General features: G+C 46.5%; 1 protein-coding gene across 1 annotated transcript; it reads left to right on the forward strand.

The window, feature by feature from the left end:
* The first annotated feature begins 18,514 nt into the window (after positions 1 to 18,514).
* On the forward strand, positions 18,515 to 55,800 carry LOC128783026 (hsp90 co-chaperone Cdc37-like 1). The gene is given in 7 exon segments (XM_053933601.1): positions 18,515 to 18,655; positions 42,304 to 42,606; positions 43,378 to 43,471; positions 52,048 to 52,163; positions 52,456 to 52,578; positions 54,774 to 54,932; positions 55,702 to 55,800. Coding segments are annotated over 7 exon segments (1,035 nt in total).
* Positions 55,801 to 72,089: the final 16,289 nt, after the last annotated feature.

Consider the following 72,089-nt stretch of genomic DNA (forward strand, 5'->3'; position numbering starts at 1 on the left):
CGCGTTTCTGGGGAACACCTGGAAACTGTTCATAACACTTCCCACAGTCTTTTTATACTCTCTTTCTTCTGTGTCTGCGGTATCTCTGGGTGTACTCTGCGCTTGCACCCTCTGTTGCTAGGGGGTCTTCTTCTACTCTCTGGTGGTCGTTTGAGGAAGGCTCCTCTCTTCTTCCTCGGTGAAAGTCCACTGCCTTGTAATGATCTTTTCCATATAAGGTTATATGTTATATGCGCCTAAGTTCTAGTTACACAACTAGCTTAAGTAATCAACATACTAGCTAGTTTCTGTCTGGCGGTTTTCTGTTATCTACACAAGGCTTCTCCTTTGGTTTTCTGTTATCTACACAAGGCTTCCCCTTTTTGTCTTGATGAACAAAGAGTCTTTTCTAACTTATCACAATCCCCCCCCCCCCCCCGTTTCTTTTTCTTTATTTTGTTCATCAAACCTTTTTAGTTCTTGTAAGCTAAGGGTTAAGGTTTCATTAGTCTCAGGATCCTCCGGTGTGGGTTCATATTTGGCCTTTATCGACATAAGGTGAGTGGCTTCTAATCTCCCCTTTACTATGTTTATAATCTTATTAAAAATACATGGGCTAAAGATTAGTCCCAAAATCAGCAAAATTAGGGGCCTTGCAATTGTGGATAATAGGGTAGTCAGCCATGGGGAACTGCTGAACCAGGTTTCCCTGACTACCCTTGCGTGATCTGCATAGATACAACACTCCTCTCTGAGCGCTGCACATAGCCCTCTTTGCTGTAGGAACAGGAGGTCTAATCTTCTCTTATTTTGCAAAACTACTTCAGATAGGGATTTTACTGATTTCTCTAAGGCTGATATAGATTGCTCTATTCGCTCTAAGTCTTCGTCCACTGCTACTTTTAGAGAGTGAAATTCTTTCGTTTGTTTTACTAAGGAGGCCACTCCTGTGCTTACACCTGCTCCCCCCATGAGCATTCTTGAGGGTGATATATAATTTTTCGGATTATAGCTACTTGTATGCAGTAATTTGAGGTCTCATTGAAAATTTCTAGGGAGATGCAGGGTGTGAGTCCTCTTTTTGCACAGATCCACTTTGTGTTTTTAGCAGGGAGTATCCTCTTGTTCTGCTGTAGTCATTGTTTTGCACAGGAACTCCATGTGCTGGGGCACTTGGCTAATGCATCTCCCCTTCCCTGTTACTGAGGCTAATGTGATTCCTTGCTCTTGTGAATCTTTCTAATTACATGAAGGGGGGTTACTGCCATTTGCACGTCTTGCCTTTTCTGATATTTTAACAGTGTCATAAAATGGGGGTTTAACATCAAAACAAAGCCAACAATGTTCTGTAATCTGGGGGTTAGGTACGCTCCCTCTACTAGCTTCTAAAGGGTGTTAAATCGAGAATCCTCGCTAGTGGGTATTATTGTCTGGTTATTAATAGTTGAATTTTCCATTCCTGAGTTACTTTGATTACTGATTATTTCAACATAACCTGGCTCTCTATCTTTGGCTATTACTGGGTTAGGGCCTACTGGCCGGGTATCTGGTGGGATAGGCTCCTTCTTACTGGGTTCCATGTACTGAAAACCCCATGTTCGTCCTACTGTCCAACTTGGATCTGATGGTTTAGTTACATTCAGATACACAAATTGACAATTCCCCTGATTGACTATGCCGCCCGACCAGTCCTTCTGCGGAGTTTTACAGCGGTGGGGTCCCCAAGAAACAGTATGCCATTGATCTCCTTCTACTGACCAATCTGATGCTATTGTTTCACAGCCCCAATACCCACAGAAGTATTCCCCAGGGTAATTGCAATATCCCTTTCCTGGATTTGATGCTGGACACATCGATGGGGGCCAATGTGCATAATGACGATGTAAAACTAGGAGATCTGGACAATATCTGAGTTGAATTTCCTTCCTATCTACTCGGGTTTATATCTATTTAAAGGGTTGATGTGAAAATTGAGAACATCTTCCTGGTAATAACATAATCAGAATTGCAATAACGATAACTTGCCAAGGTGGATGGAGTCCTGTTTTTGCACTTAACTCATAATTCCCTACCATTCCCCTTTTAGCTTGTTGCCCTTTGTGTCTACCCGGGGTGGTTGAGTCGGTACCTTTGGGGAGATTATCAATACCCAGTCGGTAATATTTGGAGTATCTCTGCATTGTTCCACTTGGGATTGGGAAGAGCCTGGTTCTTTCCCCTCTGCCTCGCCCGCCGACTCAGGTGCTTCAAGCTGCGGGGACTACTATCTTCTTGGCAGCAGTGGTACTCTCCAGCGCATCTATTCCCTTTTCCCCTTCTAGCCTCATACTGCTCCCAGTTCTTATCCTTGACCAGGGATGAGTCACACGGGATTTCTCTCAGCTCTTTCCGACAACACCGGTTTACAATATGGGCAATAAAGGGGGCAGGTTCATTCAGGTGGAAACAAAAATTCTCAGGGTTAACCCCTTTTCTGTAAACCTCTCACCACTCTTCTGATTTGAACCTTACCCACTTATTCTCCAATTCCCCTAACTCTAATATGATTCTTGTTAATCCTCGATCTAGCTTGTAGCAGTTGGAGCAAATCCCAGTAGGTGGCTTTCCTTTGCGGCAATGGACCCACCACCGTTCTTGGCAAGTTTTGCAAACAAAGCACACAAGAGGATAACAATCACAACGTATTTCTTTACACACTACTCCATAATCATCAGCCAAGGGGTAAGTGTATCCTTTCTGTTCCCCTTCTTGGTCTATCTGGATTACCCACACTGAGTCCGTTAGTTTTTCTTCAAGGTGACCTTCAGGTTTCCAGGTTGCCTTGTTACTCTCCAATGGTCAGCTGTAGTCCTTTTGTCTATCGGATCGTAACCTGCGTCTGTGGGTCACACTAGGGAAGCACAGTGAGGCTGCCTAACAGGGCAGGATGCATACACATACTTTTATTTGTCCACATTCACTTAACTTTATTTTTCACTTACTCTCACGCACAACAAAACAATCACAACAACAAGGTACCTTTTATTTTTCAACACACTTATTACACTTCTAGGTTTCCCTGGCCAGTCCCAGTGTTCTTGGATACCCCTCAATCCAGCTGTGTTGTTCCTAACTCCAGATCCTCTCAGATTTATCTTCAAACCGGCAAAATTTTTATTCAATTCTGGGTGCTCTCGAATACTAATATCTCAACCCAGCAAACTTAATTCTGGGTGCTCTCGGAATGTTAATCCCTCAATCCAGCAGGTTTAATCAACCCCTGGATGCTCTTGGAATATTAATCCCTCAATACAGCAGGTTTGAATCAACCCTGGATGCTCTTGGAACATTAATCCCTGAATCCAGCAGGTTTAATCTTGGATGTTCTTGGGCATTCTTATCCTTCAATCCAGCAGAATTTTTAGGGGCCCCTCCTACACATTTTACCTTTTATTTTTACCCAATAGATTATGCCAAGAAAACTCTCTTTTTACCTTTTAATTAATTTTTTTTTTCTAATTAATTACCTTTTATTCTCTCCCCCCCCCCACCAAGGGGTCCCACTCTTTCTCTGAGACCCAGACCCGGGACGGGGGGGGTACTCTCACTCTTTTTATCACTTGCTTCGTCTCTTTACTGGCCGCTTTTCTCGTGAAAAAGACGGAAACGCAGCATGGGAGACTAGTGCTCTCGCTTAGCAGGTCTGGGGTAACCAGCCTGCCTCTCATTCACACACATTCATTCTCCCTTTATTTGCCCCGTCTCACATAAATTTATAAAACCCTAAGGGTTCAATCTAAACTACTGGGGAGGAAAGAAAAGGAGAAAAAAATTGCCTTAGTTCTTCCTTTTAATGCTAAGGCTGTGCCACTCCTTTATCCTTCCTCAATCTTCTTCAAACACGACTCAGGTTTCAGGGACTAGGTGGCTTTTAAATTCACTATTTCACACCTTGCTTGTTCAACCCCTGGGTTATAGTATCTTGGCAATTCAGGGGTACATGCACGACATGTGGATCTCCGTCTATATGAAACACAATACCACTTCCTCTGACACTTCAAGCATCGGAGGAGAACTCAAGCTGTGTGCCAGTCTGGCTTCTAGCAAAAGGTTGTCAATCTACACACGAAGCAGGGGATTACCCCTTCCAGGCCCTACTTCAAGGGTTTCCTAAGCGCCCGTTCAACTGGCGGTTGTTCCCAGTCAAAGGCTAGATAGCAACTTGTTGAACTTTGGTATATCCCAGTTCAGAATATTCTGTCTCTCCCTCCGTCCTCCCGCTCTATGACTACTCAGTCCCCTGATGTATGAAGAGACTGACTTGGTTTAAGCTGAAACCACCTGTGGAGAGCCTGTCTGGGAGGCTGGGCTCCCTCGGCCCGGGCTTAGAGTTCTGCAGCCACTGTGGGCAGATCGCCTCTCGCTTGTAACAAGAACTGAACAGCAAACCCCGTAATGCAAAGGATCTCCCAGTGACAGCTTTTAACACTAAAGGGCAGTGCTGTCGCACAACAAACACTTAACTCTTAGCCCAGCCAGGTTCGCTGGCTACTTTTGCAAGCCCTTTACCAACCAGCGATGCTTTTAAGCGGTGCTTGTAACTCCCAACTTGTACCATGCTCACACTAGCTGCACTATCAGCTAGCGGCGTTCAAAGCAGCTTCTCAAACCGCGGCTTGTGCCCGCGCACCCGCTGCGCTATCAGCTAGGCTACGCTTAAAGCACCTTTGCAAGCCCCGACTTAAGCCCCGTGCCACACATGCGCACCCCGCGCATGCGCTCTTCGGCACCGCCGCGCCGCGTCTCTGTATCTTAGTAACGCCGCATCGCGCTTCACACATACACACACACACACACAAGCACGCACGTCTGGATGTAACAGACACACCACACCGAAACTGGGGCACACCACACCACAATCGAGACACAACACACAACACAATGAAATCGTGATTTCTCCCTCCCCGAGCCGCGCTATCAGCTGGGGAGGTCCTCCTGCCTTTTCCTAGTCTGGCTTCTAGTTACCCGCTGGTTATTCCCCTGGAGCTCAACATTCACCTCATTCTCACCTCATCCCCCTCCGACTCATCTTGTACCGAGTCGTCTTGTACCGGGGCAGAGGGATGTTGTGGTGAATGTGGAGGTAGGGGTGGAGGGGGAGGAGGTATGTAGGGTGGAGGGGTGGAATCAGGTAGGTATGTATCCTCTTTCAATCTTTTCTTCTTCTCCCTAGTACTAAGTGCAAACAACTTAGTGCGAGTTTCCCCCACTATCTAGAGGGAGGCGTACTCGCTTTCCTCTAAGTTCAAGGGCTCTTCAGAATTCACATAAATATTTAAAGCCTGACATATCTAATCCTCAAAAGAGCCAAACACTGGCCAGTACAAATGGTCCCCTCTTATTTGTTTCCCTCCCCAAACCTCTGTGCAGTAGTGCACCATTTTCACCTTGTCCTTTCCTTTCCTGGAGGGGAAGGCATCCCAATTTTTAATCATTAGTCTTTATGGATTATCTGGAGGAATTTGGGGAAGCTTTACAGGGTTTCCCCTACCCATGGGACCAGAGGGCTTGCTTTTCCTCTGTCCCATCTTCCGGAGTGCCTTCTTACACACACCTCCATGCTTCCCTCAATTCGTGGCCCAGTCCATCGCCGGGTGTGGGAAACGCACTACTATGAGGTCCAAACTCACGTCGTCTCACAGAGACGTCTCACTCATCACACTCCAGGATCCCAACCCCGACCGAGCGGGCCCCGTTCCCTCTGAACGGAGCAACCTCAGTAGCCCCGAAGGACCACTGAAAGGTACTTACACAGTCCTGTGTCTTCGCCCAGGGCTTCGTGCACAAAGATTAAGGGGTTGCCGGCTATTCTTTGCTTGCCACCGAATTTGGGTTCGTCGGTAAGGGTCCCAGAAGGGAGACTCCTGAGCGGGGCTCGCTGCCAAAGAAGCGAGGGGGCCTCCCCGTGAGGAGTTTCCAACGGATAGCCCTTATCCGAGTCACGGCACCAGATTGTTATAAATTGAGGCGAATAATTTGTTCAGCCTTTCAAGAGTCAATCAGAAATTTATTGATTACAGCAAGCGATGGCAAGCAAACAGCGCTGGGTGCAGCCGGGGAGTTACCGCTCTGCAAACGGCTCACACCATTTCCCCCTTCCCACAGTCTTTTTATACTCTCTTTCTTCTGTGTCTGCGGTATCTCTGGGTGTACTCTGCGCTTGCGCCCTCTGTTGCTAGGGGGTCTTCTTCTACTCTCTGGTGGTCGTTTGAGGAAGGCTCCTCTCTTCTTCCTCGGTGAAAGTCCACTGCCTTGTAACGATCTTTTCCATGTAAGGTTATATGTTATATGCGCCTAAGTTCTAGTTACACAATCAGCTTAAGTAATCAACATACTAGCTAGTTTCTGTCTGGTGGTTTTCTGTTATCTACACAAGGCTTCTCCTTTGGTTTTCTGTTATCTACACAAGGCTTCTCGTTTCTGTCTTGATGAACAAAGAGTCTTTTCTAACTTATCACAATCCGGACTATATTCTTGAGACGAAACAGGTGTAATTAGGGGATAGAGGGTGGGTAAAGTGCTGTCAGAGCTAGAGTATCGGGGGGGTGCTTCGGGATGGGAAAAAGGGTTAATCGGACTGTTAGTCTGTGTCTGTATGCTTTTTTCTGCTTCTAAAATCTGTTTTCGAGCTTGTAAAAATATTGGAATAAATAGAGAAACTTTATGTTCCCCATTTTCCACTTTTAAAGTTAATATCTGTCCAATTTGGTCCCAAAATGAGAGTGAATTCATTTCTTGCACAGTAAAATTTGGTATTTCCTTTGTTAGCCAGCATACAAAACGCAGTAGAAGTTTATTTGGGAATGTAACATTGGTTAAAATATTGTTAAAGTGTTTTAGTATGCTCTTTTGGTCCACCGATAATTCTGCACCCATTTTTTTTCCTATCAGTGTACTTATCCACCACCAGAGACTTAGCACAGCACGAAATTTGAATTCTCTGCTCGTAAAGCACGGGAAATGGTGGGGGGCGGGGGGGCGCCGCGCCCCCAGGGCGGCTCCTGCTCTTTTTCTCGGCTCCCCTGGGGCACGGGGGTTTCCCCGCCGCCCTCCCAGGGTTAGATACCCCTCCCGTGGCTTCCCCACCCCGGGAACGCGGGCTTTTTATACAATCCCGCCCATTCCAAGCTGCTTGCGCTGGGTCCTAGCGTACCCGTGCTCGCAGCGTCCTACGGTCACTATGGTAACCCTCTCCCAGCTAGGCGCATACCCGGGAAACGCGAATCGAAGGGGTTCTTACCAATCCTGTGGAACCGTGGGGTCGTGCATGGAAGGGTCTGCGGTCCCAGCTCCAGCCGGCTCGCCTGGGGCGCTCAGGCGAGGTCCCGACCTATCCCTGTCACTCAAAGCCACTCAAAAGCAGCTGATTATGAACAGGGTAGTTGACTTTCCCAAAGAGCTTTTGAGACCCCTAAAATAAGGGCTCCAGCTCCTGCGTGGGCTTTTAGCAAACCCACGTTGGGGGGCAACTGACGAGCCTACCCTCTCAGCCCCCCGAATCACCAGGCCAGCCCAGATATACGGGGCCTTGAGGGAAGGCACGTCAGGAGATGGGCACAGGTACAAAAGAGGCTCCAATTCCCGATGTGGTTCTCCAAGCTTGTTTAATCCATGAGATGGAGGGGAAAAGAGAGACCAAACAGGAAGGGTCATGGCCTTATCTAGGCTCTGGACAGGGAGGGCTTTCTGGCTCTCCGCCAACCCCAGGGGAGCAGGAAGGAAGGGACCCTGTTTATCTGATTCCAGTCACAGGGGTCCCTGAAAGGGAGGAAAGTATAGCCCGAGTGCACTGTAACACCCCAGGCAGCAAATGCATCCCCACCCCCAGAGATTGATCGGAGCTGGAGTGACATAGGGCCGAACTGCAGCTGTCTGCCCATCCATGTTTCTGATCAGCACAGACCATTGGCTTACAAAGGTCTGTGCTACACCCCCCAACCCTTGGAAGGCCGACTCTATGGAAGCCAAAGGCCATGTAGGAGGCCACGCAGAGAGGGAGATGACTGTCACATCCGCCTCTGTGTCGATCAAACCTCAAAGCCAGGTCTTCGGAGGGCAGGCACTCTGTAGGGTCAGGGTGCACATCATCTGGGGTTGCTGAGCAGAAATATCTGCAGACCACAAGATTTGTGAAAGTCCCATGGATCCGAAACCACCACTCCCACGAGTCTGCTGACCAGTCCTGGGGACACATGACTGAAAAGGCACAAGTTGAGCAATCCGAGTCCCTGCTGGAATAGTGACGGGGGGGATGGGCGTGGAAACCGTAGCACAAATTTGACCCGAAAAGCCAGAGTCAATAACATCTGGATGAACAAAGATTCCTTGGTGGGTGACACTAGATCTTCCCACAAGCCGTGCGCTCAGTCCTTGTCCCAAAGGTCTGAATACATCCAAAGGAACCATATGTTCATGACAGGATTCTAAGATGACTGTGGTTGTGGTATGTACATCCACCCCGGCGGAGCTGTGGGTGCTGCCCCTGAACTGTCTGAGCAGGCCTGTGCCGATGCCATGCCCTGAGGAATCACTTGTGTCAGGGCGCAGTTCCCCTGTACGCTCATCCTCCCGTTTCCCGGGCCTGCCAAAGGCGGGCCATTGGCAGGATATTTAGACTTACATTGGTTTGCATAGTGACCTGCTCTTAGGCACTTAGAGCAGAAGAAATTGGTATTTGGTCCTGTTTGCTTGTGTGTTCCCTGCTTTTTCTTGCCCTTATTTCTGTCTTTTTTCTGTTGTCCACCCCCTGTGGATTTCTGGCCTGGATGCAAAGCAATTGTCAGAGCAGACACTTTGTGGTCTACAGCACCTAGTTTGGCACATGCGCAGACCATGTCTGTTAGCGTCGGGTTGCCTGGAAGAGCATCTATGATCTTCTGGCAATCGCTGTTTGCATTGTCCCTCATGACCTGCTTGCATAAAACCTGCCTCAAGATATCATCCTCAACATTTTTCTCCAGGACTGCTGGAAGTTTCTCAACAAATGGCAGAAAGGGTTCATCTGCTCCTTGAGTTATTGTCGCATATCATGGCTTGGGAGAGGCCATTTCTATAGTTCTTAGCAATGCATTAAATCCTACCCTTTTACTCTGCTCAAGAACAGCAGGGTCCCAGGTAGCCTGAAGATCAGGATTGGAAAAGGCCTGTTCTCCAAGAAGAACAGGGCCTTCCCACCCTTTCTAACAGGTTCCAATCCCCAGTCTCTAAAGCTCACATCTTAACTGCTTCCCAAAAGTGGCAAGGGTTCTTGGTGTGCATGATCACCCTACAGGGGGGCAAAGCCCAGAGATTACTCAGGGACAATGATGCCGCCTGTCGGTGCTGACATTCTGCCCCCACTGAGGGGCTGGCCACTGGCATTCATCGCTGTCGCTGTCCCCATCCAAGAATGGAGAGTGAAACGCGGATGAAAAATCAAAACTCTATAATTCTAATAAAGATTTGTAGGGACAGTATGTTTATTACAGCGCTGGGCGCATGTGGGAATTGTTTCTCTTCAAAGGACATGCACGCCCCTGAGAACTCCTGATCCTTTTTATTACTCTTACTAATTTACATATGTATAGAATTTCACAATAGGTTCATGCATATTCATTCTGCTGATTTCGCATTACACTTACAGCTAGTTCCACTTGTGTCGCCTTCTGATGAGAAGGCGGGCGACCTGGTTTCAAGACACAGCACGGCAACCCGGCCTCGCCCGGGTCACTCCGGCCACAGACATGCACAGACACCAATGTGGTGGATGGTCAACTGGCGTTTATTATCTCATCTCGTGGGGTTAAATAGTCAAGGGGGCTTCACTACGTCAAAAGGGGATGGTGGGTCTGGCTAGGGTTAGTAAGGAGTGGAAAACTACAGAGTTAGGAGGGGCTGCATGCTTTAGGGGTGATTGATTACCTATAGCAGGAAGAAGGGGGGAAGGGTCTAGCTTTCCGTCACATCCCGAGATTTTCCGTTCGCCTGTCCCTATCTACCACATATCCCCCCCACCTTTTTTACTAATGAATGAGGTAGTTATAAACATAGGCACTAAGGTGAGGTACAAAGTTATAATATGATAAGGGAAAAGGGGTTTTTGGTAAACCTAAGTAATCTTCGCAAGGGAAGTTTAGAGAACCTCTGCGACTGGCAGTGTCCTCGGTTTTTGGTTCACAGCATTTGTTGCCGGCCTATGAACAGGATGTTGGCCCGTTCTAGGCGAGCTTGAACAAATGAGACCAGCCTGTTTAGCAGGCAAGGTCTGAATGTGAAGGTTAAAAGCAGTATCGCTAGCGGACCTACTAGGGTGGAAATTAGAGTGGTGAGCCATGGCGATTGATTGAACCAGGACTCGAACCAGCTCTGTTGGGTTTCCCTGTCTTTCTTTCTTTGAGCCAGTCTGTCTCGGAGTTCTGCCATGGAGTCTTTAACGACTCCTGTGTGGTCCGCATAGAAGCAGCATTCCTCCTTCAAGGCGGCACACAGGCCTCCTTGCTGCATGAACAAGAGGTCCAGTCCTCGCCTGTTTTGTAAGACCACTTCCGAAAGCGAGGAAACTGATTTCTCCAGAAAGGAGATGGATTTCTCGATCCTCTGCAGGTCCTCATCGATGGTCATTTGCAGCTGAGCAAGCCCTTGGTGTCGGGTCGCGAGGGCCGAGACACCTGTGGCTGTGCCAGCTGCTCCCAGGCCGAGCAGCATTGCGATAGTCACTCCTGTTATTATTTCTCTTTTGTGAAGTCGGCCGGGCTCCTCAAAGATGTGGTATACCTCCTCGTCTGAGTGGTACAGGACCCTAGGAACAATCAGAACTTGGACACAGAAATCGGTAGCGTCATTGAACATGGCAAGGAACACGCAAGGACTCACCCCAGATCTCTGACAAACCCACATCCCAGATGCGGATGGGACCGCCCACTTGTTGATCTTTCTGTTGGGCTTGACGACTCCGGTGCAGAAGTTGCCTTTCTGCTTCGCCAAGGCTGCATTGCCAAAGCATTTGCCCCGGCCTGTGACTTGACTCAGGGTGATTCCCCTACGGGGGGTGTCCCATCTGCACTGGTGAGGAGCTTCAGCTGTGGAGTAACTGAAGGGGGTGTCTAGAGCGACTCCTTCGTAGAAAGGAGGTTTAACATCGTAGCAAAGCCAGCAAGAATTGGTTAGGTTTGGGTTGGATTCGTTCAAGGATAGAAAGGTAGCCTCTAGCATGCGGAAGATTGGGTCTGAGTCCGACTCGGCTAAGCGGCCTATTTGGAAGGCATCTGCATGGCCGGTCGGGATATCAGTGGCCTTTGTGGGTAATGGTTTGAGATGGGTAACGTTTCCCCCTTTCAGCACGTCCTTAATTACCTTATTGGGTCCTACCGGTCAGGGTGCCGGTGGTTGGAGCCTGATAATTCGCACGTTCACCCACTCTTTTGGCCCCTTGAGGACTACCGTCCACGTTCTGCCTGTGGCCCAACTAGGGTGTTCTGGCTGCAGAACCGTCATGTTATAGTCTGTGCACTTCCGATATTTGGGTTGTGTATGATAGTTGCTATAGACCCCTCCCTTGAAGGCGGGCTTTTTACAGACGGTAGGTGCCCAGGTGAACTGCAAGAATCTATCGGGCTCTTGCGGTTCCCACCCTTCCCCCGATGGTCTGGCATCTGTGACAATGGTTTCACAGCCCCAGTGTCCGCAATATCCCCACCCCGGGTAGTTACAGTACTTCTTCCCAGGGTTGGAGGCGGGACATCAGTAGGACAGGTACATGTGCATGATGTGTGGGTGCTGGGGTCGTAGTTTTGGTTGTCCTGGAAACAGGTCGGCGACATGGAACATGAAGGATGGGGTGCCTGCCGTGGTGGTTTCTTTGAACACCTTGTCACTTGAAAGATGCTGCATGACCCACCTGAATGGCTGATGGGGTGATAGTCTGGGTTGGCTCGCCCCTCGGCGATGAGCCCTAATAACAAGATCACACAATGCCACCGTTGCTGTCTGGGTCTCACCAGTGTAGGATTCTTGGGTGCTGTCTGGCGTTTTGGTGGTTCGTCGCTATCCTCCAGAACCGGGATGTATGCGTTACGGGGACGACCCACGAGCATGTCCTGTAAACAGAAACTCGCAATTCTCGTTAGTCTCATTCTGAAGATCTGGCTTGACTGACTTAAGTGGGCACCACTTGATCTTGCCCTCTTTTTTAACCACCGCATACCCCCGTCCCGTGAGCACCAGTCTCCAGCCCCGTTCCCATTCGCCCAGCTCGTTTTTGATTACGACCTGTGGGCCCTCCTCTAGGGCTCGAGTGGCCCAGTGCTTTCGAACAGGACTGTCTGCCTCATCTCCTCTAGGGAACTGATTCAGTGCTAGCAAAGCTGTTGCCAGTATACGCGTTTGGTCCCCTGGGGGAACGGAATTGGTAAAGCCCTCTGCCTTTGCTAATACTTCTAGCTTAGCTTTCAGGGTCTGGTTTGCTCGCTCAACTATGGCCTGCCCGGTGCTGTTATACGGGATACCTTGTACTAAGGTGATGCCCCATTTCGAGGCGAATTCTTGCACTGGTTTGGAAATGAAATTGAAACCGTTGTCAGTTTTGATTTGCTTGGGGATACCAAGCCATGCCATAGCTGTCAGCCAGTGCTGCATCGTGGCCTTAGAGTTAGCTTTGGGGTGCTGTGTGGCTACGATTGCTCCACTGTAAGTGTCCACTGTCACTGCAAGCCATGCTCGGGGCTTTAGCAGTTGACATAGGGTGAAGTCCGACTGCCAGATTTCTGAGGCCTTGAGACCTCTTGGGTTGACCCCACTGGTCCACAGGGGCGACTTCTGGCAGTGAGGGCACGTGGCCACTACATGTTTTGCGTCCACGGTCGAGATCCCGCATCTCTTCGCCAGTGCTTTGGCTCCGATGTGGAGCGACTCGTGCAGCTGCCGAGCTTCCTGCAGTGTCCACACTCCCTTTGCTGCGGCGTCCGCCTTGTCATTGCCGGTCTGGAAGAAGCCCTTGACTGGGTTGTGGCTGTTGACATGAATGACAGACACGGTGCCCCGTTGCGAGGAGAGTGCCTCCTCCAGCATTGAGGCCGCTGCTGACGTTGACACGCCTGGTCCTGACATGGCCAGGCAAAGCCTTGCCACAAATGTAGAGTCCGTTACGATGTTGAGGTGTTCGTCTTGGAAGAGTCCGCACGCCAAGACCACTGCTGCTGCTTCCAGTTGTTGCACTGACAGTGTGGGATCACTTGTTTTGACGCAATGCCATTGCTCTCCTTCCTGCCACACTGCCGCTGCAGTAGAAGTCGTGGAGGAAGCGTCTGTGAAGACCGTCGGTCCCGGCTGCGGTCGGTCCATGACCTTTGGCGGCATGTCTATATCGACAATGGTCAGCAGCTGAGTCCAAGGTGGCCTGGTGGCGTAGGAGATTTCTCCTCCGAAGCCGGTGAGAGCAAGGGCTAGGTGCTCCGATATCGCGGTCGACTCCGTGGTTGGCCGCTTGCGAAAGGGGAGGTGGATTCTTGTCGGCTCGGTTCCCAGGTGTCTCAGGGCGAGTCTCCTGCCTTTCATGATGAGGTTGGCGACGCATTCAACTCCCGGGGAAAACGCTCGAGTTGGTCTTCCGAGGACCACCCATTGGATCGGCCGGGACTTTTCGGAAGGTCCTTGGGCCAGCGCCCCCACTCCTCCCTTCTGTGTGAAGTGGACGTATAGATCGAGTGGCGCATCTGGGTCCCACCTGGCAAGCGCGCCAGTAGACATCTGGTGCTCGATGAAGTCGAGGGAGCTCGCTGCTTGCGGCGTCAGCTCCTTGGGGTCCCAGGGGTGCTTTCCTTTCAAGAGGTCATATAGGGGTTCCATGACCTCGGGTGGAACCAGGATGATGTTGCGGAGCCACTGCAGAGATCCCACAAGGCGCTGCATGTCATGGAGCGTATTGATGTCTCGGCGGACCTTTACCTTGGGAGGTGTCACGTAGGAGTCCGTGATCCCCACTCCCAGGAAGGTCACGCAGGGTCCTCTCTTGATCTTCGTGTTCGTGATCTCAAAGCCATTGGCCTGGAGAGTTTCCGTGATCGCGGTCACCAGGTGATCCACCTGGCTCGTCGATGGTGCAGCGACGAGGATGTCGTCCATGTATTGAATAATGGTCGCAGCGGGGTAGGACTGTCGGACTGGCACCAGTGCTCTGTCCACGGTGATCTGGCATATGGTCGGGCTGTCCACGAGACCTTGCGGCAGCACCTTCCATTGGAAGCGGAGGTTAGGTCGCTCGCTGTTTGGGAACACGATGGAAAAGGCGAACTGTTCCTTGTCCTCAGCATGCAGGGGTATTGAAAAGAAGCAGTCCTTGATGTCCAGCACTGCGCATGGCTGCCCTTTGGGGATGGCTGAGTTCGTGGGCAGCAGTGTCTGAACTGGACCCATGGGTTGGATTGCCCTGTTCACCTCCCTCAGGTCGTGGATGAGGCGATGACCCTCTCCAGACCTCTTGGGGATTACAAATACAGGGGTTTTCCACGGGCTGGTGGAGGGTTCTATGTGACCCTTCTGCAGCTCGCAGCTGACCAGCTCCAGCAAGGCTGCCATTCGAGGCTTTGACAGGGGCCACTGCTCGACCCATATGGGGTCTGACGATTTCCAGGTCAGTCTGATTGGCAGCGGTGGGTGTACGGCAGTGGCCCTCAGGATAAATTTGTAATTCTGGCTCCTAACATAGTGAGGACATCCCTTCCTATCAAGGGTGGAGAGCTTTGTAGAATGTAAGGGTAGATTGCCACTGTCCGTTCCGGTCCCTTTTTCGTGTGGAGTGTTATGGCCACCAGCTGGGTGCTTTTCCACGCCCGGGATGGCCCTCCCACTCCGTTCACTGGGGGGACCTCTTTGCATTGCCAATGCTGAGGCCAAAGCGCTTGGGGAAAAACTGAGCAGTCTGATCCCGTGTCCGCCCAGAACTGAAGCCCTATGACGTGGGGATCCTGACTGCCATAAAGGCGGCATGTCCCCCACATCTTCAGGGGTTCCTTCCCTATTTTCATGGCCAAGGCCACCCAGGGGTCCCGCTCTGGGGCGCCCCCTGCTGGCCCTGTGGCACAGGCGGCGGCTTGTGGCGGTGGTGGACACGACGGTGCCACTGGCGGCGCTGCAAAGCTCTGCGATTGTGTCGCTGGTGGGGGTGCGAAGCTGGCCGCCTCCTGTGGGGGCATGGGGTATGAGGGCCCCCTCCCCACTGGGGGTTGACACAAATGAGCCGCTTCGCATTCGCAGCGGGAGGAGGCTGAGTGCGGCCAGTGCGCCCCCTCCCTTTCCCGTTTCCCTGAGGCCGGGACCTGCAGTCCTTAGCGAAATGCTCCTTCTTCCCACAGCTCCAGCAGGGCCCTCTCGGGCGTGCTTGAGATGGGGGCACCGCCGCGGACTGCTGTGCCGGCTGGGGACAGCTCACTGCAATGTGGCCTGCCTGACCGCACTTAAAGCAAGCCATGGCGCTGGTTAGGGTGCGAACGGCTGCCTGGACGGGCGTTAGGTGTTCTTCCCTTACGACGTGCCTGATCATTTCGGCTAGGCTGGCTCCGGTTGGCAGGGAGCGCAGGATGTCCTTGGTGATGGAGTTACATTGCTGGCACAAGCAGTCTGCCACCATGGGACCCTTTGCCTCTGCAGGCAGGGTAGAAGAGTCTACTGCTGCCTGCAGGCGGTCTACGAACTGCGTGAAGCTTTCGCTCTCTGCCTGTCTTATAGTGGACCACGGTGACGGCTTGGCCACGACCAGAGAGGCAGCCCGAATAGCCTCCCTAGCAGCTCGAGTGGTGGCCCTGACTTCCTCAGCCCGCATCAGTGCAGCTTGCTGCTGAGGTGTAACCATCTCGTCATGTTTCCCCAGCAGCCTGGATAGGCTCGAACCATGCAGTGGCTGTCCCGCCCCGGAAGCCTGGGTTAGAGCCCTTGTACAATTGTCTTCCCATTCCTGCTTAAACACGATCATTCCCGCACCACCGAGTATCATGCGGCTTATTTGTTTGATATCAAAGGGGAGCAAGTCGTCATTGCCAAAGAGGCCGTCCACGAGGGTGGAGACCATAGCCGAGTTGATCCCTTTCTCTGAGATCGCTTTGACAACTGCCTGTACGTCTTTGGGGTTTACCGGATTATATATCCGTTGTTGGTTCCCCTCTGGTCCGGTGATCCTCACCGGGAAAGCTTTGACTGCCCCTGAAGGAGCCCACTCTGCACAAGCTATCTTTATTCTAGCCCAGTCGGTAAACTGGGCTGGTTCGCATTGTGATTGCCTTTCGATGTGGCTTAAGGCTTTATTCGTTTTTGTTTCAAACCGCGTCAGCTCTGCTTTTTCCGTTTCTGAGTCCCCATCAGCATCCGTCAGCTCTCCCGAGATGGCGGAGCTGGTGGAGCTGGACTCAGAGCCGGAAGTCGAGTGCCAGCGCATTTCCGGGCTGCGGTGCCTTTTCGTGCAGCTCCGGCCCCGTCCCTCCCCCTCCCTTCGGGGGTGGTGCCGTTCCCGCCCCCTGGGCTTGCCCTGTCGCCCGCAGGGGGAGGTCTCTCCCTTAAATGGTAGCAGCGCTGAGCATGGCTCCCGATTGGGCATGCGCTCTCCGCCGCCCCCCTCCTCCTCCGTTCCTTGCGGATGCGCACTAGCAAGAATCCGGGTCTTTGGGCTCTGCCCGCCGGGAGCCTGCGCGCCCCGCCCATCCTCTCGGTCGTCAGCGCCATGTTCAGCTGGGTATGGCGGCGGCGCTGCCCGTCCCTCCACGTCTCTGGCTTCCCTAGCCAGTTCCTCCCAAATGGACTGCGCGCGCTGCCGCGCCCCCGGCGCCGAGTCGCCGATACGCGGTGAAGGGACGGACGGGGGATTCACGAGTTTTTCGGGAGGTCCTGTGGGTCTTTCGGGAAGTCCCGCGGTGGGGGTTGGGCTCGGGCTCGGGGAGGGGGGTAACGCGCCCGATCCCTCCGGGTCCCCGCTCCTGGGTACCTCGCTATCGGGGGCGGTTTGCGTTGCCGCTCCTACCTCCAGTTTGGGTGTTGCTAATAAACATGCGCTCGCTGCGCTCCATGTTTCTTGCTCCTCTAGCGCCTCGCGCAGGGCCCGCTCGACCTTACCCCAAGCCTTAAGGCTTTTCCCGCTGCCTGAGGTCTTTGTTTCCTCGGCTAATGCGGCTGTACATCTCCCCCACAACACCGGGTGTAATATTTCCACGGGACGTTCAATCGTCCCGAGCTCTAGGAGTCTCGCAATAGCGAGGTAAAAATCCTTGAGCTTACATTTAATTCCCCACTGCTTATAAATTGAACTCACGACCTTCGCGATGGCCTCCATTTCCGTCGCTGGTCCGGGGACGTCTCCCCCGCCTAGAATCGGCTCAGCCATTCAGGCCGCTGTCTCTCGTCCAGGAGATTCCTGCTACCTCAGGGTTTCGGCACCATATGTCACCTTCTGATGAGAAGGCGGGCGACCTGGTTTCAAGACACAGCACAGCAACCCGGCCTCGCCCGGGTCACTCGGGCCACAGACATGCACAGACACCAATGTGGTGGATGGTCAAATGGCGTTTATTATCTCAACTTGTGGGGTTAAATAGTCAAGGGGCCTTCACTACGTCAAAAGGGGATGGTGGGTCTGGCTAGGGTTAGTAAGGAGTGGAAAACTACAGAGTTAGGAGGGGCTGCATGCTTTAGGGGTGATTGATCACTTATAGCAGGAAGAAGGGGGGAAGGGTCTAGCTTTCCGTCACATCCCGAGATTTTCCGTTCGCCTGTCCCTATCTACCACACACTTGTACTCTGTTTTTGTCAGAAAGTACAGAAAGAACTCCTGGGTCACTCTGCGCTGTCTGTTTCAAGGTCCAAGGAATTTTTCTTATCTCTTTAGCTTGGAAATTTGCATTCTTTCTCCTCAGCTGGGGCAGTTTTGCTAGTGCTGCAGAGTTACTAGACTAAACAGCATATTTTACTTATGTTAGCAAGCTTAAAGCAGCACATTTCACCTAAATCTAAATGGATTTCTACCATGTTAAATTTTCACTCTGTCTCAAGAGGACAGCCTGCGGGCAGCAGGGGGTGGTGGGTTGGCCGGAGGTTCCTAAGTTGTGGGACTGACTGTGGACTGCGAAGCCGAGGGGCTGGTTACAAGCCTTACTGTGGCGGTGCCATGACCAGGGGCCCAGCTGCGGATGGCACAGCTGGAGGTGTAGCCGTGGGCGGCAGCGCTTCTGCCACTGCCGTGGGGGTTGCAGGCGTGGCTGCCACCAGCACGGGCTGCAATGGCAAAGCTGCAAAAGATATTAAGTCAGTCGAGTAAGCTGCCATGCAGGGAGTAGGAGGAGCCAGTTTTTCCACAACTAAAGGTGAGGGGGCGAAAGGAAACACAGCTCCTGTTGTGAGGTAGTCACTGTCGCTGTCGTCTTTGCAAGTGCCATGGAAAAGGGGGGGGGGGAAGCCAGCCAGGGGGTGTGACGTTGGCTGGAACAAATGCTCGCCGGCAGGAGCTGACGATGGGTGCGGCCAGTACATCTGTGCAGACTCCATGGCTGACAACAAGGGAGCTGACGAAGTGACCAGTCTGGCTGTGGCGACCACCGACAATGGAGGTGTTTCTGCTCTCACCCACGATGCGGGGGGGTGGTGGAATCTGAGTCGGGAGCAGCAGCTCCTGCTGGCCGTGAAAGTCAGTCCCTTGCTTGCGGGGGCGGGGGGAAGGCAGGGCTGGAGGCGGGGCCAAGCGGCTTGTGGGGCAGCGCAAGGCCGTCCTGCTGGGTGGGGCGAGGCTGGCCTAAACACAGACATGATCCCTGCCTTCTGGGGAGCGGAGGCGGGCTCCGCAGGTAGCTGGAGCGGGGCCAGCTGTCACAGGGGCTCACCAGCCGCTCTTTGTGGGGCAGGGGAAAGCCGATCCACTGGGCGCTGCCAGCGGCAGAGGAGGGGCCAAAAGTGGCATAAACGGGGAGGGGCTGTCCCCGGGCACGGCCAAGACATGGCTATCGCACTCGACGGTGCCAGTTTTGCAGGAGGAGGATATGTTGGTCTCACAGAATCATAAGGATGAGGATATTTCAGTGGTACATAATCTCTAGGCGAGAGATAGGTTCTGCAGGGGGTCCCCACATCCCCCGCCGGTCCGTGCGGAGCTGGAGAAAAGCTGGCATTCACCCGGCTGGCCGATCCTCCCCCCAGGGTGTCAGCACCCCCGGAGGCAACATTGTCGCCCTCTGAGGCCCCCATTTCCGATTTGCTTTCCCTCTGGGTGTGCCCTCGGAAGACATGGGACAGGAGTCCCCATACAGGTATGAGTCGAGGCACAATGGAATCCCCATTAGTAACTTCTTTCAAGAGCTGGTAGCCCAATGCCTCCCACAACTGCGGACTAAAAGCGGTCTCTATATCTACTGGAAAGTCATGAGATTTGGCCCAGACAAGTAGAGTGCAGAGCAAATCAGTTGACACAGAGACTCCAATAAAGGAAATAATGACTTTCCACACAGAAATTATTGTGAGTTCTTCCCTAGAGAGGTGACTCCCCATCGTGAAAACACCGATCCCCAACCTCCAGCAAGAGGTACTGACTGTCCACTTTGCTGGGGAATTCATTCCCGCCTGAGCTTTTAAGCTATCAGGGCAAAACTGCGATCCTAGTCCTTTCCAGGAGGATGCGGGGAAAGGTTGTTGCCTCTCTGGGGGAACAGAGGGTGTCCAGACATGGATGGGCTGCCCAGGCACTGCAGGGTCCGGGCGGAGTTCCAGCGGGGGTCCGAGGCATCCCTTCGTCCGTCCCGCCATCCACAAAGGGCTGACCGATGCAACACATGGCATGGTCACCAGATGTCGCTATTGAGTAAGAAATGACACAGACTCCTCAGAAGGCTGATTGGCATAACGCGCGCCGTATATTTGGAACTGCTCTTTTTTATAAGTTGTTCCGATCCAGGTAGATTTGATTGGTCATTCAGTTAATACATTTCACCTGATTGGCTAATTAACAAGATGTCCTTCTTATAAACAATAATTGAGAAAAACAAGAAAACAGAGTAGGAAAACAAAACCTGCAGGTTGTTTATAATAATAAGCTATCATTGTTTATCTTCAACTCCCTAAAGTCTCTCAGGCCAATTCTGGGAAAACTTATCTAGTTTTCTCACTCTCTGACAAGGCTGTCACATCCACATGGGGGGACTTCGCCTGACAGCCAATCAGGGGTGAGAAAACTTCCACCACTGGGCTGCAAGTGCCTCCCCCTGCAGGTGGGGAAACCCCTGCTGCCCGGGAAAAATTTCCCTGACTAGCCAATGGTCATCTGCAAAGGATTGGATTATGGGAGGGGGCCATAGCACATCAAAGCTGTTAACTGCACCATAACCGGACCCCACTGTCTCGGTTTCTTAGAGGGGGGTTTGTCTGGAGGTTCAGCTCGTTTGGCCCCCTGCTTGCTTTCTCCCTGTGGTCCTGCTTCTTCCCTGCCTGTCTCCCCTGTCCGCACCTGTTCTGTCTACCCTGCTTTGCTGCTTCCCCGCAACAGCTACCTGTTGCCACCTGCAGCAGACTCCCACTGCTTCCCTGCAACTGCCTGTTCGCTGCGATCTCACCATGATCCCACCGCAATGCTGTTCATGGTTCTGATTGCCGCTGCAATCCTGTAACTTGTCCTGCCCTCTGCTCCGCCTGAGTGCTGACTCAGCGGGCATCCCGCCGCCCATCAACGCAGGAGACACACTGTCTGCCGACCATCAAAGCCACGCTCTGGCGAGAGCTGTACAGTCTCCTCCACCAGGGAGCGCACACATGCTACCTGCCCATCGGATGCTGATGGTGCATCCTGGGGTTCTGATGGTAACATTCTGTCCCTGTCTTTCTGTTTCTCTTCCCGTCTCTCTTTTCCCCTCTCTGTTTAATTTTCTGTGTCTCTGCAGTCAGGACCATACCCTTACTTATCAAGAAATGGTTCTCAGATGTAATTTGCCTTGTTTGTGCTTGATTTCATCCAAGAAATCTGTTAAAAAGAATCCCCTACGATTCCCTTATAGTAGAACATGACAGGGATCAGTAGAGAATGCTGTAGTTGGTTCTGTCCTGTGCAAACCACACTTCTTCCTCTTCAAATTAGACAAAGCTTTCCTGTCCCATCTGTCCATCTGCAGTGGTTTAGAAAGTCAGTTCTGAGGATGACAGGGGCAGTAGGGCCAGTGGCAGTAGTAGAGGGTACCAATCCTGTATATTTAAAAACTGAGGCTCCCTTCCAGTAGAACTAGGCATGTCTCTCCTCTAGCTTTTCCATGGATGACTACACTTCATAGCTGCTACACAATCTAGGGTATCTGAGGTGGTTTGACCCTGGCTGGATGCCAGGTGCCCACCAAAGCCACTTTATCACTCCCTTCCTCAAGTGGACAGGGGAGAGAAAATATGACAAAAGGCTCATGAGTTGAGATAAGGACAGGGAGAGGTCACTCACCAATTACCATAATGGGCAAAACAGACTCAACCTGGGGAAATTAATTGAATTTATTACCAACCAATATAAGAGCAGGGTAATGAGAAGTAAAAGAAATCTTAAAAACACCTTCTCCCTACCTCTCCTTCCTTCATGGGCTTAACTTTATTCCTGATTCTATAACTCCTTCCTCCCAGCAGTGCAGGGAGATGGGGACTGGAGGTTACGGTCAGTTCAACATGTTGTTTCTGACACTTACTTCCTCTTCAGGAAGAGGAGTCCTTCCTCTGCTTCCCTGTGGGGTCCCTCCCCCAGGAGACAGTCCTCCGTGAACTTCTCCAACGTGAGTCCTTCCCACAGGTCATAGTTCTTCCCACAAATTGCTCCAATGTGGGTCCCTTTTCATGGGGTACAGTCCTCCAAGAACAGCCTGCTCTGGCCTGGGACCCCCACGGAGTCAAAAGTCCTATCAGGAAACCTGCTCCTACCAGGATGCCTGGAGCACCTCTTGCCCCTTCCTTCTGCACTGACCTTGATGTCTGCAGAGTTGTTCCTCTCACATATTCTTACTTCTCTTTCCTCTGGCTGCAATTACTGCTGTGCAGTCACTTTTTTTTTTCCTTAAATATGTTATCACAGTCTCATTACTATAATTTCTGATTGCCTTGGCCAGTGGCAAGTCTTTCTTGGAGCCAGCTGGCTTTGGCTCTATTGGGCATGGGGGAAGCTACTGGCAGCTTCTCACAGAAGCCACTCTTGTAGTGATGCCTTAAAGAACCTGGAAATAAAACAACACACTTTTGAGATAATATTAGTATAGGAGGTAATATAAAGGCTGGTCTTTATTGGAGGCCTCCAGGGGCAGTTAGGGAAAATGTCCACAAAATGTCCACCCCCCCCCCCCGGGTGAATACAGTTTTATAAGTTTAGCAAATTAGCATAACTGACAAAAATCACCAAATAGAGACATAAGTGGTGAGACAATTTCCCCCAGTTCAAGCCCCCTCTGAATCCTGCCCCCTCATTAGATAGGGACTAAACTGTGTTGATGAAAATGTGTCTTGAAGAGTTGGTTTTGACCTTGGTTCCCAGGGAGAACCAAGATAGGATAGGGGCCTTGTACCTCCAGCTTGGAGCTCTGGACTGTGTTTTGTCTTTCTGCCTAGGGAAAAGGCAAGGAAAAGTACTGGGAAAACTAGCTACAAATACAATAATAGGCTACAGAGCTACAAATATATGTGTAAAGAATACAGACAATATAAAAGAAAAAAGGCAAAAAATTAATTCTGGCAACAGTAGCTCCCCTGCTACCAAAACCTTGCCACACAAGCCCAATACAGTATGATACTGATGAGGCAAAGGAGTGCTTGGCCACCCTACTGAGATAGTCCAATAATTTCAGTTATCTCCATCCCCTGCTAAGCCAGTGCCACACACACCCCCACACATCCCAGTGCAGTAAATTCAAATCTGTTTTCAGAACAGTACATGGTTCAGAGATGGAGATAGGGGAAGACAATGGTTTAACTGAACTCTGACCTCTCCCCTCTTCTTGCAATTCCTTCTCACAGTGCTAGATCTCTAAGGGGCCTTCCATCCTGCTGTCATATGTTCTTCCTTTTCTTTCAAAAACATCCAGAAGTCTCATCATGTAGGAAGGGAGTATGCAGAATTCCTATTCTTTCCTGAAGTTTTTCCTGAATTTAACCATACTACCAGATCTTCAGTATTATCCTTGGCCATGCTGCTAATCTGGCACTGTTCTTCTGGCATGCTCCTGACAGTATGGTACATATAAGTCACTCCTTGATCAACAGGGCATCCCACCAGATTATCAGGTGATATCAGAGGGGTGTTAGTAACTGTGTCTAGCCATCAGAGCTTTTGGGCCATGGTGTCCATGCTGACCACCTTTTCAGGGTACCTCCCTTCTTGGTTGTAAATACACTCCAGCAGCCCAAGCAACTGTAATTGATTGCTTCCTTCTTCCCAGGCTTTCCATGAGGTTATTTCATTTGCAGGATCAGGCCACTGTTCAGCATATCTCTCCATCAACCAACCTTAAAGGCTACTCCTTTGCATAGGGCTGTGTTTGCAAGTGGCGTAGGCCTCAAATTCCTCAGAGCTCTGCTCACTTGAGCTATTGGCTGTATCCCAGCAGCTCTGGTTTCCCAGCACCATCATAGCAACTTCAGGGGCATCTCCATGGGGTGGCAGCTGTAGGTGTCCTGAATTTCTATAATTTCATAAAATCATTCAGGTTGGAAAAGACCTCTAAGATCATCAAGTCCAACCATTAACCTAACACTGCCAGGTCCACCACTAAACCATGTCCCTAATTTCACTCTGAACAAAGGAGTGCCTAGTACCCATGTTCCGGAGACCAATGCTCCCATTTCCATAGGTCTGCTGAAAAATTGTAACTTTCAAAGTCACTCCGATTATTCAAATCCCAGGCTGTGACAGGTCTGAGTGTTGCCTGTATTCTCCACCATTACTTTCATAGGCAAAACAATCTCGACTCAGGGGATTTTGCTTCATATAATTTATTGCCAGTGGACACAAACTTAATTACTGATTCAGTATTGAAGGAAGAAAACATAAACCACTCAACACTTAGGGAAACACTTTTCCTCTCCCTTCCTCAGACTCAGCTTCAGTCAAGTAACTCTCTTTCCTTCTTCCAAGTGTCAACTTGGTTTTGTCAGGTAACCGTCAGTTCCTGTCTCAGTTTTGAGACAATTTTAGGAGGAAAACGCTCTGGAATGAACGTCTCCTCTAAAGAAGGCAGGTTTTGGCACTCCCTCCACCACCAGCATTCCCTCCCCCACTGATACGAAAGGAATTTCTTGGAGGAAAGTGAAAAAACTTATTTATTTAACAAACAGAGTGCCTATGGGGCACAGGAAAAAAATGAATAATGTTAGATATTAAACCTCCTCGCTGTGGAGAAAGCTGGTGGATTCAGAGTTCTTTCATTAGCTGACTTTCCCTGAGGTCCAGAGCTGGGATGTAGTGTCCCACGACACCCTGCCAGTCCACAGCATCCGGCTCTCGGCGATGGTCTGGTGTTCGAACCAGAGCAAAGCTGAACAGTTCCAGAAGAAGCCACAGAAGTCACCGGAGAAATGCTATTGCAGTCCCAGAAAAACTTCTTGCCTCATCTAACAAAAAGAAGCTAGCTAAAAGCAAAGAATGTAACTCCTTCTCCAATTTGAAGCCGAGCAACATGGGGGAGGATGAGAGCTTGAACACAAACCATGCTGAAGAATTCCCCCGGCTCTCCCCCTTCCCCCTGGTCCCAGCTTAAAGCTACAGGACTCATTTCTGGGCATAAAGCAGACGATAGAGGAATACAGTATTATCATAAAATCACCCCAAGACAGTTCCTAACAATTCCTTTGATGCAGTGACAGAAGCTTAGGGTGGTTGCGTAATAATTTCTTTCTACTGTTCCTTGCTTTGTACTCTGGGTTCTTCCACAGGCTGCAGTCCCTTTGGGGATGTGACTGCTCTGACATGGGGCACCTCCTTTTAAGGGTGCATCTCCAGCCTTCTCTGACTGGCTGAAGTTTTGGCATGCAATGGGTTGTTTACATCAGTTTCAGAGTTGTCTGGAACTGGCTAACTGTCACAAGGCAGTTCATGGCTTCCTCCCATATAGATCACTCCTGCAACCCACTGCTACTGAAATCCTGAAATTTATACGTAATATACCCACAGTAAAAAATGAGCATTTTACAAGAGCTGGAGTGGAGGAGTATTGTAAATGCAGGTGAACCCAGTGGGAAGAAATTATGATGTCTGACTCCAGTTCAGAAGGCTGAATGATTTCTTTATTATAACTATACTATAATACATTAATATACTAGTTAAAGGAGATACTAAAACTACATACATACTTGTTCTAACTACCATATATAACTCACAACTTGTGACCCTCTTGCGAGAGTCCAGACACAGATGGATTTGATTTGCCATCAGGCTCAAACAATCCTCACCAGAATCCAATCAAGCAATCACCCCAGGTAAACAATTCTCCAAACACATTCCACATGGGAAAAACAAGGAGTAGAAATAGAAATTGTTTTCTCTTTCTTCTCTCTGTGCTCCTCTATGAAAAAATCCTGAGATAAAGAACAGTGTGCCTGCCACAGAGGAGTTAAACATTCTTATGATTAAAAAATAAACACTGATACAGTGCATTTCTCCATAGGTGAGAAATCTTCTCTAAATAACTAAATTATAGTCATAGAACAAACTAGGTTGGAAGGGATGTTGGGAGGTATTAAGTCCAATCCCCTGCTCAAAGCAGGTTGCTTGAGGCCTTGTTCATTTGAGTTCTGAATATCTCCACAAATAGTTTTCACAACTTCTTTGGGCCCTTGTCCCAGGGTTTGACAACCTTATTGGAAAAGAACTAAGTGGAATTGCCCTTGTTGCAGGTTGTGTCCACTGCTTCTCATCCTGTCCCTGTGCACCTCCTAGAAGGGTCTGACTCTATCTTCTCTACATTCTCCTATTAAGCCATTGTTGACAACAACAGGATTCCTTTTGGGTCTTTTGTGAAGGCTGAAGAAACCCAGCTCTATCATCATTTCCTCATATGTTACATAGAATAGAAGCATAGAATCACTAAAGTTGGAAAAGATCTCTAAGATCATTGAGTCCAAGCATTAACCAAGCACCACTGTTGTTGCGGCCGGAATTGCTGCTAAGTAAAGCCCATGGTAAAGAAGCAAAAAGGGCCTTTGCATGGTATCCACAGATGTTTAATTCAGCCGTGCGGTGAGATGTTCAGAGACCCCAGGTGCACACATGTGGAGGGTCCAGCTTTTTCTCCTTCCCGAGGGGCCGGGGGTGACCCTAGTCTCGGGGCAGTACAAAGATAAGGGCCAATCAGGGAATAGGGAGGGAGTGGCTCAGGGACATAGGAACAAGGGAAGGAGCCAATGGGGTCTTAACAGCTTTTTGAGGGAAGCTTCTTATGTCTCCCTAAACCAGGGAATGCTCCCCAGGGTCTCCACACACTGTGTTCACCACTAAACCATGTCCCCAAGTGCCACATCCACACATTTTCTGAATACTTCCAGAAGTTCCACCCAATTTTGTGTCATCTGCAAACTTACTGAAGGTGCACTCGATCCCCTCATCCAGATTGTTGATAAAGATATTAAACAGGACTGGTCCCAAGGCTGAGCCCTGGGGGACACCACTAGTGAGCAGTTGCCAACTTGTATTTAACTCCATTTGCTACCACTCTTTGGACCCAGCCATCCAACCACTTTTTTCCCTAGCAAAGAATATACCCATCAACACCATAGGAGACCAGTTTTTCCAGGATAATGCTGTGGGAAACAGTGTTAAAAGTTTTACTAAATTTGAGGTAAACATCCACAGCCTTTCCCTCATCCACTAGGCAGGTCACTTGGTCATAAAAGGAGATCAGGTTGGTCATGCCTGCCTTTCCTAAACCCATGCTGGCTGGGTCTGATCCCCTGGTTGTCCTGTACTGATTGCATGATGGCACTCAAGATGATCTCCATGACCTTGTCCAGCTCTGAGGTCAGGCTGACAGGCCTGTAGTTCCCTGGATCCTCCTTCCAACCCTTCTTGTACATGTGTGTCACACTGGCCAACTTCCTCTTGCCTGGGATCTCCCCAGTTAGCCAGGACTGCTGATAAATGGAGAGCAATATGATGGAGAGTGGCTTGGCAAGCTCTTCTGCCAGTTCCCTCAGTACCCTCAAGTGGATCCCATCCAGCCTCATAGACTTGTGAGTATCTTGGTCGCACAGGTCAGTAACTACCTCCTCCTGAATTATGAAGGGTTTATTCTGCTCCCTGTCCCCATCTAGCCAGCATATTGGGCCATCTGTTCCCCTCAGAAGGGAGTCACCTACAACAATTACCCTTCTTTCTTTCTTCACTGAGGGAGTTGTAATGCATGAGATTGACTGACTTGCCCTAGACAACCCCCTGGATGGACCTTTGCATCATCATTTGCCTGGCCCTCAAGTTCCAGAACCTCAAACCTAGTGTGTAAGGGCACCTGGGAAGGCAAGGGAAGCCAAGAGGGGATTCGCCTGCTGCCCAAGCAGAAATCTGTTTCCATTCTTTCTTGTCTCTTAGGTCCCCTCCTTCTGCCTTATGGTGAGAGGGTAGGGGATCCTCAGCTTATTGTGGTGTGTCCATCTGTCTCAGGGATGGTAGACTAGCTCCATCAGTCTATCTCCTCCTCACACTCCCTGATACTTCTTAACTTTTCTACTTCTTTCAGCTCTGCCACCAGGCTGAGCAGATCATCCACCTGGTTGCCCCTCACACAGGTGTTAACTCTGCTGCCCTCTGATACCAGTGACAGGATGTGGCACTGCCTGCAGCCCGAGTCCTGGATAGCTGCATGTTTGCACAGGAGCTCCATCTGGGTCACTACATGCCTTTTGGCAAGGGCTTTCTGGCAAGTAGAAAACGTAGCTAGGTTTCATCTGGGAAGGTTATGACCACTATTTGGCCTCGCCTCTTGAGTCAGTAGGGGGACTGTGTGTTCCCTGCATGCCCTTCTTGTGCAAACTTCTGTGCAAACTGCCTCATCCACCCTGGCTAACATGGTATGTGTTGTTTGCCCGCTCTGTTTGCCTCTCTCCTGGTCATTCATGCTCCCTGGGGGTGGCTTTTGTACAGGTGGGGTTTGGCTGTCTTCACTCCTGGCCTCCCCCACTCTCTCTCTCTCTCTCTCTCTGCTCTAGCTTTGCAGTTTTGCCAGTTTTCAAGAAGCTCCCCACAGTCTCCCAGTGTGATCCATCACTCAGAGTATGTCTACTGGAGCAGTTCACCATGGAAACTCAGAAGTTTGTTCCTTCTCACCTCTTACTAGGGTACTGTATGTATTCTGTGGGCAGAGAGACTTTCTCACATTGCCAGAAGTCGGAAACTTCCTTTTTTCCCAATCTTCGGAGTATCCATCCAGCACTCATTTGAACATTGCCTATAGATGTCCTTCTTTCTATATAGCTATAAATAGCATAGGTAGGTCATTATTAAAAATACTGCATTATTTATGATGCTGCCTTAAAGAACCTGGAAATAAATATTATCTTTTAAGATAATATTAGTGTAGGAGGTAATATAAAGGCTGGTCTTTATTGGAGGCCTCCAGGGGCAGTTATGGAAAATGTCCACAAAATGCCCACCCCCACATGAGGTGAATACAGTTTTATAAGTTTAGGAAATTAGCATAATTGACAAAAATCACCAATTAGATTCATAAAAGGTGAGGTAATTCCTCCCCCAGTTCAACCGTCTCTGAATCCTGCCACGTCCTTAGATGAGACTCAACTTTGTTTATAAAAATGTGTCTCAAAGAGCTGGTTTTGGCCTTGGTTCCCAGGAAGAACCAAGATAGGATAGGGGCCTTGTACCCCCCAGGGCTTGGGGATCTGGAATGTGTTTTGTCTTTCTGCCTAGGGAAAAGGTAAGGAAAAGTACTGGGAAAACTGGCTACAAATACAATAATAGGCTGCAGAGCTACAAATATATGTGTAAGGAATACAGAGGATATATAAAAGAAAAAAGCAAAAATCAATTTGGCATCAATAAGAAGTTGTATTTTTTTTCCACATTGCAAGTAGTCAATTGTTCTTTAAAAAGAGATTTGCTGTGATTCTGAAACAAAGTTTGCATGAGCACTCTGATTAATCTGCACTGAAGTTTCCTCCAGATAAACAGTCACAAATTGCAGTGTCCTTCCTATCCCTCTGCCAAAGATGGTCCCTGTCACTAACTTCAGAATATTGCACTGGAAAGCTGAAAAGCTAATATACACATTTTATTTCTCACTTCTGGTGGGAAGACATAACAGATCATAGAATTATAGAACAGCCCAGGTTGGAAGAGACCTTAAAAGATTATGTGGCCCAACCTATAATGGGAAAGGGAGCCTAGATGAGATTATTTAGCACTCTGTCCAGTAACATCTTGAAAACCCCCAGTGATGGGGACTCTACTGCATCACTGGGGAGGTTGTACCAGTGATTGATTTCTCTCACTGTAAAAAATTTCTCAATTGCTGGTCTTCTAGTGTACGTTTGTAGGCAATATAAGTACTGAGGTTTAAGAAATCACTTGTATCTCCTAGCCCTCTCAATATATTTGGTATAAGGAAAAGGATGCTTATGTTGTGCCTTTAATGCATAGATTAAATTCCGCTTTCACTGACAGTCCAGGCTAAGCTGCTAGGACATGCATTGTGTTAACTGTATTGTGTTTACGTGGCAACATTTGGGTAGTGGAGAGGCTGTAAGAGTGCCCTCTGTGAGAAGACACCAGGGGCTGCCCTCATGTTCCATTCAGGTCCAAAATGGACCCACTGCAGGCTAAAGCTGAGCCAGTCAGTGAAGCTGGTGGCACCTCTGTAAAAACATTTAAGAAAAGGAAAAAAAAAATACTGTGTAGCAATTGTGAGAGAAAGGAGTGAGGAAAAAATGTGAGAGAAACAACCCTGAAGACATCAAGGTCAGAGAAAAAAGAGAAAAAGGAGGTGCTCCAGGCACAGAAGCAGAGGTTCCCCTGCAGCCCATGGAGAACACCACAGTGAAGCAGATTGTCCCCCAGCAACTCAAGGACAGGACCACATGCAGAGCGGGTATTCTCTACAGCTCATGGAGAGGACCATGCTAGAGCAGATATCCACGCTGCAGCCTCTGGAAGACATTGCAGTGGAGCACGTGGATGTGCCATGAAGGAAGTTGCAGCCAGTGGAGAGCCCATGCTAGAGCAGGGTCCTGACAGAAGCTGCAGTTCATGGGGGATGCACATTTGAGGAGTATTTTCCTGAAGGACTGTACTTCATGGAATGGAATCATACTGGAGCAGTTCTTGAAGAAATGCAGCATGTGGGAAGAAATCCATGCTGGAGCTGGGGAAAAATGTGAGGAGAAAGGAATGTCAGAGAGGCAAACTGACCACAGAACCCATTCCCCATCCCTCCAGTGGTGCTCAGGACAGGCAGGATGTCTTGGGACAAGGGGAAGCTTCAGACAAGCCCTGACTTAGCCTCAGATTTTGGCAACAGTTTAAATGTAAGGAATCAGTCTGGTCTGCAAGTTCCAATGGTGGCAAATCAGGTCTATTTATAAAAATGAATTATTTATTAAATAGACAAGCGATAACAGACAAAAGATCTTAATCAGAGTTACTTACAACACAGTATAAAACTAAAGAACTACTATTACTAGTAGATTACAGCATAAAATAAAACAATGCACTATATCAAGTTACCTATATTAAAGCTAGCAAAAGAAATAATATTGATTAGGAGTCAAATGTAACTTATCACCAAAATGATGATAATGTACACAGATTCCTTCACTTAATGCCGCGTCCTGTCCCAACTTCGCAAGAGTAGATCCCTTGCTAGCCCCGGCTAGCTTTTTTCGGGGCGAGAAGGGCAGCGAGAGGCACTCCCTGCTGAACCCATCTGGGCTTTAGAGAGTGCCTTCGTGGGTCCGAGGACACTGCTGATCCCACCAGCAAGGAAGGAGGCGACACTCTTCTGGGGTAGGTCCAAGATTTATTGTGACTCTGAGGAGAGCCCCAGAGCCCAACAGCACTTGAAGAGGTCCCAGAAGAGAGTGAGCTCTGGGCCTTGAGCAGGCCCTGATATAGGGTGGGCGGGGAAACCCGATCAGCCAATGGGAGAAGACATGGGAGTGGCCCTCTGAGGGAAGGATAGCCGAGGTATCCACTTAGCAGGGAGGAGGGGAGGGACCCCAGGCCATTGTCCAGTCACCCAGCGACCCCGGCAGAAGCTTCCAGACAGAGGGGAAGGATGGACAAGTCACCTGGGTGGGGTCAGGGGCCTGAGTCATGGTTTTTGGGATTGATGGACACACAGGTGCTGATGGGAAAACCCAGGATGAACCAAAAAGGCACAAGGGGGGTACAGAGGGATAAACCATCTTGAACATACATACAGTGGAACCTAAAAACACAACTCCACAACTTAACCCCTGGGGAGTAACTGAGAAGCAGGAGTCCCTGCTCAGGAAAGAAATTCCACACATTTCCAGGAAAATGTATAGAAGATTTTGATTTTGTGAAAGTTTGGTGTGGCTTCTATAGTTTGTAAAGTAAGGTGTCTGACAGTCAAAAATCCAGTTTATCATGCCAGATCTCACTTAAACAGTAAGATGTGTATTGTCAGCTGGGAGATACCAGACCAGTGTTATCCCCATGGCACCAAAATAACTCACTACAAGAGGGCTTGTCCTGTTTGAGTTATCTGACTGGCTAACAAACAACAGATTATCTCTTGTTGGAGGGGTGAGATGCCCTGCTACAGAGGAGGAGACAGAAGAGTCAGGAACAATGGAGTGAAGTTGAGCTTGGGAAGGGCGAGGGGAAAGTCCTTTCCATTTTGCCTTTTTTTTCACCATCCTACTCTATTTTTAATTGGCAATGAATTATATTAATCTTCTCTGAGTTGAGTCTGTTTTGCCCATGGCATTAATTGGTAAGTGGTCTTTGTGTTTTTGTCTTGACCCATGAGCTTTTTCTTATCCTATTTCATTCCCCTGTCCTGCTGAGGAGGGGTAGTGATAGAGGTAACTTAGTGGACACCTGACAGCCAGCCAAGGTTAATCCACCATGTAATATGAATCCATGCTGGAAGTCAGGTAGTAATAGTTACTCTAATGTTACAATTTGACATCATAAAGTGTTATGAATAGATGTGGGCATTTAGATAAGTCCCTGCCTTTTGCCCAGGCCTCTGGCGTCAAGCAGTAGCTTTATTGAGGCAGCCAGCACCCCAAAACCCACTCTCATTTGCAAATTCTTTAATAATGGCTGATTCAGTCTATTATAGAATGAATTATTTATTTAATAGACACAAAACTAACAAACATAAGACTTAAAACAAACTAATACTACACAGGAATGAGGACAAAAAGGGAGACTAATAGTAGGTATATACAGCGCAGGGCTAAAGGTACCTATTAATTTTACAGCTAGCGAAGAAATAATATAACTTAGGATTCAATGTATCTTACCATCCAGTTGTTGGTGGGGCACACATCGAGATCCTTTCCCTCAATTTCCAGGAAAGTAACCACAGAATCTGCATCCAAACTCTGGGGAGAAGTCTCAAACACTTTCAGGGTGTGTGTATAGAAGGCTTCTGCCTCTGTGATAACTCATGTGTCTTTTACAGTTTGTAAAACAGTGTCTCTCAGTCAGTGTCACTATTGTATTAGGGACGGCTGAATAAAGTGACACAGACGCCAAGGTCTTCTCAGAAGGCAATAGCGAAGTTTATTAGACATCACATTCTTTTATAAACTGTTCTGAGAAAGCTGGACCTGATTGGTCCTCAATCAACACCCCTCACATCATTGGCTAATTAGGAACAACACCCTTCTTGTAAACATCCTAGAAGTAAACAACAGGTTCAAAACACCATCTGCAAAGATTAAAGATTATTTTAATTCTTTCTCTGAGCTTTCTCAAAGCTCCCCCAGAGCAATGCCTGGGAAGGTTTATCTGACTTTCTCTCAGACCAGACTGTCAGCATCCACAAGTCAGAAATATTTATTTTCTTCCCACATCTGCTCTCCAGACTAAGGTGTTGATTCTTAACTTGGGGCTTGAGCCATTTTGATGCGAGACAGAGGTGACCACTTGCTGGGCTTTTCACCCAGGTTATCTCTTCCATATCTGCACCAACTATCTGTGGTAGAGAGGGGGAGGACACTTCCTATCACATAAAGCAAATGCTTTTTTCTCGGAAGTATGTCTTGCATTGTGCTATTTTGACTATTGTTAATTTTGCAGAGTAAGGATAACCAGAGGGGAGTGAGGAAAATCCTTTCATCTACAAAAGAATTTTATGATATGCATCTAGAGATTGTATTACTGGTAACAATACTTGATACATGATTATATAAATATCTTTTGAATAGGGTTAGAAAGCTTGAAGTAGAAGTTTCTTTTAAAAATCCTCTAGTTACACAGTATTATTGTATTGGTGTTACCAATATCGAGAATGCGACATGCCTAGGCTTGTCTGGCCCCTGCTGCTGAACCAAATAGCGGCCACTGTGGTGTTTCACCCCAGGGACACTTTTGGCTAGCTGGATGTTGCAGCTGGGCATGTGGAGACAAGTCCAGACATGCTGGAGCTCCAGTGGCAGCAAGATGGAGCTTCCTCTCATAGATGGTCCGCTTCCTCAGGATTTCCTCTGCCGGAGAAGCCCTTAAGGCTATGGTGAAGGAAAGGAGTCAGTTCTGATGGAGGGTTTTAACACAGAGCTTTTATTCTGGTCCGCAGGCCTCTGAATGTAGCAACAGCTCCAAGCAGAACTCTCTGGATAGTGTGGTTGTCCCTCTTTTACCTGGGGCAGGGGAGGGGGGAAGGGATAGGGAGCCCACCAACCAGGTACGGGAGAGGAGGTCTCAGGGGACAAAGGACACCTGGATGGCCCAATGCCTCCCGGGGGTGGAAGGCATCTTTTGAATCTGCCCAATCACTCGATGCACTTCTGGAATGCCAGGAGTGACAGACAGTGCTGGCAGGGGTCAGGGTGGGGAAAGGAGGAGTGATTGACACAGCTGGGAGGACATCTTCAGGGGAGGAACCGGGGTTCAGGGCTAAACCATGAAATCTCACTGCAACGTTATTGTGACAGCGATTGATGAAAGAGAAGTGGACTCCATGGTTTGCACACATGAAGCCATTTATTGATTTGCAAAGCTGAGCTTATATACCTTTTCAGCAGTTACTAAAAATAGCACAACTATAACATTTATGTAACTAGGTAACATTGCTTAATTCAAAGCCTTGTACTTACTAGCGCAGGTATGCATTATCTCATATGAGTTCTGCTTACCAAGCACATTGTACCAAGCACACTGCTAACTTCTGCATTCCTTCTTCAAGGTTCTGCTTTCTGTTGTCAAGGCTTGTGGCCTACTAATGCTAACATATCCACTTCTGTAATGAGCTGGAAAGTGCTCCCAGCTCAGCTTTCTAGTTGTATTCCTACATCTCCCCTTTCTTTTCCACCATTAAAATTTTCTTTGTGGAGTTATCAGTCTCTGAACACATTGCAGTACTCATGGCAAGCAGATCATCATAAGCAATATTATGGCTGAAATATAAAATCCTGTTTTAGCTAAATGTTTAAGCCAGCCAGTAAGTCCCCAACCCCCAAGTATATGTCCAAGCAGTCACTATCATCTACTACTCTTAATTTGGTTACGTTCTCTTGAAGGGCCTGTATGTTAGCATGAATAGATAGAGAATTGTCAGAAAGGTTCATGCAGCATAAATCTTCAAAATCCTCCCAACCATGTCCACGTGCCAAAAGCAAAAAGTCTATTGCAGCTCTATTCTGCAGCGTAGCATGCCTCACGTTATCAACGTCTGTTAATAGGCCTGTTAAAGCAGAGCTAGTAGCATTCGTTTGTTTTGCAAGCCAACAGCCAAGGTTATTTAAAGTTTTTAATGCATGTGCCATGTCTATAGATGGAATAATTGAGGCAAACACTCAGGGTCCATGTTTCCAGGATTCAACATTATCATCTCAATCTGGTCTATACATGTGCGTGCCACGCTTTGCTCACACCAACCTGTGTAAAGATGGTAAGTCTTCCCGGAAAGTGTGAAACATAGTTAGTCACCCAAAAGTGCAAGGGCCTCCTGCAGCCCTTCCTGGTGTTCCTTTCCAGGCTCTATTTCCACATATGAAGAATATATTGTCTATTAACCCAATAGAAGCCACTCCAGGTAAAACTGGCTGAGGCAAGATATGATTACACCAGGCAGAAGCATTGGCACAAATTCCTGTGCCTGAAACATCAAGGCCAAATCTTTTATCAGTAAAGGGTCCGATAGTATGATTTAGAAAGAAACATGCAAAAGACTGCATGGATCCAAAAATGTCCAATTCTTTAGGCAGTAGGGAAAGAGAAAAAAAGTCAGAAACTTTATTTACCCCTAATACTCTGTCATTAGCAAAAGACCACGCAGCTGGTCTACCAGCCTTTTTGCTATACTTATCATTGCACCACCACATCAGCTCAATTCGACCTGGGGCGGCACAATCCCTGTGCATTGTCTTGTTGTATAAGGCATCCCATTCACCTTTTCCTAAAGGCATGGCTATTAGGCAAGTCTGCAAAGGATCACCTGGGGAAGTCATAGAAAGGCACAGCGTAGATTCATTCAAAGCTTGAGCTAGCATAAGCCTCACATTACATTCTGGAAGGGGTGGCATTGTGACCACTTCTCCTTCATCGAGAAGGAGTCCTACCAGAAGGACCAGCACGAGAAAGCAGATCCGGCTCCCAAAAATACTGATGTGGAAACCAGCCATGCTCCTTCCCTCAAACCAAGTTTAAAATGACACAATCACCAAAAGAATAGGGCAAAGTATCACACTGTAGGCAATCCCGATGCTGGTATTCTGATTCACAATACCACTTCTTCTGGCACTTATGACACAAACACAAAGTCCACGCTTGGTGGGAATAGTCTCTGCAAATAAAACAAGGAATAGGGTTATTTTCATATGTAAGTCCAAGTCTCCTTTGACTCCGTCTCTGCCGTTTTTCCCGGAGGGAGACTTGTTCTTCAATTAGATCTTCTACTATCCCTGGAACGAGTTGACCATGCAGCTCGCAAAGTGGTGAGAGGTCGATGAGTCCCCTCGAGTCAGGTAGAAGTTGGTTCAGGTGGTTGCAAGCTCTCGGTGGATACAGACTCGGTGATCTGAGAAGGCGAAGACAGGGGGGAAGTGCCAGGGTGATCAGGATCCTCAGGAGAGGTATGCAGGGATTCTCTGAAGGGTCTCATGTTCTTGACTGGTATCCACCTAGGGCTGTTTTCTGTAGAAATACAAGCAAAACCTCTTCCCCATGTGACAAGGGGATAAGGTCCCATGATTTTACCTGTTTCTGGGTCCTTAACAAGGACTGTGGCTTTCTGTTTGACTTCTAACTAAGAGTTATTGCCAAAATGTCTTACAATTGGAGGGTTAGGGTCCATGAGGGAACAATTTAAAAAGTTAAAAACATACAATGATTTCTGTAATCACTCTGCTGGGGTGGCATTCCCCATTCCCCCTTTCTGTTGTAACAAAAGTCACTTAAGTGAAGCATGGGCCCTTTCAATTATGGCTTGGACTGTTGAGGAATGAGGAATCCCCGTTTTGTGTGTTACCCCCCAGAAGGCAAAGAAGTTTGCCACCCTCTGGGAAATATACGCTGGGCCATTATCAGTTTTGATTTGTGAGGGGATTCCCAGGACTGCAAAGGCACTTGTAAAGTGACGGCAAACGTCTTTTGCTGATTCTCCTGTATGACAGGATGCAAACAAAGCACTTGAGAAGGTGTCAATAGAAGAATGAATGTACTTAAGTCTACCAAATTCGGGAAAATTAGTAACATCTGTTTGCCAAATTTGAAGGCTTTCAAGTCCTCTAGAGTTAACACCTCCTGCAACGGAGGGGAAGGAATGTCTTTGGCAGTCTGGGCACACAGCCACGATACTAGCAGCTTGGTGTGTGGTCAAGTCAAATGCAGCAGCATTCTGGTGAAAAAATGAGTGACTGAGTTTTGCCTGGGAAAAGCGGTGCGGCAGCTGAACAGGTAAGGCAAGTAAATCTTGCTGGTTCCCTTCTGCAATGAAACCGGGTAAAAGTTGTGTGAGACTTGACATGCATAACAAAGTAGGGGTGCTGTCTGATATCTAAAAGGAAAATAAGTTGTTGTAACCACTGAAACAATTCCTTGTTGGGCACATCCTTTAGTACAGCAGCTTTGGCTCTTTCCATAAGTCCTGCAACATAAGCAGAATCTGTTATTAAGTTAAAAGGAGTGACAAATCGCTGAAAGGCTTGGACAACAGCTGCCAATTCAGCAATCTGGACGGAACCTGAAACAGTAGTGACATCCGAATCCCATCAGCTGAGATCAGTGTTCCACCAAAGCAGTATTGACTTGTGGGTGCGGCCAGATCCATCTGTAAAGACAGTCAAAGCTTGTAATGGGACCTCGCTTCTCTTGGGTTGCGTTAGGAGATTAAAACTGGTTGCGACAAGCTTGTGCTTTGGGGGATGTGTAGAAAGCTGTCCAGAAAAGTCAGTGAGGGCCATTTGAAAAACTTCAGATTGCTGCAACAGCCACTGTAAATAGACAGTAGTGACAGGCAAACAGATCAAGCAAAAATCCACACCTGCAAGTGTGGTAAGTCTCTGTCTAGCTTTTACAATGAGCAAAGCAAACATCTCATGTTGTGTGGTGACAGTTTTTGACATTTGGTGTGGTAAAAAAATCCACTCTATGATCAGCAGGGGGTCAGGTGCTTTAAGATCCCACTGAAATATCAAAGCATGCGGTTGCCTAACTGGATTCAGAATAATTAAGGAAAAGGGCAACTCAGGGGCCCATCGGGCCGCTTGCCAATTTAAAATAGCATCAGCTACCAATTGCAGTGCCTGGCAGGCTTCTGGTGTGAGCTGCTGAGGCGACAGGAGATCTGGTTCCCCTTTTAGCAGATCAAACAAAGGGTTCAGGTCAGCATTTGATATTCCTAACAAGGAGCAAACCCAATTAATTGAACCCAAAAGCTTTTGATCATCATGCCAGGTATGAATGTTTGTTTGAATCTGTAAAAGCTGAGGAGAAATACTCTTGGTCCTAATGCGCCAGCCAAGGTATTTCCAAGGGGATTGACTCTGGATTGTTTCAGAAGAAACACAAAGCCATGCTTGGGTTACAGCAGCAATGACAAGGGCTAAGGCCTCCTCCATGACTTCCTGTTTTTCTGCTGCAATAAGAATGTCATCCATGTAATGATATAATAAGGCAGCAGGCATTTTTAGACGAATGGGGCTGAGGACCCTCGCAGTAAACCACTGGCAAATAATGGGACTGCATTTCATTCCTTGAGGAAGGACAACCTAGTGATATCTTTGCAAAGGTGCTTGCATGCTAATGCTTGGAACAGAAAAGGCAAATTTAGGACCAACATCAGGATGCAGAGGAATATCAAAAAAGCAGTCTTTTAAGTCAATGACTGTTAGGTGCTAATCTCGAAGGATCATGGTAGGGGATGGGAGACTAGGCTGTAGGGCTCCCATGTCCTCCATGGCATCATTAATTTTTTGGAGGTCTTGGAGCAAGTACCACTTGCCAGTTTGTTTTTTAACTACAAACACAGGCGAATTCCAGGGACTGGTAGAGGGGACTATATGTTCCCTTTGAAGTTGTTCATGAACAAGATCGGTGAGTGCATGTAATTTAGGTAGCGGGAGGGGGCATTTATCCACCCAGAGAAGTGTTTCATTTTTCCAGGTTAATTTCAGGGTGTCACATGCCACAATGGCCCCTATTAAAAATCAGTCTGAATTTTGAGCCCCCATTGAGAAAGTACATCTCATCCCCATAATACCATGGGCACAGGCAGAAGGAACGGCTTCACAGAGGCTATGTGACCTTCAGGCCCCATCACCTGAATTAGATGGTGACTTTGGTAACTGCGACTGCTTCCCCCAGTCCCAGTGAGAGCTTGGGGTACCTCTGTGAGAGGCCAAGTGGGGGGACACTTAGCTTGAGAGATAACAGTGACATCTGCTCTGGTATCTAAAATACCAGTGAGTATTATCTGTTCCCCCTGTGATGACAAGGTACATTTGCAAGTGGGACGTTCATCAGAAATTGTCTGTGCCCATAATATTTGTGGGGTTCCCGTAGAGCCAAATCCTCCCACCCTAGTATTGCATTCTGTTAAAGGGGATGACAAACTGTGTGAAAAAGGAATCAATTGTGTGATACGTGTACCTTGAGGGACAGTACAGGGTGGAAAGGGAGTCCAAGCCATGACTGTAAATTTCCCCAACAGAGTCTGAGTCTATAACTCCTGGGAGGACAAAAAGACCTAAAAGGGTAGCTGAAGACCTCCCCACCAGCAAAGCATTTTTCTGGGGTCCTGGTGGGCCAAAAATTCCTGTAGGGAGTAAATGAACAGAAGAGTCAAGCAATGTTACTGTGATTGAGGTTGCCAGGTCCAATCCAGCACTGCCTGCAGTTGCTGGGCGAAGACTTGAGGCGATCCTCCATTGCGTATTCTTGGTGGCTGCACTTGCAGAGTTGGCATCTGTGGTGGCAGCTGAGGCATTTGTGTCAGAGCACGGTGCCAGCCAGCACTGCAGTTCCAGTTTCCCTGGATCAGGCAACCTTCAGAATCATACTTACAGCGACATCAGTTAGCAAAATGACAACCTTTATGACACCATGGACATACATCAGTGGTTTTTTGCTTAGCTCCTTTCTGAGCAAAGCAGTCTTTCTTAAGGTGGTCAGGCTTGCCATAGCTGTAACAAACTGCTGAAGTTCCAAATGCACCTTTGATGCCTGCAAAATCTGTGGCCATAGCTTTATATTGATGGTCTATTTTCCCAATGTGGTTGGTTCTTGGTTAGGCAGGGACTTAAGGAGTTTTTTGCAGTCTATTGTTTGCATTTTCAACAGCAAGCTTTAAAAGCAACATTTCACAAGTGTCTGTATTATCTATTTGACGTTCGAGTGTTTGCTTAAGGCAGTCAATAAACTCCATGTAGGGCTCCCGAGGCCCCTGGACAATGGTTGTGAATGCTTTCTAAGGTGTTTTTGAATCGGGGACCTTAAGAAAGGCTTGGCGATCTGCATCCCGGGCTCCATCAAGGGCTTCCCTTGGGCAGTCTCGCGCCTGGGCAGCAGGATCAGTATACGGTCCTGTTCCCATAAGCTGACTGATTGTGAGGGCTGCCAGGGTCTGAACAGCGTGACCCACAGAAGTTATAAGAAGTCTTTGCAGACCCTTCTCTGACTCCTTCTCCCATAAGTCGTATTGAATGGGAGATAGCAGCAACCGAGCAAGAGTTTTTAAATTGTGTGGGGTCATTGTGTGAGCAGCAAACACAGAATCTAGTAGGTTTGTAAAATACGGTGAACCGATACCATGCTCTGTGGCTGCCTGCCAGAGCTCTTTAATTTCTGGGAAAGACAGCTGCTCCCAATGACCAGTTCGCTTTCGAGTGCCCAAATATATTAACGGTGCCACAATTCTTTCAGCAATGTCAAACTCTCCCTCCCTTAATGCTTGTTGTTTTAAGCGTACCCAGTTGTCATGAGGGTTGGGAGGATATAAATCAGGTTCTTTGTCAGGATCGATGTACCCAGGGTCAAAGGGATCCTCCTAGGGGCCCTCCTGTTCACTTTCCTCACTGTTTTCTGTAACGTAGCCAGCAGCGAAAGCCCCTACAGAACGCGAAGGGACCCCCCTCCTTCCCCTTGTAAGAGATGGTATGGAGGCTGAGGGTCGTGTTCACCATGGTGTGGGAGACAGAGATGCAGTCTCTTCATAATGTATGGAATTTTGAGACTCTGCCATAAAGGGGGAGTGAACAACTTTAGCAGCAGTCTCTTCAGATTTTAAAGAGCATTGACCTTCTGTCGTAGAGGGAGAGCAGGCATTCCCTTCAGCCTGGGAGTTTTCTTGAGCCTTTAAGGTCTCAAAAATCACTCGCCAGGAAGGCATCATTTCTACAGCCACTTTACTTCACTTGGTAACAGAATCCCATAGCTTAATTCCAACTTTGTCCCACAGATCTGTTGTAAAGACCATGGACTCAGTGATTCCTGGGATCTCAGCAGCTGCCCATCGTAATAGGAGTTTTAAGTCATGTGAGGGTACAGTTTTGCCATGCTGTTGCAACAGCTTAGACATAAGTTCAAAAACGTCTCTTTCCTGGGCAGATATTCTCTGACGCATTTTCCCCTGCAGTGGCTAGCCTCCTATATCCCGGAGGGGTATCTCGCCTCCTTTATTCTGAAGGGGTTCGTCGTCAGCCCACTCTCCTGCTTCCTCTCAGCAGCACTTAGTTCTGCAGGGCTCGTGGTCAGTCGTACAGCTAGGCGATCTCCGCTTCCTCACAACGAGGGCACCATTTGACGGCGATTGATGAAAGAGAAGTGGACTCCATGGTTTGCACACATGAAGCCATTTATTGATTTGCAAAGCTAAGCTTATATACCTTTTCAGCAGTTACTAAAAATAGCACAACTATAACATTTATGTAACTAGGTAACATTGCTTAATTCAAAGCCTTGTACTTACTAGCGCAGGTATGCATTATCTCATATGAGTTCTGCTTACCAAGCACATTGTACCAAGCACACTGCTAACTTCTGCATTCCTTCTTCAAGGTTCTGCTTTCTGTTGTCAAGGCTTGTGGCCTACTAATGCTAACATATCCACTTCTGTAATGAGCTGGAAAGTGCTCCCAGCTCAGCTTTCTAGCTGTATTCCTACATTATTGTAACCAAAAATTCGGTAAAATAAAAAAACTCCTTAACACCAATGTAACATTAAGAAGCAGGCATTCTTTATTTGGCCAGATGCATGTGGGGATAGCTCCTCCCAAAGCCATGCATGCTGAGTACAGGGAAGTTTCTGTTTATATACTGTGTTTTACATACACATTCATTGATTGTCCCAGACTAAACATACATAGGATAATCATTTCCCCGAAATCATTAGCATATTTTCCTTCCCCTTTACACATGCATTCTGTTGACCTGGCTGAGTTGGCAGGGCACTGGGGCTGGTGAACTTTCAGTTCTCCTTACACAATGGACATTGTGCAGTTCCATAGGCCAGTGGTTGTGGTAGAATAAGCATTGTGTTAGCTCATCAGGTGTAGACAATTTATCACCTGGTAACATGTTTAGTCAGTTGTGAATATAATATTGCTTTTAAGATGCCTTCCATCTCAGTGTTCTATTTGGGAGTCAAAGCCTTCTGTTTCTATATGCTTCATAAATTCTATCAGTTTTCCTTCCTCAAACAGCGTGTTTTGGTTTCTACACAGAACTATGATCAAAGGATTGAATTAATCTGTCAAAAGCAAGAAGAGTTTGTGAAGAGTTCCATAGAATCCAAATGGAATCTAGCAGAAGCCCAGCAGAAACTTGGTAGTTTAGCACTGCATAATTCGGAATCCATGGATCAGGAATATTCCAAAGCACAGACTGAAGCTTTAGAACTGAGACAAAGAGAAGAAGAATGGAAGAGAAAAGAACCAGCCCTAATAGAGAGGGAAAGACAGAATCTATGGAATACAGATTCTTTTAGTAAGGAGGTATTTAATAAGGTATGTCATATAAATTTGTATGAACACAATTATAAGCCTTTTATATTTCATTTATTTCTCATCTTGAGTGTTTTCTATATCTAGTGCAGTGTTTACTGTAATGTCTTGAATGTTTTTTTTTCTTTTTTTTGCCCTTTTAAAGGGGACATGTTGCACTGATATCACAAATATGTGTGACACTTCTTTAATTGGGAATCAGAAATTTTATTTGTCCCTTCTAGCAGCTGCTGCCAAAACCAAGGATGAGCAATTGTTCTTCACATGAAATTTCCTTCTTTGTTATGCCAAATTCTCACATTTGAAACATGCACAATTGACCTAGAAGAACATGAATTTCTTAATAAAGATTATTTGAGCACAAACTGCCTTCATAGTAAATTCCAGTTTTGTTTTCAGCACTTAATTTTAATATGAATCATTAATGCATTGTTTTTCATAATTCCACTGAGCTTCATTGGGACTGGACTGTATAGATGTTTCTCATAATGTATAGATCAGTAAGTTCCTACTAGTGTGTAGAACTTTGAGATAGATTATTGCTTAGAAGAAGAGTATGATAAGTAGTTTTTCACCCTATTATTACTTAGACAAGCTATGTTTTGGTAAATAACCTTCATAGGTACATTAAGTGTTGGCTACATATGTGTTTGCTGGGCTATGCTTAAAACTAGAGCATTGCACTTAGTAATGAATTAGTAATGAATTAAAATAATCCTATAGTTCAAAAAGGTAAATGTGGAGATTCTATGATAGTTTTCTTCTCATCTTTAGAGCTTTATTAGTAAATATAAAAGAAAAGAAGATGAAGATGAAGATATATCTAAATCATTTATACAGAAGCATGAACAAAAGATTAGATACTTTGGTAAGTATGTTCCTTCCAACATTTTGCAGTTTAACCTCCTGTAGAATTTGTTGAGGTCTATTTATTTTTTATTATTATTATTCAATACAGGTATTAACAAATGAAACATCTGTCAAGTAGAGTATCTAGACGCTTGTTTCTCAGGACAGGAGATGTAGCATTATAACAAATAAACATTTCAACGTAAAGGAAGCTAAATCACAAAATACTTTCAGTTCTTATGATCAATGAAAATTTCTTGCACCAATATAGAACTGAAAAAATTTTTAAAGTCATGAAAATTAAATTCTAGCATCTTCTTCTGCTGTTCCATGGGAAATGATAAGGGCATTAGTGGAGATGCAATTCCTGCATGTAAAAGTACCTGGGATTGTCTGTACCTGCCTCCTATAAGTAGGTGGAGTTTTACTGTGTCATAATCCATGAGGGGGATGAATGATAAAAGGCAAATATCTGCAAAACTGCTGTTAAGACTATGTAGAGATGCAACCACTTTTAATTTTAAAGATATATTTATATGAGTGATAGAAGGGTAAAACTTTGTATCTAGTATTGGCAAGCAGTGAAATATCACTAATATATATTTTAGGGCAATCAACGCATGTGAAGGACAATAGAGGGGGGAAAAGGTGATCTTACTGCTTAAAGTTTGAATTCTGGCTTTCAACCTGCAGCTCTTTCCATCAAGGAAGTTTCATGCTACTTACTACAATTCAGCCTTCCAGTTAACTTTCAACCACTGAGTTCAGTCTCTTGTTTTGACCTTAATGCTAGAATTTGGTTATAAAAATAACTTTGTATTTCCTAAAACCTAGCAAAGCATGTCAGAAGCATATTAGTTTTAGATTATGATTATGTTTTCATTTCTTACTTGCAAGAACTTTAAGAACATTTCTGTCAAATCACTGAGTGTACATCCATCAACTTAGGCATGCTATCAAATTCTTAACAAATATGGATAGTGTCCTGGTTTAGGGCAAATTAGGGGAAAACACCTCCAAAGGAGCCCCTTATAGGAAACCAAACCCTCCGCAACCTCCCCCCCACCACCGGGTTCGGGAGGAACTCCTTCAGAGGGGAAGTGGAAAAAACTTGTTTATTAAGGCACAACAAAAAAAAACACTCCCCAGCACAAGAGAAATAGCCCAAGATGACCACAGATGTTTTCACCAGTCCAAGGGGGTTGAGCTGTATCTCTCTTCGCCGCAGAGGGTACGGAGCTTCTTTTGCAGACCCCGGGGGAGCTCCTGCCCGGAGTAGGTCCGATGTCTTCGGGGGGGGGGGGGGGGGGGGGGAAGGGAACAACGGAAACCGGGAAAAAGGAAAAAAAAATGGCAAAAAAGCAAGCCAGCGAAAAGCAGAGAAAAAAGAGAGGAAAGCAGAGCCAGCAAAGCATGCAGCCAGCAGCAAGCAAAAGCAGCAAGCAAGCTAAGCAGCAAGCCAGCAGCCAGCCGGGGGGGGGGGAAGGAAGACAAAACAAACTGAGGACAGGGAACAGAAACCACGATTGGGATAATGAGCATGAAAATGTCCTGTCCCCACGACATTCCACCCCTTATCCCATATCGTGAACATGTTACTGAACTTACTTCCCACCTACTCAAACCTTCCACACTTACACATTCCCTTCCATTCTCACTTGCTCTGACTTTCGACATTTACACATTTCCTTCTGTCCCATGTCTGTGTGGTTTAATGTACAAACAATGGCAGTAACATCCAGCAAATTGAGATGTTTGCATATGAGTCTCACCCCACAATCAGGTCTCCCTGAGGTACACATCGTGTTCTTCCATCTTTCTGCATTATCCACCATGTACAACCTGGTCCCTGAGCAAAGACAATCCCACGAATGGGTTTGTCTGTACTCGAGGCAGAATTGATCCACACTGTCCTCCCTAACAAACCTCTGATATGTGCCACTGGGACTTTATCTCCGTCTACTATATTCAGGGACTCAGACTGGGCAGGACCTGCTCGATTGGTGGAACCTCGGGTGTTAACTAACCAGGTGGCCTGTGCCAAATGCTGCTCCCAATTTTTGAAAGATCCCCCACCCAATGCTTTCAAGGTGGTTTTTAACAGTCCATTGTACCTCTCTACCTTGCCTGCAGCCGGTGCATGGTAGGGGATATGGTACACCCACTCAATGCCATGTTCCCTAGCCCAGGAGTTGATAAGGCTGTTCTTAAAATGAGTCCCATTGTCTGACTCAATCCTCTCAGGGGTACCATGCCTCCAGAGGACCTGCTTTTCAAGGCCCAAGATGGTGTTACGGGCAGTAGCATGAGACACAGGGTAGGTTTCCAACCATCCTGTGGTGGCTTCCACCATTGTGAGCACGTAGCGCTTGCCTTGGCGCGTTTGAGGCAGTGTGATGTAGTCAATCTGCCAGGCCTCCCCATACTTGTACTTGGACCACCGTCCCCCATACCATAGGGGCTTCACCCGCTTGGCCTGTTTGATGGCAGCACACATCTCACAGTCATGGATAACCTGAGAAATACTGTCCATGGTTAAATCCACCCCTCGGTCTCGTGCCCACTTATAGGTGGCATCTCTACCCTGATGGCCTGAGGCATCATGGGCCCATCGCGCTAGGAACAACTCCCCCTTGTGTTGCCAATCTAAATCAATCTTTGACACCCCTATCTTCGCAGCCTGATCTACATGCTGATTGTTTTGCTGTTCTTCATTAGCTCTACTCTTGGGGACATGAGCATCTACATGGCGAACCTTCACAGGCAGTTTCTCTACCCGGGTAGCAATGTCTTTTCATTCTTCAGCAGCCCAAATTGGTTTTCCTCGACGCTGCCAGTTAGCCCCTTTCCATCTCTCCAGCCATCCCCACAGAGCATTGGCTACCATCCATGAATCAGTGTAGAGGTAGAGCTTTGGCCACTTCTCCCTTTCTGCAATGTCTAGGGCCAGTTGAACGGCTTTGAGTTCAGCAAGTTGACTTGATCCACCTTCTCCTTCAGTGGCCTCTGCGACCTGTCGTGTGGGGCTCCATACAGCTGCTTTCCACTTCCGCTTCATTCCTACGACACGACAGGAACCGTCAGTGAAAAGAGCATAGCGTGTTTCCTCTGCTGGCAATTGGTTGTAGGGTGGAGCCTCTTCAGCCCGTGTCACTGGTTCTTGTTCTTCATCTGTGACACCAAAGTTTTCACCTTCAGGCCAATTTGTAATCACTTCCAAAATCCCAGGGCGATTCAGTTTACCAATACGGGCGCGCTGCGTGATGAGAGCAATCCACTTGCTCCATGTAGCACTGGTGGCATGGTGGGTAGTAGGAACCTTTCCTCTGAACATCCACCCCAGCACCGGTAGTCGGGGTGCCAGGAGGAGTTGCGCTTCTGTACCAATCACCTCTGAGGCAGCTTGAACTCCTTCGTAGGCAGCCAAAATTTCCTTCTCTGTTGGGGTGTAGTTGGCTTCAGACCCTCTGTAGCTCCGACTCCAAAATCCTAGCGGTCGGCCTCGAGTCTCATCAGGCACTTTCTGCCAAAGGCTCCAGGACAGACCATGGTTCCCGGCTGCAGAGTAGAGCACATTCTTGACCTCTGGTCCCGTCCTGACTGGGCCAAGGGCTACTGCATGAGCAATTTCCTGCTTAATCTGGGCAAAAGCTTGTTTCTGCTCAGGGCCCCAATGGAAATTGTTCTTCTTGCGGGTGACCAGGTAAAGAGGGCTCACGATCTGACTGTACTCAGGAATGTGCATTCTCCAAAAACCTATGGCGCCTAAGGAAGCTTGCGTCTCCTTCTTGTTGGTTGGTGGGGACATAGCTGTGATCTTGTTGATGACATCCGTAGGAATCTGACGCCGTCCATCTTGCCACTTCACTCCCAGGAACTGGATCTCTCGAGCAGGTCCCTTGACTTTGCTCCTCTTGATGGCAAAACCGGCTTTCAGGAGAATCTGGATTATTTTCTCTCCTTTCTCAAACACTTCTGCTGCCGTTTTCCCCCACACAATAATATCATCGATATACTGTAAATGTTCTGGAGCCTCACCCTTTTCTAGTACAACCTGGATCAGTCCATGGCAGATGGTAGGACTGTGCTTCCACCCCTGGGGCAGTCGATTCCAGGTGTATTGCACTCCCTTCCACGTAAAGGCAAACTGAGGCCTGCATTCTGCTGCCAGAGGAATGGAGAAAAACGCATGAGCAATGTCAATAGTGGCATACCACTGTGCTGCCTTGGACTCCAGCTCATACTGGAGTTCCAGCATGTCCGGCACAGCAGCGCTCAGTGGTGGAGTCACTTCATTCAATGCTCGGTAGTCCACAGTCAATCTCCATTCTCCTTCAGATTTACGCACAGGCCAGATGGGGCTGTTGAAGGGTGAGTGGGTTTTGCTAACCACCCCTTGGCTCTCCAGCTCACGAATCAGTTTGTGGATGGGGATCACGGCATCTCGATTCGTTCTATACTGCCGGCGATGCACTGTCGAGGTTGCAATTGGCACTCGTTGCTCTTCCACTCTTAGAAGCCCTACTGCAGATGGGTTTTCTGTCAGTCCAGGCAAGGTGTTTAATTGCTTAATGCTCTCTGCTTCTACAGCGGCAATTCCAAAGGCCCACCTGAGTCCCTTCGGGTCTTTGTAATAGCCGCTCTGGAGGAAGTCTATGCCCAGCATACATGGAGCCCCTGGGCCGGTCACAATGGGATGTTTCTTCCATTCCTTCCCAGTCAGGCTCACCTCAGCTTCCACCAGGGTCAGTTGTTATGATCCCCCTGTCACACCGGCAATGAAAACAGGCGCTGCCCCCACATATTCGGATGGTATTAGCGTACACTGTGCACCAGTATCCACTAAAGCGTCATATTCTTGTGGCTCTGATGCGCCAGGCCATCGGATCCACACTGTCCAGAAAACCCGGTTTTCCCATGCCTCTACCTGGCTAGAGGCAGGGCCCCTCTATGCCTGGTTATCCTTCTTTCCTTGGGCATATGTCTTGGAGGTTCCCTCAAGGGGATCAGACATGTCATCATCATACCTGGCTGTTCGGCTACGGGCAACTGGGGCTGCTTTCCTTTTCTTACCTTCCTTCAATTCACGCACCCGTTGTGCCAGAACAGCAGTAGGCTTCCTATCCCATTTCCTCATGTTTTCTCCAGACTCACGCAAGCAGAACCACAACTCAGCTCGTGGGGTGTACCTTCTCTCCCCAACAAAGGAACGTCTGCGTTGGGTGCCAGGGCCTCTAATTTGCACAGCTGAGATTTGGAGGAGGTCCTCCTTAATCTCTTCCCTGAGTTTCTTGCGGCTTTCCTCTATTTTTCCTTCTAAATCCTGCAGTCGTGTCTCCACAGCTGCAATTCTGGCATGGGTCGGGCCATGTACAGCATCCGCATATGCCCGAAGCTTCTTTGCCATATCAAGCACAGTCTCATATACCTCCTCCCGCTTCATTATTGCTAGAGCAGAAGCGTATTCAGGTGGCCCAAGTCGCACCAGTTTTCTCCACATTACAGGTGTGCATGGTACAAGGTCCGGATTCCTAATTGTTACGTCTTCTGAAAAAATGATCTCCACCACTGCCATCTCCCTCAGGCGTTGGATCCCCTGTTCTATGGTCTTCCATCGTGTCTGCTGGACATAGAGGTCATCGGCACACAGATACCTTTGTGCTACGCTGTCCAGGACCCGTTCCCAGAGGTTGTGAGGGCTAGCCCCCCTCATCATGCCTTGGTCGATGACAGGATCCTGTGACAGGGACCCCAAATGCCTTGCTTCAGTGCCATCCAGAATGGTAGCCTCCCCTGCCGCATCCCAAAGGCGGACCAGCCAACTAATTATAGATTCGTCGGGCTGTCGCCGATAATCCTTCCTTAGGCCTCGGAGGTCCTTCAGGGAGAAGGAATCAATATTAGCCTCTGATCTTGTGCCACTTGCTTTGACTCTGATTTTATGTCAGGAGGTGTTGAGGGTCCTTCTCCTGCATCGTACTCATCATTGTCATCCACTGGTCGATCAGTCTTCTCTGTGCACTTTCCACTTCGTGTGCTAGTAGCCACGGCCATTGGTTGAGGCTTACAGTCTGGTTTAACTACTGGGTTCGAACCTGGGCTGTTGGCTGCAGCCTGAGTGACTGGGATTGCTGCTGGTTTATCTCCCTGCCCCCCTTCCTCTGTCTGCTGCCCTACAGTATCGAGCAGAGTACGATAAGCATATGCCAGGGCCCAGCTCACTGCAATGATCTTTTTCTCCTTAGGGTTATCCTGGCATTTCCCTTTCAGATACTTTGCCACCTCAGCTGGGTTCTGGATGTGTTCGGATGGAAAGTCCCAAACTACAGGATCAGAAAACTCCTTTAAAATTTTGCCCATATCCTCCCATTTCCCACACCACTCAGGATTTTTCACCCTTGGTTGTACTCCTAAATCAGAGGTCTCACCAGCCCCTCTAGAAATCTCAGCCTTCATCTTATATAAACTGCGGACAGTATAGAGAAAGGTTATTAAATTAAATAACAGAAAGATGGTATCCTTGGCAGTCAGGGAGGACAGGACATTTCCTAATAGAGATGTAAACAATTCGGAGGAGGAAAAGGAAAGCAAAGGCTGAAAAACCTCCTCCCCCATAACAAATTTAGTACACAGCCACAACCACGAGTTATACATTCCTGGAGCCGATAACAACATTTTTATAAGCCCCTTGCAAAGTATTACAGCCAAGCCCAGCCCGATAAATATTCTCGTTAGTGCCCCTCTGCTACAAAAGCTACGTATTAGGGACAATACCGGAGCTACTTCTGGATAAGAAAATAACTCCAGGGACCATAAAGCGATCAAAACTTCAAAGAACCCTAATGACCACAAATAGAGGCAGGCTTTCACTCCAAATGACATCATAACTTTAAAAAGAGACATACCAATATTCCCGCAGAACGGTTAAAGCCAAAAATATTATTAGAATAAAGTTTTTTCCACTTTGTCTGGGCCTCCCCGTACGGGCCACCAAATTATTTGTCCTGGTTTAGGGCAAATTAGGGGAAAACACCTCCAAAGGAGCCCCTTATAGGAAACCAAACCCTCCACAACCTCCCCCCCACCACCGGGTTCGGGAGGAACTCCTTCAGAGGGGAAGTGGAAAAAACTTGTTTATTAAGGCACAACAAAAAAAACACTCCCCAGCACAAGAGAAATAGCCCAAGATGACCACAGATGTTTTCACCAGTCCAAGGGGGTTGAGCTGTATCTCTCTTCGCCGCAGAGGGTACGGAGCTTCTTTTGCAGACCCCGGGGGAGCTCCTGCCCGGAGTAGGTCCGATGTCTTCGGGGGGGGGGGGGGGGGGGGGGGGGGGGAACAACGGAAACCGGGAAAAAGGAAAAAAAATGGCAAAAAAGCAAGCCAGCGAAAAGCAGAGAAAAAAGAGAGGAAAGCAGAGCCAGCAAAGCATGCAGCCAGCAGCAAGCAAAAGCAGCAAGCAAGCTAAGCAGCAAGCCAGCAGCCAGCCGGGGGGGGGGGAAGGAAAACAAAACAAACTGAAGACAGGGAACAGAAACCACGATTGGGATAATGAGCATGAAAATGTCCTGTCCCCACGACAGATAGATACTACTTTGTTACTGTCCTGGTTTAGGGAAAATTTGGGAGAAAACCTCCAAAAGGGGCCCCCCCAGAAAGCCAACCCACACGGCCCCTCCTCCCAACTGGTTCAGGAAAAATTTCCTCAGAGGGAAGTGGAAAAAAACCTGTTTATTTAAACAGGCAAAGAACTCCCCAGCACAAAAAAATGAACAATACCAGATGACAAAACTCATTTGCCACTTTGAAGAGATGACAAATTCAGAAAATCTCTCCAGTGGGTGGTCACTCTGTTATCAGTCCCTCCAGCGCTGGGAAAGGCTGCTGCCCAGAGTAGGCCCTGGTAGGCCACAAAGTGCGAGCTCTTGGTGTTTCCCCAGGTCCCAGTCCAGAGCAGGTTCAAACAGTTCCAAGAAAAGGGAAAGAAAACCAGTCCAGGGAAAACTTGGACTGCCTCAGCTAGCTAAAATAACTAAAAAGCAAAGGAGTGTGGTGTCCTGCCTCATCTATGCCCAGACAACACAGTGGAGTTCTGTGTTCCAGCAGACTGTGGAGGAGTGAGTGCAGGCTGATAACAAAACTCTGTGCTTCTTCTTCTCCCTGCCTTCGCTCTCAGAACCAGTCTTGAAGGCCCAGAATATAATATCCAGCATAAACAGAACACACGATTGGGGATACAAGCATCATAACATCACCCTAGGACAGTTACAGTGTGTGAAAACCATTTACAATTAACTTATTTTTAACGCTACCAGAGATAGTAAAATATACTTAGCGGCTACTGTTTAGGTCTTATTCTTATTGTATCTTTACACTTTGTGCATACCTGATTGGCATTGGTCTTTCAGCATTGTGTGGTGTTTTAAAAACAACAAAAAATTTGAGTTCAGTTTGATTAGTATGCAGTTCTTCTGAGGTATCAATAAAGCATGAAGGAGATTGTAGTAGTATGTAAATTTTAATAATGTCCTCACTGCATTAAATCATTGAAATATTGAATATATTAATTCATGTTGTTGTGTTTTTTTAATTAGGCATGCTGGGCAGATGGGATGACAGTCAAAGATTTTTGTCTGATCACCCATATCTTGTATGTGAAGAAACAGCTAAATATCTCATCTTGTGGTGTTTTCATCTAGAAGCTGAACAGGTACTAGGAAGAACTTTAAACTGCTTAAAAGTATGCAGTTTCCCATTTACACTACAGAAAAGCTGTCCAGATTGATGAGCTAATTTAATTATTCTTCTCCATGTCTTTCCATAATGAAGGAAGCCTCAAAAACACATTACTACATTAGATCTAATCATAGCTAATTAAGTCTCTTTGCTTCTCTCAGCATCCATTCTTTTCTCTTTAGGAATTGAATGCGAAGATTATGTTGAATTTTAGATAGAGTTATACTTTTAAAGATATTTTATGTAATTATGTACTTTCTCTTCAGAAAAGAGCTCTGATGGAGCAAATAGCACACCAAGCACTTGTGATGCAGTTTATTATAGAAATGGCCAGAAGTTGTAATGTGGATCCAAGAGGCTGTTTTCGTCTATTCTTCCAATAAGCCAAAGTAAGTCAGAATTTCTATATCACTGAGAAAAACTCTTATAGCCTTACAAGGGATCGGTGTTCTGAAGGAGGCTGGAGGTTAAGTATGTTACTGACTGAATCAAGCTTATAGGGAAGTGTTGTTTTGTTGGCAGTTCATTCTAGGATGAATGTTTTGTGTAATTCTGGCCTTGAGAATGGAAGTTCCATGGATTCTTGTTAGGCCAGAGGGAAAGCAGAACATAGCATGGGAACTACAGGAGTGTGGAATAATGAAGCACCACCTAAATTACATTGGTAAATGTAAATGTGTGAGGGTCATGTTACTTTTCTGTATCATGAATGTGTCTAAGGACTGAGTATCCTATTTTGCTTGTCATCATGCCTCTCTATGTAGTTCATGGCAGGGCCTAATTTGGAGTCTGTTTCTCTTCAGTCAGTGATAGTTAGCTCTGAAATGCTGAGAGAGGGAGAGATATGTGAAGACTGGAGCTGTGGTTTGATTCATGTTCTATATTAAGTTACACAAGACTGAAGAATCAAGTCAGGCTGATCTTAAAGCTGCCCTAAGGACTTAAGCTGACACCCACTTTGATTCATGCTTTGCTTTTGAAGAGTGCTGCCATGAGTACCTTTTCTCTTAAGGGTATTGGCTTCTGAGGTAGAATAAAGAAAGGGTTAAAATTATGTTTGTTTTGTTCTTGCATGTTCTCAGATGAGTGAATATCTCTGTTCCTATAATTATCAAAGTCTGTCTCTAAAACAAAGCAAACAAACAAAAACCATCATACCTGAATTTTCAAGCTTTTCTTGGGTCTGGGGTCTTCAAAGAGGCAGGAGCAGTTGGTTGCTATAAAGTTGTTTATTGCATGAATACATCAGTCTCAAAGGCAAAGAGTGTGGAAAATTCAAGAGTCCTGGACAACGAACCAATATGATTAAGCAGAAGCCGTTTATTGTTTATATTATGCACTTATTTATGCATTCTAACTCTCTGCACACACTAGTCACGCATTTCTTATTGGTGCCTTTGTCTTGTCCACGCGTTCTGCGTGCACCTCTCAGAATATGTGATTGGTTACAGTCCAGGTGCTTTGCCGCTCCCCATTATTGGGTTCTTGTGGTCTTGGAATTTCGTTTCTCAGCTTCATCTTTCTTATTTTAGTACAGTTTATGTATTAGTAACCTTGATGAATTCCAAAGGGCCCTGAGAAAATTCTGATAAGAACGGTTACAAGTGGGATGGCTGGTTCACACTGTAGTCTAAGTTGTTCAGAAACATTGCTACACAAAGAGCTCTAAGTTTAAAAGTCCATGCTAAAGCTTTCTGGCCTAGAGTCCTGAGAAGAGGCAGCAGTAGCAGCTACTCAGCACAGAGTCCCAAGCAGAGACAGTAGTAACAGCTCCCTAGCCAAGAGTCCCAAGCCGAAGCAGCAGCCACCACAGCCCCACGGTCCGTTTCTTCTTTCTTCTTGTTGCAGTTCATCTTCTTCTTCTTGTTGTGGTTGTTGTCCTCTTCCCAGTATGGGGGGATTTTTATACAGAAAACATTCTAAAACATTCTTTCTACACCAATCTGAACTTGATTCTAATGTGAGAAAGTAGTACGAACGTAGTGTCAGTTCTTACCCAAAAAAACTACGCATATATTATCTATTTAGGCAAATGTACTATCTGTTTTCTTACTAAAAATTTACATATATAAGTTTATCTATTTACGTGAATAGTTCTATCTATTTACGCATATAGTTCTATCTAGTCTAGAAACGCAAGCAAAGTTCTGCTATGCTTTTATGTCTGGAACTAAGTTACTGAACTTTAAACTAGGCCTTAGGGCCTTTACTAGCTAACACAGTTTCTTAAGGCACTTTAAAATATATTTCTACTTACTTAAAACTATAACTTACATTTCTACTTACTTAAACCTACACGTCTACTCCATATCTATGTGGCTTAATATATCTTAATTTCTCTAAAGGCTTTAATTCAACCCCTACATTCATTTGTCTCTCTGATGGACTCAGAGATGCTTGCATTCCAACACTGAATCTTCTTTTTAAGCTGACTGCTGCTAATACTGTTATTGATTTGTCCAAAACATTATCCTTCAATGAGTATAATATGCATTACTTCAGGACTTCTTTTTATCAGTATGTATGCTTACAACTAGAAGTAAATCTGGATAAGATGAAAAATATTTCACTCCTCTCTTTACAGGCAGGGGAAGAAGGCTATTTGGAAGCTTTTAAAACTGAGCTTGAAGCATTCAAATCAAGAGTGAGAATCTGTTCACAGTCACAAGGCTTTCAAGCCATGTCAGTAGAGAATTACAGTGTCTATACTGGTATTGTAGAAGGACTGGAGTCTTTGTCACAGGTAGACTTTTTATTTCCAAAAATGAATATAAAAACTCTATTAGGAACAAATTTTTGGCACACTCTTGAGAAGACGTACTTTTTAATATCTAGGAATAGGTCTATACTTGGAGCACTGCTAGTTCTAGTGTGCACTATTAACAACATGGGAGAGAGACTGTTTCTGAAAGCTCTCACAATTTATAGTGTCAAAAGGCATATATTAATTCAGTTCCCTTGAATAATTGTGCTAAATAGAAAATTGCATCATTAACCTCTTCAGGTACCAGAATTAAATATACTTTGAATCATAGGAGGTGAAATGAGCTTTCAACTGCAAATTACTAATTCCATTAATGGAAATATGCAGGTAATCAAATCTAAGGAAAATTTACACTGTGTTATGATATTTTGCCCTTGTTTTTACCTTTATCTTGGAACACTGGGGTGTTTGGTTTCAGTGTTAGTGATGATCACATCTGAAAAGAAAATTTTAAAAGCGGGATGTTAGGAAAGGAGACACAATTTAAAGTAGTTTGAAATAAATTTGCTCAACGTACTTGTTTGGTAAGATCTGGTAACTGAACCCTAAGAAAATTCACAATAAGGTCATAGTATGCTAGCTAAATTTAAAGAAGATTTTGATATTCACATTATGATAATGCTGTCTAGGGTTTTATTGAAGAAATTATACTGTATTACAAAATTATCTCAACAGACAAAATAGCTTGACTTAATTCTCTGTAAGTGTATGTATTGAGATTAAGCTTTCAGTTCTTCATTTGTTGCAGAATGCAAATGATCTACAAGGTTGCATAAACAGAAGTGTCTGCAATTTAAATTCAATGCTACAAAAAGATGAAGAAGCCAAAATGATGGACACAGTATAGCACTGTTAAGACTGAGGCAAAGTACTCATTTCTTATTACAAAGAAAAGAATGTGGCTATTTTCTTAGCACATTTTTATTTGCATTGCACTTTAATTTTGGTGTTTTGAGCATGGAGGGTATTTGGAGGGACAGTAATCCAGAAATGCTTGTAATAATGTTTGAAAATGGGCTGCTAGGTGAAACAGAGTGAAAATTTGACAGGGCAGAAATCCATTTGGATTTAGGTGAAATGTGCTGATTTGAACTTGCTAGCATAAGTAAAAAATGCTGTTTAGTCTAGTAACTCTGCAGCACTAGTAGAACTGCCCCAGCTGAAGAGAAAGAATGCAAATTTCCAAGCTGAAGAGATAAGAAATAAGAGAGGCTCCTCGAACCTTAAAGCAGACAGGGCAGGGTGACCCAAGAGTTCTTTCTGTACTTTCTGATAAAAAACTAGTTACAAGTGTAACTAACTATAAGTGTAATGCAAAATCAGCAGAATGAATATGCATGAACCTATTGTGATATTCTATACATATGTAAACTAGTGAAAAAGAATTAAAAAAGATCAAGAGTTCTCAGGGGCACGCATGTCCTTTGATGGGAAACGTCCATCACTGTAATAAACATACCATCCCTACAAATCTTTATAAGAACTGTACAGTTTTAATTTTTCATCCACGTTTCATAGGTATTTGGTTGTCTATGAAGAAGGTTCTCATTGCCAAATGTGGAAGTGGATGTGTTTTATGCTACTAAATTTGCCTTGTATAATTTTGGGAATTAAAGTATGAAAAATAAATTGCACAAATACAATGTTTACACAATAAGTGATAGATTTCCAGTAGAAACTGCTATTGTTATTAGATATGGCTATGTCTTATACTATGAATATTGAAAATCACAATTATACTTCTGCTATATTCCTGGTATAGCTCTTAAATCTGCTTTTAACATAAATAGCAATAAATTGGTATGACATCAGTACTGCAGATCTGGATGGCATAAATGAAAACTCTGTCTGTCTACTTCTAAGAGGATTTAAATGTTACATTTTGCTTTCATAAAAACATTGTTTGGTGTTCCCCTCCAACTAACAATTGCTTATATATGATCTTTGGGTTGTATGGTCACTGAGAAACTTGCTTTTTTTATTTTTTAAGACTTTTTTCGTTTAAATTCACTAAATTTTTAAACTATTTTTTAAAACTAGATCTGTAATGGAGTGAAAAACATTCAATATAGAGAACAAAAGGGAACCATCAGGCACAGTGGGTGGGATGACATTCTACTTTCAACAAAAAGCTTGATTACAGTCAGGAGCCAAGCACTTGTAAGTCAGGTTTTGGCAGGTATTTCATACACTGCTAAACTAAAGTTCTTTTTATTAAGTGAATGTTTTATGAAATTACCAAGTACTGAGAAATAGGAAGATCTTTAAAAGCCTTCCATATTAGAATCTTACTTCCAAATGGTATTCCCAGAACAAGTCTGGTGTCACAGCCTATGCAATCCAAAATTTCTACCAAACTTTTCAAACTTGCTGCTTCTATAGTAACTCTGTCCATAAATATGTACTCTGTAGCTGAGATATTTCAAGGGACAGTCTGTACCTGGAATGTCAATATAAATGTTTTCTTCACATGTGTATTGGTTTGACATGGCCTGGTTTTTGGCAGCAGGGGAGCCACAAAGATGGCTCCTGTGGGAAGCTGCTAGAAGCTTCCACCATGTCCAGCAGAGCCACTCCTTGATGGCTCTGAAGATGGACATGCTGCTGGCCAAAGCTGGGCCAATGAGAGAAGTTGGTGATGCCTCTGTGATGACATATTTAAGAAGAAAACCAAAACAAAGTCACAGGTTTTTCTTATAGTCAAAGAAGAAGAGGTGAGAACATGTGAGGGAAAACAACATGGCAACACCAAGGTCAGTAGAGAAGGAGGGGCAGAAGGTGCTACAGGCGCTGGAGCAGAGATTCCTCTGCAGGCTTTGGTGAAGACCATGGTGAAGCAGCTGTGCTCCTGAAGCCCGTAATGGTCCACAGGCAATGCAAAGATCCACCCGCAGCCCGTGGGAGAGGTGCCCATGCCAGAGCAGGTGGATGCCTGGAGGAGGCTGTGATCCAGTGGAAGACCCAGTGGAGGGAGGGGGCCCCTGCTTTCAGGCTAGAGCAGCCTGTCCTTGGATGACTGCACCCTGTGGAAGCGTGACCCATGCCGCAGCAGTTTTGGGAGGACTGTCTGCCCATTGAGGGAGTTCACATTGCAGCAGGTGTGGTTTGGCAGTTGCTTGTGAGAGTGGAATCACGTCGGAGAAGTTCACGGAGAACTGTCTCCCATGGGAGGGACCCCATGGTCTCACAGGGGAAGGATTTGTCTCCTGAAGCAGTGGAAGAAAATCTGATGAACTGACCAAAACCCCTATACCCTGTCTCCCTGCACTGTTGCTGGGAAGGAAGGAGGGGCTGGGGGGGAAGAAGGTGTTTTAAGGGCTTATTTTACTTCTCATTATCTTCCTCTGATTCTGTTACTAATAAAATTCACTTTGCAACTTAAGCTGAGCCTGTTTTGCCCTTGAAATATTCCTCCTGGTTCTTAGCTCACTCATGAAGTGTTCGTTCGATTTTTTCCCCTCTGTTGCCCAGCTGTGGCAGGAGGAGCGAACGACTCTTGTGGGTGCCTGGAGTTGGGCCAGTGTCAAACCACTACAATGTGTCTTTACAGGAGTCTTTTATTTGTATGTTCATTTAGCCAGATCTTCTATTGTTTACTTGGCCCTCTGCTGCATTGCTCTGACCACTGTCTTGGTTTGAAAAGACAGGTGGGATGATGTAATTTTATCAGTGAGACTCTATGGCTCATTAACAGAAGATATCTCCCTGGAGGGAGAATTGGTTGTGGAAGAGATAAAGAAAAACTGCCCAATTAACAGAAGATAACTGCCACACCTCTAACAGATGGGAAATACAATACACACCCCCAAACCACATCTTACAACCCAGGACATTATCCACCCCTTATTCTATTACTATCTGCATCATATCCAAATCAATTAACTCTACACAATGAAACCTTACACACAGTTTTCACTTAAGACCAGGTTTCCTTGTGGTACACAACAGGCTTCTCCATCTTTCTGCATTACCCACCTGTTGTATTGTGTTTTTATCTCTTTGTAACAGTCCTGTAATGGTTTGCCCCTTCACCCTCCATTGTCTCCCAATGGTTACACCCTGAGCTTTCCCACCCTTCCCCCAGCGCCAATCTCCCTGAAAATGCTCAGTCACTCTCCTGTCCCCTCCCAGGTACCTTGTCCATCACTCAGCTCCTAATCCCACTCTCCCAAAATCTTCCACCTTGGGCATCAAGTGAGTGGACGAGGGCCATGGGTCCCTCCCTTAAACTTTCCCCATTGGTTTGTGTGTCTGTCTGTCCTTTTGCCTTCCACTCCCCCGAATTCCCCCATTGGGTGGTTGGCGTCCCTTCCCCCTTGTCACCGCCCTGGTACTTAAGATGATTGTGAGAGCCTCGAGGCCACTTTTGGCCACCGGGACAATGGCATTCAGAGCTCCCCAGAGCTTGCATTAAACCTGAGACTTTTTCCCTGGCCTTGAGTCAACTCCCTCATTACCTCCTCGGACGCTGCCTCTCCTCCTAACAAGGCAAACAGTGAAGCACTTTGTCTTAGCCACTCCCTGAATCTCCTCGAGAAACAGGGGAGTGTCCCCCGCTGCTGACCATGCCTCGGCCGGGCAGGCGAAGCCAGGGAGCTTCAGGGTAGGCACGGCGGCACCCACCAAGTGTAAACAGATCCTTGAGCAAAAGCAATCCCACGAATGGGTTTGTCTTTGCTTGAGATGGGACTAATCCAAACAGTCTTTCCTAAAATACCTTTCATGTGTACCACAGGGACTTTATCTCCATCTACTATGTGCAAGGGTTCAGACTGGGCAGGATCAGCTCGATTGATGGACCTTTGGGTGTTGACCATTCAGGTGGCCTTTGCTAAGTTCATTTCCCAATTACTGAAGGTTCCCCCACCAAGTGCCTTCAGGGTAGTCTTAAGCAGTCCATTGCACCATTCAACTTTCCTAGCAGCTGACGCATGATAAGGGATATGATATATCCGTTCAATACCATATTCTCTGGCCCAGGTGTTTATAAGGCCATTTGTGAACTGGGTCTCATTGTCTGACTCAATTCTCTTAGGGGTGCCATGTCTCCACAGGACTTGTTTTTCCGGGCCCAAGATGGTATTCTGGGCAGTAGCACGAGGCACAGGGTAGGTCTCCAACCATGCAGTCGTGGCTTCCATCACGGTCAGCAAATAGTGTGTTTGGGGCAGTGTGGTGTAGTCAATCTGCCAGGTCTCCTCATACTTATATTTGGACCATCACCCCCCATACCATAGGGACTTTACCCGCTTGGCTTGCTTGATCGCAGCACACGTCTCACAGTCATGGGTAACGTGAGAAATACTGTCACTGGTTAGATCCACCCCTCAGTCTCGTGCCCACTTATAGGTAGCATCTCTGCCCTGGTGACCTGAGGCATCATAGGCCCATCGATCTAGGAACATCTCCCCCTTATGCTGCCAATCTAAATCTATCTTTGACACCTCTATCTTTGCAGCCTGATCTTTCGGTGTTCCTCATTAGCCCAGCTCTTGGGGACATGGGCATCTACATGACAGACTTTCACAGGTAGCTTCTCTACCCAAGTGGCAATGTCTTTCCATTCATCAGCAGCCCTGATTGGCTTTCCTCTATGCTGCCAGTTGGCCTTTTTCCACCTTTCCAGCCATCCCCACAGAGCATTGGCTACCATCCATGAATCAGTGTAGAAGTAGAGCTTTGGCCATTTCTCTCTTTCAGCAATGTCCAGGGCCAACTGAATGATCTGGAGTTCAGCAAGTTAGTTTGATCCACCTTTTCCTTCAGTAGCTTGTGCAACCTGTGGTGTGGGGCTCCATACGGCTGCTTTCCACTTCCGGTTCATTCCTACGATGTGACAGGAACCGTCAGTGAAAAGAGCATATCATGTTTCTTCTGCTGGTAGCTGGTTGTATGGTGGAGCTCCTTCAGCCCGTGTCACTTGTTCCTGCTCCTCTTCGTCAATGAGACCAAAGTTTTCACCTTCCAGCCAGTTTGTAAATATTTCCAAAATACCAGGGCGATTCGGGTTTCCAATATGGGTGCGCTGTGTGATGAGGGCAATCCATGTTCTCCATGAGGCATCAGTGGCGTGGTGGGTAGTGGAAACCTTTCCATTAAACATTCACCCCAGCACCAGTAGTCAGGGTGCCAGGAGGAGTTGTGCTTCCATGCCAATCACCTCTGAGGCGGCTTGAACTCCTTCATAGGCAGCCAAGATTTCCTTCTCTGTGGGAGTGTAGTTGGCTTCAGATCCTCTATAACTTCGGTTCCACAATCCCAGTGGTTGGCCTCAAGTCTCCCCAGGCACCTTCTGCCAAAGGCTCCAGGACACGTCATTGTTCCTGGCTGCAGAGTAAAGCACATTCTTCACCTCTGGTCCTGTACTGACTGGGCGAAGGGCTACCGCATGAGCAATCTCCTGCTTGATCTGGGTGAAGGCTTGTTGCTGTTCGGAGCCTCTGTGGAAATCCTTCTTGTGGGTAACCACATAGAGAGGGCTCACGATCTGACTGTACTCAGGAATGTGCCTTCTCCAAAAACCTATGGCACCTAGGAAAGCTTGTGTTTCCTTCTTGCTGGTTGGTGGAGACATTGCTGTGATCTTGTTGATGACCTCAGTGGGAATCTGATGCCGTCTGTCTTGCCACTTTACCCCCAGGAACTGGATGTCTTGGGCAGATCCCTTGACTTTGCTCTCCTTGATGGTGAAGCCGGCTTCCATCGGAATCTGGATGATCCTCTCTCCTTTCTCAAATGCTTCCATTGCCGTGTTCCCCCACATAATGATGTCATCAATGTACTGCAGGTGTTCTGGAGCTTCACTGTTTTCCAGTGCAGTCTGGGTCAGTCCACGGCAGATGGTGAGGCTGTGTTTCCACCCCTCGGGCAGTTGGTTACAGGTGTACTGCATGCCCCTCCAGGTAAAAGCAAACTGAGGCCTGCATTCTCTTATCAGAGGAATGGAGAAAAAAGCGTTAGCAATGTCAATAGTGGCATACCACTTTGCCTCCCTGGACTCCAGCTCATACTTGGAGTTCCAGCATATCTGGCACAGCAGCACTCAGTGGTGGCGTCACTTCATTCTAGCCACGATAGTCCACTGTCAATCTCCATTCTCTGCCAGACTTGCGCACAGGTCAAATGGGACTGTTGAAGGGTGAGTGGGTTTTGCTGACCACCCCTTGGCTCTCCAGTTCATGGATCATTCTGTGGGTGAGGATCACGGCATCCCGATTCATTCGATACTGCCAGCGGTGCATTGTTGAGGTGGCCCATGGAGTGTACCCTCTCTCTCTAGCTGGGGGATGTTGGCCTCTAACTTTCCGGCCTGTGACTCGCACTGGTGCTGCATTGATCTTCCTCACCTCCTCCGTCATATCCTTCATCTCCTCTTTGAACTCCTCTTTGAGTTCCTTTACCACAGCAGAGACATGAGCCTGCACTGGGCCATTGATCATACTCTCATAATTTCTAAGCTTGTTGGCGACAGAGCCCACTCTCTCTCGGTTGTTATTGGCATTAATTGTTGCAATGAAGGTGGTGTATAGATATGGCCCTAGATTTGCCAGACTCCACAGCATTTGCCCTGTGCACCTGACCTTGTCAGAGTCATTATCATGTTGTCCATCCCTCCCAAAAAGTACCTCCAATACCACCACTTCTCTCAGCTGTTGGATCCCTTCCTCAAGGGTCTTCCAGTGCATTCTATGATGGTGCTCCTGCATTCTCTCCCTGTGGACAAACCTTTGTCTGACACTCATTAAAAGCTGCTCCCAGAGGGAAAAGGACCCCAACTTCCTTACAAATACCTGATTCATACCTGAGTCCTGGGTCAAGGATCCCAAATTCCTTGCATCACCACCATCCAGTTGGATGCCTGTACCCATAAGGTCCCAGACCCGAAGCAACCAGGTTGTATAAACCTCACGTCCCCGTCGTACAATGTCTTTGTGCAGATTACGGAGGCTTTCATACGTCAGGGACTCGGTGATGATTGCAACCTCTGGCTCCCCTGTGTGTTGTGAGGGCCCTCCTTTCTTATCCTTATCTGAGTGCTCTGATTTCATCTTAGACCTTGTTTCCACAGAGGCGACTGCTGCTGGCTGTGACTGCCTTTGCAATTCAACTGGAACCTGGACAGTTGTAACGTCTGTGGGTTCTACTGCTGCACTATTAGACTCTCCCTCTTCGAGGCAAAGGGAGGGTTTCTCACCAGCTGGGGAAATGTACTCCTTCAGCAACTGGCTAATTTCGTGCATCTCCTTCACCAGAACCCTCACCCAATCTGGGTGGTTCATTTCTGATGTGGGCTGTGGGGCAGTGTCAGGCACTGTAGCAGCATCCCTAATTTCTGGGGCCGTGTCAGGTTCTCAGGCAGCATCTCTAGTTTCTGGCCTGTGTCAGGTTCTGAGGCAGCATCCCTAATTTCTGGGGCCATGTCAGGTTCTTGGGCAGCATCCCTGTTCTCTGGGGTAGGTATCATAGTAGTTATCCAAGTTAATCATCCCGTATCTCTGAATGCTAAATAGAACAGGCATATCAGCAACACCAGCCACTGTATGATATCATTAGCATTTAAAGAAGCTTTCAACCCTTCAAAAACTGGTGGGACAGACCCAAAGAGATGGTTAAAGGGTTGGGAGAAAATTTTCCCCAGTGTCATTCCCTCACAGTAAGTACCATTATTGAAGTAACCCCAAAAACATACAGTTAATATGTGATAGCTCAGAATCCATGTGCCTGCCTTCCAGAGCAAGTTAAAGATCCATGAATTCCTCACCTTATTAACCCATAAAGCAAACTGGATAACAGCCACAGTAGCCTTAGTTATAGGACCCATGTCTAGATAAGGGCCTAGAAATGGGAGAAATATAGCCACGACCACATGCCACCCAAACCAAGGTAAGATAGACCACAGGGTTACAACTAGTGAAGTTTCTATGTCCAGCACAAAGAAAATTAGATTATTCAAGAACTGTTATTCCTTTTTTCACCCTTTTTCGCTCAATGCCCTCATGCTTCATGTTAGGTGCAAAAATCTGTCTTGGTTTGAAAATACAGGTGTCCACTAAGGAAGGCAGGACTCTTCCTTGAAATGGAAAATGTAGACTCCCTCCCTCTGAATTATTATAATTTTGAAATTAAGAGGGTCTCAGGCAAAGATATGGGAATAGGAATAACAGTTCTTTACTAGGAAAATTAGAAATACAAATGCAATAGTACACACAACAACAAAAAAAAAAAAAACAAAAAACACTGACAGTCGGTATACTATCTGACATCCTGTGGGTCAGGGTGTTGGTAGCAGTCCGATTGAATGGTGGCTGCAGTCCTCCTGGAGTAACAGATGTGGTTCTGTTGAAGCAGTGATCCTGTAGAAGGGTGTAGTTTTCCTCTGAAGGTCCAGTAGTGGTGTAGATGGGCCTGGTCTTCCTCTTTGAAAAAGGGTATTTCACAGGGTAAATTTAACAGGGTAGAAATCCATTTCGATTTAGGTGAAATGTGCTGCTTTGAATTATTAGTAGCTTGCTAGCATAGGTAAAATATGCTGTTTAGTCTGCTAGATCTGCTGCGCTTGTAAAAACTGCCTCAGCGGAGGAGAAAGAATGCAAATTTCCAGGCTGAAAAGAGGCCCCTTGAACTTTGAAACTAAGAGAAAAAAATCCAAAACTGAGTCTGCAGGAGATGAACAAAGTGACCCGAGAGTTCTCTGTACAAGGACTGTTCTCTGTACAAGGACTAATTGCAAGCTGTAACGCGAAACCAGTAAAATGAATATTCATTAACATATTGTGAAATCATATGCATATGTACTAGAAGGAAGAATAAGAAAGGATTGGGAGTTCTCAGGGGCGCGCATATCTTTTGAAGGGGAACGATCCCTACATGCGTCCAGAGCTGCAATAAACATACCGGGTGTACAACTTTTTCAAAGTTGTGGAGTTTGAAATTTTTTATCCGCAATTCATCTTGGAATCCAGTGGGGAAAGGCTGCTCTTCTGGGAATCCAGTGGAAAAGGCTGACTGTGGTGTTCCAGATCTCAGATTACATCCAGGTAGGAATGCTTGGCTCCTCCCTCTGGGTGGAGCATCTCACAATGGGATGATGTGATTTTATCAGTGAGACTCAATGGCCCATTAACAGGAGATATCTCCCCGGAGGGAGGATTGGTTGTGGAAGAGATAAACTGCCCAATTGACAGAAGATAACTGCCCTGCCTCTAACAGATGATAATAGAATACACATCCCCACCCACATCTTGCAACCCAGGACAACCACACACAGGGTTTGGAATGCATTTTAGAGTAATAGCTTTACTAACTCAAATAAACGAATTGGTATAACTAGTTAGTTCTTATAGAGGCTACACTCAGTTGTTGACACAGGCAAATTAGCTGTTATACAACACTAGACTTTTTTTCTTGTAGGCTCTAATTTTGATTTAGTGAAGTCTAAGTCTGTTGTAGTATACCGTGAGATAAGTATTAGTTAAAAATGAGCAATAGCTCATGAATGCCCCTTTCTTGGCCCTAGTACTACTATCTAGAAGACTTGTGTTTTATCGTCAGGTTGTTTGCTGTTCTGCTCAGCTGTTGGGCAGATGAGGACTCAAGGAAACAGCAAACTCTGTCCAGGATGTCAGCAAAAGAGGTTATTTATAGACACAAAAACAGAATCTATATGGAACCAATTATAGTAATTGTATTAGATGCTGTCTTACACTCCTTCTGATATCAGGACCCCCAAGGTGATGGCATCAGATAGATCTCTCTTCTGGTGTACAGCATGCTGCATAGAGGCCTGTCTATGGAGACTTGAGCTGATAAGTGCTTCCTCACTTTTACTCCATCATATGCTGGTTTTATTTCCCTTCCTAATACAGACCAAGCAAGCATTAAACATGTTGCTAGACCTTTGTCCAAGACCACTCAGTCCCTGTGATAACAAATATCTTAGGTGTGCCATGGCAGCAACTGTCTCAGCTGTAAACTGCAGATAATGAACTATATTTCTCTATTACTGAACCCAGTTAAGTATTTCACAGGCATTCCAGAAAGGAAGAGAACACAACAGGGCTTAACTTTCATTAATATAGGATCATAGTAAAATTCCATTTGGAAGGGATCTCAGGAAGTCTTTAGTCCAATCTCCTGCTCAAAGCAAGGTCATCTAAGGGTTAGACCAGGTTGATCAGGACTTTATCCAGTCTGGTCTTGAAAGCCTCCAAGGATGGGGACTGCACAACTACTCTAGACACCTTGATCCCATGCTTGACCATCCTCATACTGAAAAAGTTTCCTATTCAGTCAGGGCCTCTCTTGTTTCCATTTATGCCCGTTATCTCCCGTCCTTCCACCATGCGCCCTGCGAAGGGCCTACCTCTGTCTTCTTGATAGCCTCCTTGTAGATACTAAAAGACTACTTTTAGACCTTCTCCTCTTCAGACTGAAAAAGATCCGTTCCCTCAGTGTCTCCTCATACAGCATGTGCTCCTGATAATCTCAGTGGCCTTCCACTAGACATGCTTCAGCTGATCAATGTTTTTCCTGCATTGTACTGTGCCCTAAACAGTGTTCCAAATATGGTCTAATGAGTGCTAAGTGAAGGGGGATAATCACTTCCCTTGATCTAATGGCTACACTACTGCTAATAAAGCCCAGGATTATTTTGACCACCTTTGCTGCCAGGGCACACTGCTGGCTAATGTTAAACTTGCTGTCTATCAAGAGTTCCCAAGTCCTTTTCAGCACAGCTGCTCCCCAGCCAGGCAGGCATCAGCCTGTATCTTTTTAAGGGATTCTTCATTTCCAGGTACAAGACTAGGTGCTTGTTCTTACAATCATAAAATGATAGAATCATTAAGGTTGGAAAAGATCTCCAAGGTCATTGAATTCAAATGTTAACCTATCACTGCCATGTTCACCACTAAACCATGTCCTTAAGTGCATGTTTTTTTAACAGTTCTAGGGCAGCCTGTGTCAATGCCTAATCACCCTTTAAGTGAAGAAAATTTTCCTAATAGCCAATCTAAACCTTCCCTGGCAGAATTTAAAGCTAGGTCCTGTGACTTGTTACCTGAGAGAAGAGACTGACACCCACTCTTCACAACAACCTCCTTTCAGGTAGTTATAGAAACCAATAAGATCACAGAATCACTAGGTTGGAAGACACCTTTAAGATTGTCGAGTCTAACCCATGCCATAATACCTCAACTAAACCATGGCACTGAGTGCCACATACAATCTTTTTTTAACCACATCCAGGGATGGTGACTCCACGATCTCCCCGGGCAGACCATTCCAGTACTTTAGTGGCGATGAAGAGAGACAGGGAGACTCCGATATGGTCAGAAGAATCCAAATTTATTGTGGACTACAATGCTTATATACTATTTTAGGAAGACTAGTAATGTTTTACTACAATGATTGGGTTAATCATCACATAAAAAACCCATACATTTTACAACATCTCTTGCTTGCAGAAGTTTTGATGCAATTTTCTTTTCTGGTAAGTCCTGATTTAATCTTCAGCTTAGTCCTCAAAGTTCTGTTTGATCTTGCCAAGGCATCCTGTTTATCAAATCTCTTATGCTAACCAGGTCCAAAGTCCATAATCTGTCTTGTGTGTCCCAATATCTCCCCCTTCTCTTTTCAACCAAAACCACTCCTTTAATGGCCTTATTAACTAAACTCTGCACACATTGAAACAAGCAAGGTATCATGATTACTACAATTATTATCAAAAATCATCACATATATAACCATCTTAAAAAGAATATTTTAGCTAAAAACCTTAGCCACTAAAGGCTCAGGCTTGATCTTTATAAATGAAAAGCATTCCTGATGGCAGCTGCAGGGAGGGGGGGCATTACTGGATTTAGAAAGATTGACAGAAGTGTAATTGCACCAAAAGATTTGATTCTTATACACGGGGTGATAGGGAGAAACATTTTAAAAGTTTTAGACTGACTCCTTCCCATGTATTTAAAATTAACATAAAAATCTAATTTCACAGAACCCAGGAGCTCTAATTCTTGGGGTTCCAAGGGTGTTTCAGGAAGGTAAAGGATCCAATTTGATATGATCTGATTTGCTTTCAAAATTTTTAGTGTAAATATTAAAGTTCTGGAGGAGCTATATTCTCCCCTAATTTTTTTGTTTTTTAATAACATGTGTGTTTCTTGTTATGAACATGAAGGCAATATAAAAGCAAAACTGTAAACTTATACTAAGTAAAAATAAATCAGATAATACATACAATTAGTAGTACATGAAAAATAGAATGGTGACTTAAAACAATGCATTATCAATTTCTTAAATATTGTACTATTACTTAGAGTCTGTACTAATTGGCAAGCTTCATTTTTAAAGTGAGAGCTTGGAAAATCATTCCCAGGTACAATTTCCAAGTTCACTTTAAAAGGAAATTTAGCTATTAGAGGTCCAAATTTGGCAAGTCAGAATGACTTGAGTATAGTTTTCATGTAGAAAACACTTGGGTTTATTGGTATGTTTCTCCACTAGTTAAGGCTAGGACTTGGCCAGGGTCCAGGCTTTAAGTGGAAGAGTCTCTTTAATATATTCTAGAAACCTCTTAGTAATAGTAGTTAGAAAAATAATATATGTCGTATAAATATCTATACAACAATATGTGAAGGTTTGTAAATCAGCTGGCTTTGTCATTTATCTTAGCTAAATAGTAGTAAAACAAAAAAAGCATTAACCAGATTTCACCTGATAGCAATCATAATATGAAATTGTTACTCATTCTTCAGTACTAATAAAAAATAAAATAGCAACAAGTGTTCTTATTTCTATAACAAAATACCTGTATATCGCAATTTAAATGAGCAAATTTTAACAAAGTTAATTTAAGCTTTATATCTTTCACTTGTGTGAAAAATTCATATTATATGATTGGCTCTTCGCAAATGTTAAAATGAATACTATATGTGTTATGTTGGAAAGTGCTGTATTAATCTCTTTTAAGTAGTGCTGCATTAATCTTTTTAAGTAGTGTGATAAACATAGTTTTTAGGCTAAAGCATAATATTAAAATAGAAACTATGTGATGTAAGATACTTTTTGTAACTAGTGCAAGAAATGGAAAAGATAATCAAGAAATTCTTCACATTATCCTATCTGGATAGAGATAACAGCAACAAGACACCAAGATCCCAAGAAAAAGAATTATTGCCTCCTTATCAGGAACGCTCAGACTTTGAGGAGCCAAGAAAATTGATTTACAATATTGAGGGGGGGGGAAGATAAAATTAAGCAGAAACACCCTTGTTTGAAAGGAATGTTTGAATTATGTATGAATATGCAATAGACTATTGCTTTTAAGAGGTAATTCTTTGTTAGCAAAGTGTGCTTTGTGGCAGAGTGCAAGGCACCTGGACATCCATAATTCTTTGTTTTTTATTGTCTCGTTATCCTAATTTTTATTACTATTTTCATTAATATTTTCATTACTATTAAACTTCTAAAATTTTAAACACAAGTGAATAGCGTTTTTCACAATCAGTGCCGTGACTTGTGCGGCGTTCTGGTGTTTCTCCTGGGTCCAGAGCAGCTACCGTGCCCAGTGGGGCACCGTGGCTCCTCCAGTCCCAGTCCCGCCACTGGTTCCGGGTGCCACGTGCCCCGGGAAGGTGCGTCGGCCACTTCTACCGCCGCGCGCAAGGGACCTTGATAAAGGGGGTGAAGGAAGGACCAAATTCCCCGCGGCAGGAGCTGAGAGCATTTTATTGATGTGCTCTCAAATCCCTGTGTTGGACAATATGGCCACCCGGCCTCGGCTGCATGGGAGTTTTATAGGGGGTGGAGCGGGGGGTGTCACGTCATCTGGGGAAGCCAATAGGGACGCAGTAGGGGATGGCACCGGGGCCTGGGGCGGTCCCGGGGCAGTCCCGGGGCGTGGCGTGGCCCGGGGGAACCAATAGGGGCACAGCAGGGGCAGCGCCGGGGCCCAGGGCAGTCCCGGGGCTGCAGGGGTGTGGTGTGGGAGGCAAGATCCAATGGGGAGGTGGCAGGGGCGGCGCCGGGGAGGGGCAACAGCAGGAAAGGACCCACAGGAAGAGACAGGGGGGATGGGAGCCGGGCCACATGGTAAGGCAACTCAGGAACTGGGTAATGCAGGGGGGGGGAAACCGGGGGATACATGGGAGTACACAGAATTTGCTAAGACACACTAGAACCCCAACCTAAACCCAAAGTCCGGGATGCAACAACTTGGATCTAACACCTTGCTGCTGAAGCCTCAGAGGATTCCGAGTGAGGGAGGCATGCCCTGTCAAGTTTGGCAGCCTTGCTCTGTTTCTTCTGGTGTGATCGGCAGATGCAGGTTCCTACCCGATGGACAAAAAGAGACAATAAAACAAAGAAAAGGGAAAAGGGTCCCTAAAACCACTGTAACTGCCCCCCTAAGACTAGTGTACATGAAGACCCAAAAAGGAAAAAGTATTCTAAGTACTTTTCGGGGGCACAGGTACGGGAGGATGAATGTGTGTGTGCATGAGAGGTGGGATGATTATCCCAGACCTGCTAAGTGTGTGAGGAGTCTCCCACACTGTGGTTCCACCTTTTTGTGTGAAAAACGGCCAGTAAAGAGACAAAGCAAGAGAAAAAAGGAGTGAGAGAATCCCCTGGGGTGACTGGGACAGGGTCCCAGGGAGGGGTTGAACCCCTCAAAGGAAGGGAGCAGAGGAGTTTCCCAGAACAATCCACTAGGAAACAGGTCAAAAGGGAGGGGCCCCTAAAAAAAAGTCTGCTGGGTTGAGGCATGGCATAAATATGCCCAAGAGCATCCAGGATTGAATAAAATTCTGACAGACTGAGGATATGCCCAAGAGCATCCAGGGTTAAGCAACACAGCTGGATTGAGGGATACCCAAGAGCATCTGGGATTGGCCAATAAAAATTTTGTCAGGTTGAGGGTCTAAACCACACAAGAGACTCGGGACCACCAAACTTAAGAGCATCTAGACTTAAAAGCTTCTAGGCTGAGAGTAGCAAACACTAGAGATTCAGGGGTGTGGGATCCAAGAGCACCTTGAAATGGCCAAACAAGTGATTTGAAAGTAAAAGGTACCTTATTGTTGTCTTGTTCTGTGTGTGAGTGAGACACACGCAAAATCACCTTCAGCTTCCCAGGCAGGTGGGGGGGGGGGGGCTGTGGCAAAAGGTGTATGTGACCTGCAAAAACACCATTGTTCCCCAGGCATGTGGGGACTGTGGAGAGAGAGAGTGAGTCACATGCAGACAGCCTCATAAGAGAACTGGCACCAGAGGCAACCAGATTCAGAGCCCTTCCCGGAGGCCCGGCGGTACTGAAGCCTGGAGAGGATGACCCCAAGGCAAGGGGGGCTACAGTATCTTAGGACTTTTTAGCACCGCGGCTGCGAGGGGTAGTCGTGTGGCCCATTCCTCAAGGTATTGGGGGTGGGGAGTCCAGCTTAGGCAAGGTGTGGAAGTCCAAACCCCTGACTCTGAGGCTATCTCTAGGGAAGAGGGATAGCCAAACCTCGGGGGAGGTGGAAGGGGTCAGGGTGGGGGCCTACACAGACCAGTGATTCTCTGGCAACAGGGGTCAGCTTCGTGTAAGTCTAAGATGTTTGCTAACGTTTCCTTCCTCTGTCCAATAAAATAAAGAGAAATTTAAGAAGTGCTGAACCTAAGTCAGTGGGCAAACTTAGGGGTATCAGTACTTAAGGTTCTGAAGTGTCGGAAAAAAAAAAAGTACTTTACATAGTCCAGCTGGGTGAGGCACCAAAACCCAAAAAAATCAGCTAAGCAGAAGTCGAGAAGTATGAATGAACAGGCCTGAGGGTGTGAATGTGTGTGAGAATGAGTGAGGAATAAAAGTGAGTAAATGTAGATGAATGAAGGTATATGTAATGAAGATTGTTTATTTTAAGCTTCACTTTATCTCTTTGGAGGGACATGTATTGTGTTGAATTGTATTGTGAGAGAAAGGGGTTTTTGTATTGTGGGAAGAAGGTGGCATTTAGGTTGTTAGAGAAAGTGGGAAACAGAGGCAGGAGACGAATAGATAAGATTTGAAAAATAAGACAGAAAAACAGTAAGTTTGGTTCAGGAAAAAAAAAAGGGGATAAAAGGGTACCAGCAGAGATACCCCAAGATAGCCCTCTG

The sequence above is a fragment of the Vidua chalybeata genome (genome assembly GCF_026979565.1).
Source record: "Vidua chalybeata isolate OUT-0048 chromosome W unlocalized genomic scaffold, bVidCha1 merged haplotype SUPER_W_unloc_9, whole genome shotgun sequence".
Lineage (NCBI taxonomy): Eukaryota > Metazoa > Chordata > Aves > Passeriformes > Viduidae > Vidua > Vidua chalybeata.